The following is a 72,089-nucleotide window of genomic DNA, read 5'->3' on the forward strand; positions in this document are numbered from 1 at the left end:
GGGATGGCATTAGGAGAAGGGAGACCTGGTTGCAGGGCTCCCATAGGCATGAGAGACTGATTTACCTTCCTTAGATCTGTAAGGAACCTGAATTTCCCGGATTTTTTCTTTATAACAAACACAGGAGCATTCCAGGGTGACTTTGATGGTTCTATATTTCCTTTTTCTAATTGCTCCTTAACCAATAGTTGTAGTGCCTGGAGTTTTTCTGGGGTCAGGGACCATTGCTCCACCCAAATCGGGGTGTCTGACTTCCAATTCAAGGGTGGGGACTCCAGTGCAACTGCAATGGCCCTTACTAAAAATTTGATAGCTTCATCCCGAGGCGGCTCATAATGTCCCTGCCCCAGATGTTAAAACTAAGTCCTGGAATCACCAACGGCCATACGGTCCCTTGGCGATCCTCTGCCTCCCACTTTACTGGGTGCATTGTCTCTAAGGTATTTTGGCACCCTCCTATTCCCCACACTGGTCTCTGGCTTTCTTTAAGCTTCCAGTGCCGGGGTACTGAGCGACCGCTAAGGCAGGTCCTATCCGCTCCAGTATCAAGGAGGCCAGTCATGGGAATTCCATTAAGCCAGATCGTACACTCAGGTCTATTCTGTCCTATTTCCTTTAGTAACTGGATTTGAACTGAGTGCTTTAAAGGAAGGGCAATAGCTATGGGAAGCTGATTGTCTATATGAGCTGGCTCGGCTACCACATTGGAGCATGGAAGTGCTGTGGTGCCGGTGGGATAAACTCCTGTATATATAACTACGGGTGCATGAGAGGGGTTCTGTAATATTAGGGATTCCTCCTGTATGGGGTCTCTCAGGGGAATCATGGCAAACTGATGAGCTGCAAGCTGGCACTTCTCTAAGCTGTAAAGGTGTTGCTTTCCTTCCTCTGGCCCCATAATCTCCTGTATTCTCCCTCCAAGGGGCCATCCCGATTCTCTGCCAAAGGGTACACTTTCGGGGCCCTCGAGGGGCCCCTCACCCCGTTTCCCGACTTCCTACATTGTTTAGCTAAGTGACCTGGCTTTCCACATGAAAAACAAGGGTCCTGGCCCCTCCCTGTACTTATTTCTTTCCTACACTCTTTCTTAAGGTGTCCCGGTTTTCCGCAGTTAAAACATTTTTTCTCCAAAGAGATATTACTTAAGGCGGCAGCCAGGTACTTCCCTTGCACCTGTGCCAAGTAGACCTGACTTCCTACCCTTTCACATCTCTGTATCATCTCTTCAACAGATGCATTCTTTGGCAGTCCCAGCATTGCCTTTTTGCAGTCATGATTACAATTCTGCCGCAGCAATGTCCTCAACACTATCTCTGTCCCTTGGTTTTCCTCTCCCATATCTCGACCTACTGCCTCCTGCAGCCTGGCCACAAAATTAGTAAATGGCTCATTGTTTCCTTGCGTAATCCTAGTCATGGGAAACTCTCTCTCTTTCTTAGAGGCTATAACCTTCCAGGCGGCAATAGCCATTCCGGCAATCAAAACATAATCGGAGGCTGAGTACTGTAATTGATTTCCTGTAGCCTCAAACTGCCCTGTTCCTGTAAATTGCTGATAAGCCTGGGGGGCCTGAGCCCCTAGCCCACCGGTAGTGCTCTTTACCCTCTGAGAAAATTCTGATACCCAAATCACATTCTGCCCAGGGGTAAGGCAGGCTCTAGCTAAGCTCTTCCAGTCATTAGGAGTCAGAACGAACTGACCGCTGAGAGTTTCAAGCATGGCTATAACAAAGGGTGAATTAGGGCCATGCTTGGTACAAGCCTCTTTAAGAGTCGCCACTCTCTTCCACTCTATGGGTATGTGGCTCCTCCGAACCCCACCGGGGACACTGGGGTCCGCTATTTCTAACACAGGAAATGTCCCTACATCTTCTCCATTCTCTATAGCCTTTCTTATTCCTTTTTCCAAACTGGACTGTGGCCCTGAACTGTCTGACCAATGGAGCAGGTTATAAGGAGGCGCGGAGGGAAGGCACGGCGTATTCTCCCCTGCCTCGCCTTTCCCATCCTCTAGATGGAGCTCCGAATCTATTTTTTCTTTATGCTCCTTAACTTTCCGCTTAACTTTCTGCTTGCCTGGGTCCTCCCCTCCCCTCTCTCCGCTTCCACTCTTATTCCAATCCCGCCCTGGCCTCTCCGGCCCTTCCAGCAGGCTTTTAATTACACCGAATATCAGGAAATCTAAATCCTCCAGCTCCCCAGGGTATTGTTGCTCGTAAGCAGTCATTTGCTCTCCGACCGCTCCCCATTTTTCTCTTGATATTCCTGCCTGCTTGAGCCAAGGAGAAACTTTCCAAATCCTTTCACAAAATTCTCGGAGGTCATCTAACTCTATTGTGACCCCCGCCTTCCTGCATTCCCTGTGAAGTGTCTCAGCCCAGACCTCCTGTTCCTCTGGCTTTATTACTGGCAATAGATTCCCCATCTCCGCCCTTTTCCCAGGGGTTTGGGAAGCTTCTCTCCCCTTTCTCTCCTTCCGAATCTAGGATTCGGGACTCGCTTCTTTCACAGCCCCTTCCGGGTGTACCCCAAAAGCACCCAGGATTATCTACGCTCCCAGTCCCTGTTTGGGCGCCAACTGCCAAGCCTAGAGGCCTGTATTGGGCTACCCGAGTCTTTCTTACCTCACCTCCCGAGGTCTTCGGCTGGCCACGCCGGATGCACATATGAGAGAAAGGACGTTCCAGAGTCAAACAGGGGTTGAGCTTTATTACAGGGTTTCGGTTACAAGTGCAGGGGCTCTTCTTTCTTAGGACGAAGAGGGGGAGATTTCCTAAGAAGGCTAAGCTTAAGGGAATGGAAGTAGAAGTACAAGCGGGGGAGAGAGGGGGAGGGGAGAGAGGAAAGAAAAGAAGCGGAGCCCTACTTTTCTCTTTGGCTCCACACGTGCTAAGAGCTTTCTGGCTTCCTCAATCCTACTTAATCTTCAGCCACACAGTTTGCATCTCAATACCATGCTGTTAGGTAACTAGGTGTGCTCCAATCCGGGACGACCTCGAGGGCAGGGAGACTCCACCCATCAGGTATCTCCGGGGGAGAGGCGGAAATACCCGAGCTAGCCGAGCTAGCTCGGTCTGACCTTCTCGAACCCCCGCTGTTCATGGAGGGCCTCGTAAGACTCTAAGATTTAGAAGTCCCACTTTTACCTGCCCGAGACTGTCCACACGGAATTGAGCTTCCAGTCCCAACACCTTGATGCTCACAAAAGCATTGAACCGCAGTCTATATCATCTAAACATGACACTAGCAAACCAGTGCCTGTAGGAATAAATGCCATAAAAAGAAACCTATTATTTTGGTGAGTAAGGAAGTGAAAAAAATGAATGAATATATATGAAAAATGATATTAAGCATTTTTCATGGAAAGTCCCAAGAGTTTCACTGATTGAAATACAATAAGTTGAGGGGACAGAGCCAAGACAGTGGAGCAGAAAGACACACACACTCTAGCTCTTCCCTAGAGCCCATAAAATATCTGTAAAGCTTGACTCTCAACAAATTCTAGAGCAGCAAAAGCCACAAGAATGAGGGAGTGGAAGAGATTTCCAGCCCAGGGTGACCTACAAGGCTGACAGGAAAGGTCTGTCACACCAGGTGAGGAGCAGAGCACAGGCCAGCCTTGACTATGCAGCACCAGGAGGGGGAGGAGCAGGACTTGGGGCAAAATCCCCAGCATCAGCAGAAGTTCTCAGATCCCTCAACCATTTACTTGAGTGGCACCAAAGGCAGATTCAAAGATAAGTGAAAAGGTTTTTTCACCTCAGTGGCAAGGAAGCAGGATCCACTCCTAACCATGGCCCCAGGCAGTGGCAACAACAATAGTAGCAGTGAGCAGTGACTGCAGTGGCCAACACAGCTGCAACAAGCAGCAGCCAGCCTCCATTGCTGGAGCACTCAGCTTAAAGCTCCTGGGGGAATTGAGCAGCTGATCTGAACGTCAGCCCTGAGTGATGGTTCCACCTCCACCTAAAGCTTCTGGGGGAATTGAGAAGCTGATCTAAATCTCAGACTTGAGCCAGCCAGAATGTAAACTCCTCTCCCTTGACTGCTCCTTGGAGGAACTGTGAACTTATAGGTTCCCAGAGTATACCCTACTCTCGACAAAGGACCCAAAAGTCAAGTAACTGGTTGGGAAAATGCCCAAACAATGAAAAAAAAATAAGACTATAGAAGGGTACTTTCTTGCTGAACAAATATTTTCTCTGATCTTTTCAGATAAGGAAGAACAACGCCTACCATCAGGGGAAGACATAAAGGTCAAGGCTTCTGCTTCCTAACCATCCAAAATAAATATGCAATGAGATTAGGCCATGGAATAGCTCAAAAAGGATTTTGCAAATCAAGTAAGAAAGGTGTAGGGAAAATTGGGAAGAGAAGTGAGAGCAATGCAAGAAAATCCAGAAAAGCAAGTCGACAGCTTGCTAAAGGAGACCCAATAAGAGAGTGATGAAAATAACATCTTTAAAAATAGGCTAACTCAATAGGCAAAAGAGGTCCAAAAAGTCAATGAGGAAAAGAATGCTTTAAAAAGCAGAATTAGCCCAATGGAAAAGAAGGTTCAAAAGCTCAATGAAGAAAATAGTTCTTTAAAAATTAGAATGGAACAGATGGAAGGTAATGACTTTATGAGAAACCAAGAAATTGCAAAACACACCAAAAGAATGAAAAAATGGAAGACAATGTGAAATACCTCATTGGAGAAACAACTGATGTGGAAAATAGATCCAGGAGAGACAGTTTAAAGATTATGGGACCACCAGAAAGCCACGATCAAAAAGAGAGCCTAGACATCATCTTTCATGAAAATATCAAGGCTAACTGCCCTGATATTCTAGAACCAGAGGGCAAAACAAATATTGAAAGAATCCACCGATCACCTCCTGAAAGAGATCTAAAAAGAAAAACTTCTAGGAATATTGCAGCAAAATTCAACAGTTCCCAGGTCAAGGAGACAATATTGCAAATAGCTAGAAAGAAACAACTCAAGTATTGTGGAAATACACTCAGGATAACACAAGATGTAGAAGCTTCTACATTAAGGGATCACAGGGCTTGGAATATGATATTCCAGAAGTCAAAGAAACTGGGATTAAAACCAAGAATCACCCAACAAAGCTGAGTGTAATACTTCAGGGGGAAAAATGGTCATTCAATGAAATAGAGGACTTTCAACATTCTTGATGAAAAAAACAGAGCTGAAAAGAAAATTTGACTTTCAAACTCAAGAGTCATGAGAAGCATGACAAGGTAAACAGGAAAGAGAAATCACAAGGGACTTACTAAAGTTCAACTGTTTACATTCCAACATAGAAAGATAATATTTTTCACTCTTGAAACTTTTCTCTGTATCTAGGTAGTTGATGGTTTTACACACACACACACATGCATACATATATATATATATATATATACATATATATATATACATATATATATGTATATATATATATATATATATATATATATATATATATATATATATATATATATATATACAGAGAGAGAGACAGACAGACAGACAGACAGACAGACAGAGAGAAACAGAGAACACAGGGTGAGTTGAATATCATATCTAAAAAAATAAAATTAAGCAATGAGAGAAGAATATATTGGGAGGAGAAAGGGAGAGATGGAATGGGGTGAATTATCTCTCATAAAAGCTGCAAGAAAAAAGCTTTTTTAATGGAGAGAGAAAGGGGGAGGTGAGAGTGAAAATGTGAAGCTCACTCTCATCACATTTGGCTCAAGGAAGGAATAACATGCATACTCAATTTGATATGAGAGCCTGTCTTACACTACAGGAAAGTAGGGGAAAAGGGGATAAGCAGGGTGGGAGGGATGATGGAAGGGAGGGCTAATGGGAGAAGGGAACAATTAGAAGTAAACACTCATGAGGAGGGACAAGGTCAAAAGAGAGAATAGAAGAAATGGGGAGCAGGATAGGATGGAGGGAAATATAGTCAGTCTTACACAACATGGCTATTATGGAAGTTATTTGCAAAACTACACATATATAGTCTGTATTGAATTGCTTGCCTTCTCAATGGGGATAGGTTGGAACTTAAAGTTTTAGTAACAAATGTTGAAAATGGTTTTTGTGTCCAACTGGGAAATAAGAAATACAGGTAATAGGGTGTAGAAATTTATCTTGCCCTACAGGACGAGAGAGAAGATGGGGATAAGAGAAGGGAGGGATGTTAGAAAGGAGGGCAGATTGGTGGAAGGGGTAATCAGAATGCAAGGCTTTATGGGGAGGGGGAATGAAAGAGATGGGGAGAAAATTTCGACTCAAAATTTTGTGGAAATGAATGTTATAAACTTTAAATAAAAATAATAAAAACAAATACAATAAATTGGGAACAAAAGTTTCCCAGCATTCCTCCAAATTGCCATATTGTGATGTACAACCTTTTATTTCACAATAAAAGCTATTGCATTTTCTTTATGAAAGGTCACAATTTAAGTGCTTTTTTATTCGTTGTTTCCATTGCAATTATTTTTTTTTTATTTTTTAATGTTTAACAATCACTGCCATACAATTGCGATTTTATCCCCCCCCACCTACCCCCCACTACCCCCCTCCCTCCCCGCAACTGCATACAATTCTGTATAGATTCTACATATACTTTCCTATTGAGTATATTTTCACTATAGTCATGCTATGTAGTCAGACTAAGATAAATGAAAGAAATCGTATAACAAATCAGAACATGATACACAAACACATACACATACACAAACATGATCTGCTACATTATGTGAGTGACTTCCATATTTCTCTCTCTGAGTGTGGAAGGCATTTTGCCTTGAGATCCACCATTGGGATTTTTTTTTTTTTTTTGTAAGAAGTTCTTGTGTTATTACAAAAATCTAAGTCTACCAGAAAAAACTCTCACACACTGTGGTCGTTGCTGCGCATAAAGTTCTCCTGGTTCTGCTCCTTTCACTCAGCATCAGGTCATATAAGTCCTTCCAGGCCTCTCTGAAGTCTTCTTGTTCATCATTTCTTATGGCACAATAGTACTCCATTACATTCATATACCATAATTTATTCAGCCATTCCCCAATTGATGGACATCCCCTTGACTTCCAGTTTTTGGCAACTACATAGAGTGCTGCTATAAATATTTTTGTACATGTGGGACCCTTTCCCATTTTTATGATCTCTTGGGGATATAGTCCTAGTAGCGATATTGCTGGGTCAAAGGGTATGCACATTTTTGCAGCCCTTTGGGCATAGTTCCAAATTGCTCTCCAGAATGGTTGGATGCGCTCACAGCTCCACCAACAATGAATTAGTGTTCCAACTCTCCCACATCCTCTCCAGCATTTATTATTTTCTTGTTCTGTCATGTTTGCCAATCTTATAGGTGTGATGTGGTACCTCAGAGTTGTTTTGATTTGCATCTCTCTAACCAATAGTGATTTAGAGCATTTTTTCATATGATTATAGATAGCTTTAATTTCTTCCTCTGAAAATTGCCTGTTCATATCCTTTGACCATTTATCAATTGGGGAATGACTTGTATGATTATACATTTGAGTCAGTTCTCTATATATTCTAGAAATGAGGCCTTTATCCCCGAGCTTAGCTGTAAAAATTCTTTCCCAATTTACTACATCCCTCCGGATTTTGGTTGCATTGGGTTTGGTTGTGCAAAAACTTCTCAGTTTAATGTAATCAAAGTTATCCATTTTGCATTTCATAATGCTTTCTATCTCTCCTTTAGTAAAGAATTCTTCCCTTCTCCATAGATCTGATAAATACACTATTCCTTGCTTCTCCAGTTTATTCATGGTATCAATCTTTATACCTAAATCATGTACCCATTTGGACTTTATTCTTGTGTACGGTGTCAGGTATGGGTCTATGCCTAATTTCCGCCACACTGTTATCCAGTTTTCCCAGCAATTTTTGTCAAACAATGAGTTCTTATCCCAGAAGCTGGGGTCCTTGGGTTTATCAAACAGAAGGTTGCTATATTCCTTGCCTACTGCATCTTGAGTGCCAAGTCTATTCCACTTGTCTACCTCTCTGTTTCTTAGCCAATACCAAGTGGTTTTGATAATTGCTGCTTTATAGTACAGTTTGAGGTCTGGTAGCGCTAGGCCACCTTCCCAAGCATTTCTTTACATTAGTCCCTTTGATATTCTGGACCTTTTGTTTTTCTAAATGAATTTTGATATTATTTTATCCAGCTCTAGAAAGTAATTGTCTGATAGTTTAATTGGTATAGCACTAAATAAGTATATTAATTTGGGTAGAATTGCCAATTTTATTATATTAGCACGGCCTACCCATGAGCAACTAATGTTTTTCCACTTACTTAAATCTGACTTTATCTGTGCAAAAAGTGTCTTGTAATTGTGTTCATATAATCCCTGGGTTTGTTTTGGCAGGTAGACTCCTAAGTATTTTATACTGTCTACCCTAACTTTAAATGGGATTTCTCTTTCTATCTCTTGCTGTTGGACTTTGTTGCTAATATATAGGAATGCAGAAGATTTGTGTGGGTTTATTTTGTACCCTGCAACTTTGCCAAAGTTGTTTATTAATTCAAGTAATTTTTTCCTTGAATCTCTGGGATTCTCTAAGTAAATCATCATATCATCTGCAAAGAGTGATAACTTAGTTTCTTCTTTGGCTATTCTTATTCCTTCAATATCTTTATCTTTTCTAATTGCTACAGCTAACATTTCTAGTGCCATATTGAATAATAGTGGTGATAATGGACAACCTTGTTTCACCCCTGATCTTATTGGGAATGCATCTAGCTTATCCCCATTGCATATAATGCTTGCTGAAGGCTTTAAATAGATACTGCTTATTATTTTATGGAAAGTTCCCTTTATTCCTACATTCTCCAATGTTTTTAGTAGGAATGGATGTTGTATTTTGTCAAAAGCTTTGTCTGCATCTATTGAGATGATCATGTGGTTTTTGTTAGTTTTGTTGTTGATGTGATCGATAATGCTAATAGTTTTCCTAATACTGAACCAGCCCTGTAGTCCTGGTATGAATCCTACCTGATCATAATGTATTAATCTCATGATAAGATGCTGTATTCGTTTTGCTAAAATCTTATTTAAAATTTTTGCATCTATATTCATTAGGGAAATTGGTCTATAATTTTCTTTCTCTGTTTTGTCTCTTCCTGGTTTGGGTATCAAAACCATATTTGTATCATAGAAAGAATTTGGGAGGACTCCTTCTTCCCCAATTTTCAAAAATAGTGTATGTAGTGTTGGAATTAACTGTTCTTTAAATGTTTGATAGAATTCACTTGTGAATCCATCTGGCCCTGGAGATTTTTTCCTAGGGAGTTCATTGATGGCTTGTTGAATTTCTTTTTCTGAGATGGGGTTAAGTATTCAACTTCCTCTTCTGTTAATCTGGGCAATTTGTATTTTTTAAAATATTCATCCATCTCGTTTAGATTATCGAATTTGTGGGCATAAAGTTGGGCAAAGTAGTTTCTAATTATTCTTTTAATTTCCTCCTCATTGGAGGTGAGTTCACCCGTTTCCTTTTTAATATTAGTAATTTGGTTTTCTTCTTTTTTTTTTAATCAGATTGACCAAAGGTTTATCAATTTTATTAGTTTTTTCATAAAACCAACTATTGGTTTTATTTATTAATTCAATAGTTTTCTTAATTTCAATTTTATTATTCTCTCCTTTGGTTTTCAGTATTTCTAATTTGGTATTTACTTGGGGATTTTCAATTTGTTCTTTTTCTAGCTTTTTCAACTGCAAGCCTAAGTCATTGATCTCCTCTTTCTCTATTTTATTTATGTAAGCATTCAAAGATATAAAACTTCCCATTGCAATTATTTTTCCTGATAGTTTATACACACACACACACACACACACACACACACATATATATATAATATGTATGTATGTATATATACATATACATACATATCATTGAAAAGCATTTTCCAATAAAGCAAAAGACTAGCTTAGTTGCAATCATAATAGTATAGCTTTGACCTTTTGTAGTCGTAACAAATGAACTTGGAAATAAACTACAGTTTTTTCAAGAATTAAAAACTGTTTGACTTTTAGAGTACAAATTTTCCTCCAGACAGTTGAAAGTTCTAATCTCTTCAGTAGATGTATAGTATCCTAGAATTGCAAGAATCTTGCAGATTATCTTGCTGTATCTATCTACTCTGTATCATCCCACTTAAAAATTACTTAAGCACAACAGGGTGAATAGAACTTTTTTGGACTATTTGCCAAATAATTCTTCCTCAGTGTTATTGAACTAAAATCTGTAATGCAATGTCATAATATTTGAAGGCAGCTACCATGCACTTGCTCCATGTTCTCTTTTCTAAAAGCCATTTGCAATTCCTTTAATTCTTCTCCATTCGCCATGTTTCCAAATCTTTCACCATTTTATTCATCCTGGATATGTTGCACTTTATCAAAATACCTTATAATGATATAACACTGAGAAATCAGTAACAATGCTCCAGATATAGTTTGAAAGCAAAGTGAGATTATCTCTTGATCTACACTGTATATTTTTATTAATTTAACCTAATCTATCACCAAAATTTTTAACAATTACATCAAACAATTAACTCATAGAACTTTTAGCCTACTAATCCTTTTAGGTCCTGTTTCAAATAAGTGTTTTCCCTAGGGACTTCAGATGACTTTACCACTAAATATCTGGTTCATATTTCTAAAGCACAAACATATAGGATGTAATGTATCAAAATAAATTTTATTTTAAAAGAGCAGGGAAAAGGAAACCAACAAATGTCTCTTATTCTGCAACAAGTGAACTATAACATTCTTAATTTTCTTAATATCCACTGACTTCTGAAATGAAAAGTGCTATATTTATGATTTCACTGGCACAGAGAATTCCTGAATAAACAACCTGTTTTATATTTCAAATAGACACCTGATATAATTATAGAGCTACCACTGATATTATTATAGAGCTTACTAGAGTGCTGATCTTTTAAATGATTATTCTGAAGTCATATACAATATGTGCAGAACTTGAACTCATATCTTTCTGTCTTCAAGGTCTTCTCACTTTCCAACACACTATTCCACCCTCATGGACAACCTTCCCTAAAGTCATATACAATCCTCAGAAGAGTCTTCTTCTCACATAGTATCCACTGTTAGTGTGAAACACTCAATACCCCAATAAACTTCCTTTGGTTGATGTGATTATTCATGTCATGAATTCGCTGTATTTTTCCACATGGAGTCTTGGTATCATCTCAACTAAAGATATTATCCCAGATAATATTCTTTTAACGTTAGAATTTCTTCTTAGATCTTCTCGATATTAGCCACAAGATGTTTGCATTTCTCTTCCTAATCTATTCACCAATTATTGTTTTACCTTTACAACTTTCATCTAGATGCTCTTCTGCCCATTCACAAAACTGCCACCCTGGTTCAGGGATAACATCATTCACTCAGGCCTAGACTATTATAATAGCTTTCTTGAATAAACTCTCTGACTCAAGTCTTTCCCTTCTCCATTCAGTCTTACCCCTAGACACCAAAGTGCTCTTTCCAAAATGAAAGTCTTACCATATCAGTCCACCACTCAATATATTTATACAACTTCCTACTCTTTATACAGTCTCAAAGAAAAATTCTCTGGCTTTTAAAGCCTTTCATAATGTTGTTTCTACCTCTACAGTCTTCTACTTTGCCTCCCTCCATGTACTCTACTATCCAGTAACAATGGCTTTCTTTCTCCAAGAAATTCTCTCTCTCCACTTGTTCCCTTTTCACCTGCTACCCCCTTCTACTCCACACCCACATCCATTCCTGGAATATACTTTCTCTTTACTTCTACTTCCTTTAATATTTTTCAATTCTGACCATTTTCACTAGACTTTTCCAGTTCCTTGCTCCAGTTGCTACTGCCCCACTGCTGCCTTTACCTCTCATTTATGCTGAATACAGCATGTATATTCACAGTTATTTACATGTCGAAGACAGGAGCTGTATTTTTGTTTTTTCTTTCTTTGAATTCTCACCATTTAGCACAATTCCTGATATGTGCTTAGCCCTTAATTAATGCTTACTTATTAATTAATATCTAACTCTTAAAATAAGTTATTTGATCTAGGGTTTAGGCTCCCCTGATGACACTTTGGGCAGTTTGTGGTTCAGTCACATCACATAGAACTTTTCTTTTAAATGTAACTTCTACTCTACGATCCTGAAGCATTAGTTATTATAGTAAATAAATTTAAACTTGCCTAAAGTCAAATATTTTTAATAATTCCATCTGTTTTCCAACAACAGATTTGATAGTTCTTCTCCAAAGAATTATTCTGTATGACAGAGACAGCATGATCGTCGATATTACACAAGCATTGGAGTTAGATTAAGTGGTTTAAATTCATTTTCTTCTAATGCCTAGCAAAGTGAATTTCTGTTAATCATTTCCCTTTCCTGGGCATCAATTTCTTCGTATAATAAATGGAAGTGACTGGATTAAAAACTCTCCAAATAAAGAATATAGTGTATATTAGATGGATTGGAGTAGGAGGAGCACATTCTATTTGTATCACATGCCCAATAACAATGTTCCTATATCTAAGAATGATCCTTAAGCAGGAGATATGTAGGCAGGTGGTATGGAAATGTAATTGTCAGCTTTAAACTGTTGATCATATTCTTTGAAACAGAAAGAGCAATACAGTCATAGACTGATATGGAAAAGATGCAATTCTCCAATGATTTTATGTAGTCTTTAAAAATAAAACATGAAATAATCTGATATATACCTGCATATATATATATGTATGTGTATATATGTGCATATATTATGAAGTCTTTCAAAATAATAAAATGAATACATGGCAATTGTGTATAGAAATATACCCATTATTGTTTCTGTTTTTCAGTCATTCAGTCACGTCCAATTCTTCATGGAGTATTTTCATGGGAAAGTTATTAAAATGTTTTTCTATTTCCTTCTTTAGTGGATTAAAGCAAACATAAGTTAAGTGACTTGCCCAGGATCATGTAGTTCATGAGTGTCTGAGGCTATATGCATGCATATACATACTTATACATATGTACATACGTATCCACATCTATCTGTCTATCTGTCTATCTATCTATCTATCTATCTATCTATCTATCTATCTATCTATCTATCTATCTTAATATGCCCATACACATATACAATCTGATATATATATAATATGATTTACATATATATATATATATATTAATATTATAAGTATAAATATACATGTATATATGTGTGTATACACATGCACCTGCATATACATGTATATACACATATATAGCATGCTATATGTATGTAGGTATGCATGGAATTAGATATTATATATAGATAGGCATAGATATAGATATATAGATAGATAGAATGTATATAGATATATAGATCCATATGCATATAGATATATACCCATATTAATTAGATATAAGTTTAATTCACATATATGCATATTATACATATATGTATTCATATTGATATTTAAATATATAAATGTATCAGCCGTTATATATTGTGCTATTTTGAAAAAGGTATAAACAGTGGAGAATTGGGTGTGTGAATATGTATATATGTGTGTGTATATGTGTATATACTATAAAATAGTGTAGACTTAGATACATATCTATGTACATACATAAGTATGCATGTATATATGTGTGTACATGCATGTTTATATGTATACATATATATGCATGTACAGACACACACACATATATATGAATGTGTGTATATGTATATATACCAAGAGAGAGGGAGATACAGAGAGACAAAGAGAGACAGAGAGAGAGAGACAGAGCACAAGACAGAGAGAAACACAGAAAGAGAGAGAGAAGCAACATGGTATAATGGATAGAAAGCTTGCCTATTAGTGAGGGAAATTTGGTTTAATTCTTGCCCTTGATACATAGTACTTGTTGTATGTCAGCAAGTAATTTATTGTCTCAGTACCCACAGACACTATAATAATGCATTAGGGACTTGTGGTCTGCCTGTCTCCCACAAATCTGTCTGCACTGTAGTCCATCTACTCATTTGTCAATGCTATCTTTCTAAAAAACAAGTCTTACTAATTCCCTCCATTATGACCAACTCAACCATAAAATTCAATAAATTCTAGTCATGCCCTGTCACTCCTAGGAAGATTATTTATATATGTGTGTGTACATATGTACATGTATGTGTATGTATGTATATATGTATGTATAGATACATATATGCATATATGTTTAAGTGTATGTGTATATGTATGCATGTGTATACACACACTATATATATATACATGCACATATATGTATATATATATATGTATATAATAGAGTAGAATTTGCATTTAAATGAAAAGATCTATGTGATATGGCTGAACCACAGACTGCCAATTTGTGTCATCAGGGCAGCCTAAACCCTAGATCAAATATTATGTTATGTTATGTTATATTATATTATAACATTATATTCCATAACATTATATTGTTATGTTACATTATGCTATATTCTGTTACTATATTATATTTTAATAACATGATATGTACAATAAGAGAGGGAATGTATTCAAGAACTTTGAATGTGAAACTATGTATATATAGAGAAATCCTATTTTCCAGGTCCATTGTTTTTCTAAATACCAATAAGGCATTTTACTTTTTTCTTTTATTGATTTGATATTATTTAACTGATTCTTGGAGTCTCTTATAGTCATTACCTTGCCCAATTCCAATTTTTAAGGAATTATTTTCTTCAGTTAGCTTTTATACCTCTTTTTTTTTCATTTGCACAATTATGCTTTTAAAGAATTGTTTTCTTCAGTGTTTTTTTTTTCTCAATTTGGTCAATACTATTTTTTAAGCAGTTGTTTTTGTCATTCATTATTTGTGCTTTCTTTCCAAGCTGTTGAGTCCTTTCCTAATTCTCCTACCTAACTCTCACTTCTTTTTTCAATTTTTCTTCTACCTCTCTTACTTGGTTTTTAAAATTCTTTTTTTAGTTCTCCCAAGGGGAAAGTTTTTGGCGTGAGATCAATTCATATTCTGAGTTTGTGTTTTGATCTTCCCTGTCATCAGTGTAGTTTCCTATGATCAGGGCTCTTTTTTGTTTTTTACTCATTTCTAAAAGTAATGCTATTCTCCTGGGTTCTAGGGGCAGGAGGAGGCACTATCTAAAGCTTCTAGCACTAGGGATTAGGGGCCAGGTCACTATTTATATTCCCCAGGGCCTCTGGGGCTGGCAACTTGCCCACTGCACTAGTTTGTCCCAGCATATTCATACTTGTTATTCCTTGGGTTCCATGACTGGTATTTTGCCTACTTTTATGGGACTGAAAACCTCCCAGCTGACTTGCTGTGAAACTGGGATGCTGAGCCAGAATATAAGAACTTCAGTTGCTGACCTGTGGTTTGGCTTAAGAGCCTCCCACTGGTTTGCCCAGACACTCTCTGCACTGGGCTATGTTCCCCTTTTACCAAAGTGAGATAATTTCCCAAATTCCTTTCAAGTTATTTTGGGCTTGAATATTATTTCATTCCATCATTTTTTTGTGGATTCTGTTGCTCCAGAATTCTTTTAAAGACTTGATATAAACTGTGAAGAGATCAGACAATTTCCTGGCTTCTCTATGCCATCTTGGCTCTGACCACCAGTACTCCATTCTTTTTTTCTATTGTATTTCATCCTACTTAATCTGGGCCATTACAGCTTGTTAGTATCTTGTTTTTATGTCCTGATTCTGCCATTCAATATCTCCATTCTCTGTATAAGGACTTTTGTTTGTTTGCTTGGTTTGCTTTGCATGACTTGACAATCATGCCTTTGTCCACATCACTGTAGAAAAAATGTGTATACCATGTAGAACCAAATTCAGAAATTTAAGGAAATAACAGGAAAGCCCATCTTTGAAGTCCATACTGAACAATTAAAACAGGTTCATTATTCAGCCATTCAAACTGTTTCAAATCCCCCTAAAGTGGTATGACCCACTCTTCATGAAGCTTTTCCAGTTCTTTGTAAAGACTGTTTCCTTTGCTTGATATCAACTTATTAGTCTTTTAAAATTTCCAACTTATGAGACTAGGTAACTAGAGATATTAATATTCATAATAAAGTAGCTTTGAAGGTGAATTTAAAAATTCAGTTTGGGACATTTCCAGTTCAAAATGTCAATCTCACATCTAGATGAAGTAGACAGCTTGGAATATAAAACTGGAATTCTTTGGAAAAATTAGAACTATTTAAAAATAAATATATGGATTATATGTTAAAATTGGTCACTTCAGGCATGCTAATGTTTTAAACTTTCCAGGGCCAAAAACATAGCCTGATGAGAAAAGGACTGTGAACAAAGCCATGAGGAATATCGACAACTAGAAGGCATGTAAAAGTAGATGATTTAATGAGTAACATTAAGTAGTGGTCTTCCTGAGAAACTCTTTTGCTGCATTCTAGCCAGAAATTTCAGTAATCTTTTTAAAGTACTAACCTAGTTGTAAAAAACAAATCTATAATGTTTCCTATGAATAGAAAATTTCATATGAATAGGCAAAATAGTATGTGAGAACCCCAGATCTTAAACAATCTCAAATTCTACTAGTCTATTGTTATCCAAAGCTGTTCCTTAAAATGAGCACTCCATACAGTAAATATGGATCATAATTTATTACCTGAACATATCTTGTGTTTTGCCATTAATAGTATTTATATTCAATTCAGGAGTCAGTTCAACTTTGCTTGATATATATACATATATATATATTTATATATATATATATATATATATATATATATATATATAAATATATATATATGTGTGTGTGTGTGTGTGTGTGTGTGTGTGTGTGTGTGTGTGTGTGTATGAAACGAGAAACAAATAAATAAGGATAAGATTTCTTTGCCCATGCACCATTATAAAAAAGATTGGATTTTTTCCTACGCAATAAAATTCAGATACAAGCATTGTCCCAAGCATCTAAATCTTTTCTCACATAAACCCAAGGGGAATTTAACAGCTCAGTGATGAATTTGGAGGAATCATTGCTTTTAAGTATAGCACTTCAAAGAGAATTGAGGACATACAGCCTAAGAACCTCAGACTGACATAAAATATGGACATTTCATGGGATTCATCATTGTTACTAGACTAAAATTCTTTATGTGTCACAACCCTAGCCGTTGACCTGACATGGTTCCAACTAAGTGGAAGTTTCTTCTTTATAGATTTGTTGCGATTGAGATTCTGCCTGAGGGGATAGACACTATGATGAAAGACATTGCAGAGGAAAAAGAGTTGTAACAGTGTAAGAAATTGTAAGCAGAATGGGAAGTAGACATTTAAAACACATTCCTAGTCATACAACACTGGCCATAATCAAGAGCTGCATACAGGTTAATTGTGTACAAGGCCATAGTTTTGAAAAATTAAAGCCAGGACAGCTATTTCTGTATTTTTATATAGCCACAGATGAAAGTGCCAAGGGAGTTCATTAAAAATACTTAAAAGAAAGACAGCGTATAATTTTTCATTGTCCTCCCAAATTTTAATATTAATTATGGCAACCCTTAACTACAACTCTCTCTTGTACTTCATTTATATGCCTTATATTTTAAATCAATTAGGAAGGACCACAGTTGCAAAGATTTTCACCCATTCCGCACTGAATGTTAAGTTATAACAAATCGCAGAAAGCTTTCCAGATTCAGTGCAGGCAAAAGGAATACAAGATTGTGCCTTTTGAGTTATGAAAGCAAATATAATTTATAGGAAAGTCAAGAACTACTGAATCAGGAAATGGTAGTTCATATATCAGTGATATCCTTATCCTCTCCAGGAATCCCACTCAGTTATCATGCTCATAAGAGGAAAAATGACTAGAAAGAGAAAATGTTATTGAAATAAGGAATATAGGTTAGATTTTAAGCTCCTTGAAGTCTGGAACTGTCTTTTGCCTTTTTTTTATCCCTAACACTTGCCACAGTGCTTGGCACATAGTAGTTGATTAATTTACTGATTGGATAAATATTTAAAATAATTCCAGTTTGCTTACTGTCCCCAAAACCTGCTTCAAAAAATATTTATTATGAATTTATTTTTTCAAATCAATTACACAGAGGCTGCTAAGTGCTGCACTGGATAGGCAGCTGAACTTGGTGCCAAGAAAAACCTAAATTTGAATTTGTCCTCACAGACTTAGTAGGTGTGTGCCTCTGGATATTTAATCTAATTTCCTTCAACCTCAGTTTCCTCAAATATAAAATGGGAATGATAATACTACTTAACTTATAGGATTTAGGGGAGTATCAAATCAGATAACATCTTCAAGAACTTTGCAAATTTACCCTCTGACCCAGTAATATCGCTTCTACGACTGTATCCCCACAAGATCATAAAAATGAGAAACGGTTCCACATGTACAAAAATATTTCTAGCAGTTGTCCTGTGGTGGCCAAGAACTTGAAATCAAGGGGATGCCCATCAAGTGGGCAATGGTTGGACAAACTGTGGTATATGAATGTAATGGAATCCTATTATGCTATAAGAAATGATGAACAGGAAGACTTCAGAGAGGCCTGGAAGGACTTACATGAACTGATGCTGAGTGAAAGGAGCAGAAACAGGAGAACTTTATATGCAGTAACAACCACAGTGAGTGAGGAATTTTTCTGGTAGACTTACCCCTTCCCAGCAATGTGAGGACCTAAAAAATACTTATGATTTATATAGTATCCCCATGTGCAAGGCACTTTAAAATTGCTTTCTTTTGAACCTCGAAACATCCCTGGTTTGTATGTGGTATTATTATGCCCATTTTACAGATGAGAAAAATGAGGCACATGATAAGTAAGTTGCTAGAGACTGAGGTTAGATTTGTTTTTTAATTTAAAAAAAAATTAAATCTTTTTGTACTCTATTTTATTTTTTCCCACAATTATAAATCAAGAAAATTTTTATCATTCATTTTTACAATATTTTGAGTTCCAGATTTTTCTTTTCTCCCACATATTCCTCAAGCAGTTTGATATAGTTTATACATATGCTATCCTGTAAAATGTATTTCCGTATTCATCACAGCTGTGGAAGAAGAAACAAATCAAAAATAAGAAAACCCATGAAAAAGAAGAAAGTGAAAAAAAAATGCTTTCATCTACTTTCAGAGTTCACTATTTATTTATGTGGATATAGATAGCATTTTCCCTCCTGAGTCCTTTGTACTCATATTGGATCATTGTATTACTGAGAAAAGCTGAGTCCATGACATGATGTTGCTGATTTTCCTGGCATTTTTCTGTCTCTGCTCATTTCACTTTGCATTAATTCATACAAGTCTTTATAGGTTTTCCTTTATGCTGTGTGTGTCTCTCTGCTTCTAAGTAACCTACCATAGGACACTGGTTTTTGATCCACTGCTATATACTTCTGTTTTATAGGAGAATTCGTTCTATTCACATTTACCATTATGATTACCACCTGTGTATTTCCCTCCATCCTCTTCTTCCTTCAGTTTGTCCTCTCTCTCTTTTTACCCTTTCCCAAATCACTAGTGTTTCACCTCTGTTTACCACCTACCCTGATCTGCCCTCCCTGCTGTCATTCCCCACTCCCTCCTTTTATTTAATTCCCATCCCCTGCTTCCCTGTCTGGTAAGATAGACTTCTGTATTCATCTGATTGTGTATAGTATTCCTTTTTTAAGGGAATACTGATAAGAAAAAGGTTCAAGTAACATCCATAGCTTCCCCTCCCATCTTACCCTCCACTATAATAGGTCTTTGTTACCTCTTCATGTGAGATAAATTATCCCATTCTACCTCTCCCTTCCTTCTGTACCCATTTTACTCCTCTTTCTCATCTCTTACGTTTTTACATCATTACTTCAAATACACTTTATACCCATACTCCCTTTCTATGTTTATTCCTTCTATCTGTACAATTAATGATACAATTTTTAGGAGTTACAAGTATCATATTCCCATGTAGGTATGTAAACAGTTTAGCTCTATTGGATTATTTCTGTTTTTTTTTTCTCTTTTTATCTGTTTATGCTTCTCTTGGGTCTTGATAATAGAGATCAAATTTTTGGTTATGTTCTGATCTCCTTATGAAGCCTTGAAATTCTCCTATTTCATTCATTTATTATGGTTCATTTTGTCAGGAAATGATTCTTGGTTGTTTTTCTTGCCCTTTTACCCTCTGGAATATCATGTTCTATGACTTCCACTACTTTAATGATGCATCTGCCAAATACTATGCAATCCTGATTGTGACTCCCTGATATTTTAATTGTTTCTCTCTGCCCAATTACAGTATTGTTTTCCTTGATCTCATGGTTCTGAAATTTGGCTATAGTGTTCCTTGGGGTTTTTATTATGGCATCTCTTTCTTGAGGTGATTAGTGAATTCTTCTCACAATTATTTTGCCCTCTGGTTCCAGGATATCAGGGCAATTTTCCTTAATAATTTCTTGAAAGATGCTGTTCACATCCTCCTTTTGATTATCGCTTTCAGGTAGTACAATGATTTTAATATGATCTCTCCTAGATTTATTTTCCAGGTCAGTTGTTTTTTGTTTGTTTGTTTTTGTTTTGTTTGTTTTCTCATGAGATATTTTACATTTTCTTCCACTTTTTTTCATTCTTTTGAATTTGATTAACTTTTGATGTTTCATAGAATCATTAACTTCCATTTACCCAATTCTAATTTTTAAGATGTTTTCTTCAATTAGCTTTTGGACTTTCTTTTCCATTTGACCAATTGTGCTCTTTAAAGAGTTGTGTTCTAAATCAGATTTTTGTATCTCCTTTTTGCTTGGCCAATTCTAGTTTTTAAGCAGTTTACTAAGCTGCTAAACCATTTTTTCATATTTTTTTTGCATCACTCTCATTTATTTTCCCCATTATTCTTCTAACTCTCTTATATGATTTTTAACCTCTTTTTGTTGTTGTTTTTTTTTTTTTTTAGCTCTTTCATGAGTTCCTTCTGAGAATGAACCACCTTCCATTTTCTTTGGAGATTTTACTCCTAGGTGTTTTGTCCTCGTTGTCCTCTTTTCAGTTTGTGTCTTGGTCTTCCATGCAACCATAATGCCTTTATATATTCAGATTATTTTTTTATTGTTTTCTGCTCATATCCCCCCAACCTTTTTTAGACCTTTTGCTGTTTAAATTTGAGCTCTAGTCCCAGGATGGAAGGGGCACTGTCTCTAGTTTCTTGTACTGGTGGTTATGGGCCCTGGCTGTTTAACTGGTACTATACCAATGTTGTCCTGTTGTCCTGAGGACCCAGGAGACCCTCATGACTAGTGCAGGATTGTGGGAGTGATGTGGGGCACTGTAGGCTATAGGGGTCTGGCATCTTACCTGGTATTGAGCTGGGATCGTAATGGTGGTATCTGGTGTGTGCTGAGACCCAATGTGGTTTTTCTGTCTTTCCCCAGGACTACACAGAAGTACGTAGAAGTCTGTCCCCTGGAAGATGCCTGCATGCCCAGGGCTGTGCCTAAGTGTGGTTGATTCTTGAAGCTGGAGTCTTTTTGTTACCCTGGCTATGTTAAGGGACATAGGAGTCTTGGTATTGGTGTTTGCCTGCTCTATGGCACTGGGGCTCAGTTTCTCCTGCTGGTTTGCTGATATTAGACTTGCTGCTGGATTGCTGGCACACTTCCTGTCCTGGAATGCACTCCCCTTTTACCAAGTGATTCAGACCTTTCTTGCTGATTCTTCAAGTCTCCCAGTCTGAAAGACCATTCCTCCTTCATCTTTCTGCTGCCTCTACTGTTCCACCATTTGTCCTGGGGTGCTATTTTATACTTATTTGCTTGTTTGGAGGTGAATATGGGAAAGCTACAGAGACTTACCACTTACTCAACCATCTTGGCTCCCAGAAGTTCTGAGGCTAGATTTGAACCCAGGTCTTCCTGACTCTAGCCCTAGTACTCTATTTGCTGCACCACCTGTCTCAGAATACTAGTGGATAATTTTTCTCTATCATGCTTCTACATGTGTGTTGAGATTTATTTCTTAAATTTCTAATCTATTCCTTTCTTATGTGCAAGTGGTCTATTGTATATTCAGATAACATATTTACTTCTGTTTCTCCCATCATCTATCTTATCCCAAGTACTGTTTTCTGAATGGCCTGAAAAAAATGCCTTCTCATAGTTTCTTATAAATATACATGCTCATGCATTCATACTCATACATGTATTTGTATATACACTTATGCATATTTTCACACTTTGAAGTTTACAAATACCTACCCATGTCCAATAGGACTTCATCTAAAAACAGGAAAGAATATATTCCACAGAAGATATAGAAGCAATAGGAGGATGATATGCTTAGGGACTACAGACAAGGTAAAACATGCCCTATAGTTACTTTTCAACTTAGAGATCCTTATCAGTTCATCTTCCTCATTAAAAAATCCAAGGAAGGACAATGACCAAATCGAATCTATGAGTGTCTTTTACATACAAACTCAGTTCTTCCTTAACAATCTAAAAACCTTTTGTCATAACACAGTAAGTGGGTAGAAAACAGAGAATTATAGAAAAAACTACAAAGTAGTTTTATCCCCATTTGATACACACAGGAACACAATCTCAGTAAATATTCTTGTGCTCCTAGGAATGGGCCTTCAATTAGCAGTCTTCTCTCTACCACAAACATAGATTTAGCTTTAAGAATGTTGGCATTTTACACATTATTATATAAAGAACATCTTTCTTCAACAAAGCAGTCTTTTCTTTAAAAAAATTGAATAGAATGGCTACCAGTATTTTAAATGGTCTTATTTCTCCCACATTTTGTAAAGTCATAATTCACACAAAATAATTTAAAATGGACTATATGCTTTTGAGAAAAATAAGATTTGAAAGAACGATGTACAACCTGTCAACAGATGCAAGCTATCTATTCCAATACTTCTTGGTCATATGAGAGTGTCCAAATCCTTTATCCTATAAGTCTCAGATTCCCCATCTCTCATATGGTTTATCTCACAGGGAAAATACTACATAAATCCTAAAGTGTAATGTGAATGTTAGCTCATTCTATTCAAATTAATCTCATTTATATGTCCCATATACTCTACATTTCCTGTATTTGTGCCTTGTAAAGGCAGTCTGTCTCTCATGCCTACACTAAGACATTTTTCACTTAGTTCTGTCTCTTCAAATCCCAGTTTTCTTCAAGGATCAGATCCAGTGCCATTATCTTTATAAGAGTTTTCATGACTCTAGTAATGGTGAGTTCTTCCCCTTCTCACAAAATTACTTTACAGATAGTGTATATTTTCTATTTACTTATTTACATGCTTGTATTTTCTCTAGAAACATGTAGAATCCTTATTGTCAGAGGTTCTTATTGTTTTGTCTTTGTTTCCATAATACTTAGCATAGTACCTGCCACATACATGACATGTAATAAATGTTTGCTTATTTCATTTGAATTTAATTGATTATTAAAATGAAGAAAGAAAATGGAAACAAAGAAAAAAAATCAATTGATTAATAGAAAATTAGAGAAAAGTGCACACACACACAAACACCCATGTGTGTATATATATATATATGTATATATATATATATATATACATTCTATCACATAAAACATCCAAGATATATATATTTTTAAATCATACACTTATATTTAAGATAGAATTATTTTTTCCCTTTGATCAACCAGTTAATATTATTGAAGTACTGGTACATATTGGCCCTAGGTTCGTGAGCTCATGGAAATATACAAAAAGGTGTCATATTTTTCTATAAAAATACATTGATCGCACTGTATTATGGGAATATTTCCTGAGGGCAGTCATATTAAATGATTATTTAATTTAATAAAAATTTGTATCAGTAGGATTAATGGGATCCTGGAATCAAATACTTGTTTGAACTTCTGGTTTTAAAAATGGAAAGAAAAAACTACTTAAAACAATTATTGTGGCTGTCATCACAGTATCTACTCTGCTTTCAGGAACTATTTCAAGGAAGAAAACAGTACTTTTCAGGAAAGAATGAAATTCATTTAGTGACATTCCCTCTCCCAGCTACATCAAAATAATTGGGAACTATATCATTGTGATTGTCTTTGTGTGCATGTGTGTGTGTATGTGTATGTGACTATGGTGACTGTCACTAAATTATTTCACTATTTTAAAGATGAAATATATCTTCATATGAAATAACAAACAAGATTTATTTTTAGTTTTATAGTGCAATAAAAAAATGCATTGCATTTGCAATCATGGGATCTGAGTCATATTTGGAAAAGTAGGAATGATCAAGATCATAAAGAGTTTCAAATGCTAAATAGAATGTGATCATAGATATAATTCTTAGTCATTAGAGCATATTGAGTAGGGAGTTGGTGTGCAACATTGTCACACAACACTTTAACAAAATGACTTTGACAGGCTGCTATGTAGAAGATAGATTGGAGTAGGTATCCTTAAGGTAGAAAATCCAATTAGGAAGCTATTGTAATAGAACTAGGCTCATGGCTATGTCAGTATAGAAAAAGAACTAAAAAAGAAAAGTTAAAGTTAAAGAAATGACCAAGTTTAGGCAACTGAGTATATGTACACTTTCTTTGCAACTTAGAACTGTTTGAAATACTGTAAAGTTATGTGATTTGCCCAGGATCACCCAACCCATTTGTAGCAAGAGATAAGTCTTGGACTCAAATCTTCCAAATGACAAAGGCAATTCTCTACCCACTATGCCTCAAGAGCTTACTCATAAATCACAATTTATTCGTTTGTAAATAATGTGGTTGCATAATATTATTTCTATTATCTTGTTTTGCTCTTAATCCATTATGATTCATATTCACTCATGAGATAATCCCTGCACATTTTACTTGGAAGACAAAGGTTAAAACTTTACATCTGAGCAGGAAAACCACTCAAGCAAGCCTAGTGATTTCACAGATCTCAGAAGAATCTCATCTAGGTATGGAGAAGAGTCATGTACAAGAGAACAGATAAGAGAGGCCATAGTTTGTTTTGTTTTTGTTTTTATGTTTTAATGTTTTTCCAATGTGATTCCTCAGGTGCAAGAGCTATCATCAATAATGTCCTTCAGAACTTCAGTATTCCAATACACCTGTGTTCTGAAGTTTGTTTTCTCTCATCAATGCCCATTGCAACTCACCCAAGCCTGATCATTCAGAAGGATATAGTTCTTGTCCTGTGATAAACCTGACCTAGATAGGGTAAGGTTCTAGACACTGTCTGGACAAAGTGTATAGCCAGTATATCAGCCATTCCTTACTCTTGCTACATTAATGGCCTATTTTTTCCCTGTCATAAATTTATCTCCTTCAGATTTAGTTAATTTATTTATTTTGAAAGCAGGGGCCTGGGAGATATTTATTATTTCCTCTGTGTAGAAGAATGAGCAGGAGTGGGTAGAGAGGACCCACAATCCATTGACATCAAGTGAACTTCTTAGCACATAAAGTAGAATCTTTTGTTGTTCGTGCTGCTCTTCCACCCTGCAATGGACAAAGGATTTAATGATACATGACCCTTGATGGTCACTGAGACAGTCCTCACTATGCCTTTACTGGTTCCTTTTCTTCTTCTTTTTGGCTTTCCTGGCCCCTGTTTTCTTGTTTCTCTGCTTGACCTTCTACCTCATTTTCTATTTCCTCTTCTCATTTTCTCTTTTTTTCTTTGTCTTCTTCTTCTTCCAAATATTCTCAACAGTTTGTTTTATAATCTGCACATGCTTATTCTTATCTGCTGATAATTTTTCCTTCCTTCCTTCCTTCCTTCCTTCCTTCCTTCCTTCCTTCCTTCCTTCCTTCCTTCCTTCCTTCCTTACTTCCTGTAATGCTAATGAGATTAAATATCTTCCTCACCCATTAAGAAGGCTGTCCATTAAGGGGAGTTTGATTAGGGGAGATTTGTAGGAAGGTCTACACCTTTTGTTTATGAGGCACTGGTTCTCAAGGGTTGTGATGCCCTCTGACTCAGAAAAGTGTATAAATACCATGAGGTGAGGTTTTACTTTGGGGCTTACTCATTGATGGTATTTGTTTGGCCAGATGACACCCTGGACAACCACCCAGGAGCCCCTCTTCCCCCCTTCCCCAGGCTTTAAAACCCAGATGTTGGTGTTTCTCTCTCTGGTAACTATGTATGTATGGTCAGACAGTTGGAAGCCCTGTCTGTTGGTTGATCTTTGTTTCTCTGCACCTTTCTCTGAAGTTCAGGGTGCTGGCTTTTCCCCCTGAACTAAGTGAATGATATATATGCTTGATTAAAGTGATTGTTGACCCATCAAAAGATGCTCTTCCTTTTAGAAATGAAGATCAAGAACCTGTGATAGAAGGTCACCCTGGATGTGTCAGGGTGGTTGCTTTGACACTTCCTTCTTTCCTTCCTTCTTTCCTTCCTTCCTTCCTTCCTTCCTTCCTTCCTTCCTTCCTTCCTTCCTTCCTTCCTTCCTTCCTTCCTTCCTTCCTCCTTCTTTTGCTCTTCATCTTCTTCCTCATCAGTTGGGGAATGTAACAGCAAACTCCCTAGAATACCCAGAATGACCTGATAGCACAGGTTTTTGATCTGCTTGTCTAAAAGGAAAGCAACTTTAGAGGCATCAACAATCTTCTTTAATCACATATACCAAAAGAGAAAATACAAGCAGAGAAATAAAGACTGGCAGGACTTCTAATTATCTGACCATAAGCAATACATACATCAGAGATAAACAGACAGATGCAATTGTCTGACCATTACATACATACAGAGTTAACTGAGAGAAAAGCACAAATATCTGAGTTTTCAAAGCCTGGAGAGGGGGTTCCTTAATGGCTACCCAGAGTCTCATCTGGTATGTGAAAATTCTTACAAATAAGCCCCCAAAGTGAAACCTCACCTCAAAGTAAATATACATTTTTCAGAGCCAGAGAACATCACAACCTTTGTAATCCAGTTAAGTAACAAAAGATATGGGTCTTCCTATGAAACAAGTCTCCCCTAATCAAGCTTCCCTTAATGGGCTTCACTTGAGGCCTATTAAGAGGTGGGGGAAGATCTTTCACTCACATTACAGAAATTCAGGGATACATGTGTTCTGGCCTTTTTATTGGACCAGGAAGAACCACTCTTGCTCTTCTGGCCATGCTTGGCCTTCGTGGTAAGCCCATAGCAGGCACCTTTTTGTGTAGTACATCTCTTGCAGAATAAACGCCTCATCTATCAGAATCTTTGCTGGTGGAGGCTCCTCATCATTGCTGCTTCATTCTCTCTCCTTCTCTGCTTTCTCCTCTTCTGAAGTGAGTGGCACTCTTTATGAAGTGTCTGAATTTAGACCACATAGAGCATTTCTGTTTGTTAGTATCCTCGACCATCTTTACTCCATTCTTTCCAGCCTCCACCACCAAACGGCAACTGTTTTCTTGAAGAGTTTTCTCCACTAAAGGTTAATTAACTACTTAGAAGGTTCATGTCCCACCTCAGCATTGTTCTGCTTCAACTTCATCTTGATGGCCTGTGATATGCCGTCTTCCTTCTTGCCCAAGCCCTTGCCTTATATCCATTCATGCCTTTCTAGCTACTCCTTAGCAAGATTTATTCTTTGACCCTCAATCCCTGAGGTGACACTAATGTTAACAAAAGGATTAGTCGCTGTCTTTGATGTCTCACCAGTTCAGAGTTGGTTACTAACATTTATATTTATCTGGACCTCTTAGCACCTCTTCCCCCTTTTCAGTGTGCAGCCGGCTTCTCTGTCAAAAAGGGCACCCACTAATCACATTTCTATCTAGGTCTTCTTAGCAGAAAAACATGGACTCCACTGTCCATGGGGTTTTCTTGGCAAGGATACTGGAGGGGTTTGTAATTTCCTTCTTCAGAGGCAAATAAAGGTTAGGTAACTTGCCCAGGGTTATACAACTGGTAGCTGAGGTTGTATTTGAACTCAGGTCATCCTGCTTCCTGACCTACACACCATCCACCAAGCTATCTAGATCTATGATCCTGTGAGATAAATCCACATCCCAGCCTTGCCATTGGCTACCTGTGTGAATTTGAGTATGTCATATAATTTCCCTGGTCTCTAACTTCATCATCTCTAAAATGAGAGGATGTGCCTTATGCTCAGAATAATACAGTGTAAATAATGCTGGCTCTGGTGTCAGAGGATATAGGCTCAAATGCTAGTTGTAACCAGAATTATGTGGGTGACCTTGGACAAGTCACATTTAGGTTTCAATTTATTAATCTATAAAATGAGATATTGGACTAGATGGCCTCTGATATGCCTTTTGTTTCTCTATCAATTATCCTGTGAACTTAAGAGACCTCTAATGACTCTTCCAGTTTGAAGTCCACAATGCTACAAGCTGATTACTGAAAGGCAGAGTAGAAACAACTAAGTAAATATTTATGAATTGTCTAGAAACTGCATTTCTTAGGACTCTTTTCCCCCATTCTACCATTCTGTGAGCACTGAAGAAGCAAAATAGGAACACAGGAACTGAGGATCATTTCATATTTTTCTTTGTTTCATGGGTTGCCATGCCTAAGAACCCAGTATCATATGATCAGGACATGATCATAAGAGAGTCCTAGGAAACTAAACCTTATAGGTTGTTGTGACCTTATTTTGTACCCATGGTAAAAACTACAGGGGCTTCTGCTCCGCTAGAACAACATCTGAACCAGAGGTCCCTTCTATACTATGTTGAGAAGTAGGAGTAGGATTTCTCAATGTAAATAAATAAATGCCAAAAGCAGAGTAAATTAGAAGCAACTGGAAAATCTTGGGAAAATGTCTATTTATTTCAGGAGTACCTTTGAAAATTTTAGGGTCAGTTAGGTGATGCAGTGGATAGAGCACCAATGCAGGAGTCAGGAGGACCTGAGTTCAAATCTCACCTCAGACAGTTGACATTCATTAGCTGTGTGACCTTGGGCAAGTCACTTAACCCCAATTCCCTCATCCTGGGTCACATCCAATCATCCTGATGAATATCTGGTCACTGAATTCAGATGGCTCTGGAGGAGAAGTAAGTTTGGTGACCTGCACAGCCCTCCCTCACTCAAAGCAAAGTCAAGTGCAAGTCATGTCATTATTTCTCACATGACATGGTCTTCAGCAACAAATGATGAACACACCTTTGGAAATTTTAACATAGATATGAGTACAAACATTTGTTTTTCCTTCAATATTTGTTGAGAGGAAGATATAAACAAGAGGAAAAATTACCACAGCCTCCACTTACTGATGTTCTGTATATGTATGTAAAAAGTCTAAAGAGTCTAAATGTTCTATTTTATTTGGGGAATAAAAATAGATCACCAGAATAAGAGGTTTTAAGAAAACATAAGCCTTTTACAGAAATAATTTTAATGTCTGGGAATAAAAAATATCCCAATTTTGAATGTCAACAAAAAATATTTTTGTACTTCTGCCCTTTAAGATACTTCATAATTGATTTGAATGAAAATACTTCACTTGTAAAGATTCAAAAACTGTTATTTTTCCTTTGACACATAAAACAGAGGGATTTTTGAGGGTCTTGGCAGCTTGTATTGCCATTTTTTTTCTTTCACCTAGCCTAATATAAGGTGTCACATTGCCCAAAAGTTATGTCTATGAGAATATATATATATATGATTGTATATATATATATATATATATATATATATATATATATATATATATATAAGAATCTCTATATATGAGAATATATATACACACACATATATACACTCATAGACACCCCCACATATATACATATATATACATGTATGTGTGTATATATAGAAGTTATACATATATGTGTATAGATATATGCATAAATATATAGATATATATGTGTGTATACATATATGTATATATATATTTACATGTGTGTGTGTGTGTGTGATGAGACCTCGCAATGGAATGAGGGAGATAACATGCAAGCACCTATATATACACAAGCTAAATACATGATAAACTAAAGCTCAGGATATGAGTAAACAGAAGAAAATTCTGAATAATATGAATAAATTTCTTGCACTATGAAAAAATTCAAAGATAAACCCAGAATAAAAGTATAGAATTGTATAGTAAGTTCAAGTACACCCTCAGAGAAATTGATTTCCTTGCCACAAGGCCTTCTGGGTTACCTCAATAATATTAAACAAGAGATGCAAAATGAAATGTTAAGAGAAATTGCATCTGGGTCAGAAAGAATGAGATAATTAACAGTTTGGAGCAGAGAGTGATAATATACAGAGAAACACACACACACAATCATATATATATATATATTCCGAACATACACACACATATATACGTACCCATACCCATACATGTATATAACATATATGTACATGAGTATATGCATATGCGTATAAGTGTATATGTACATGTATGCATACATGCATGTGTATAGTATATATTCATGTAGATTCACACATGCATATGTGGGTATACATATATGCGTGTGTGTATGTTTGGAAATATACATACATATATATAAACAAATATATGTATATATGCACTCACAAAAGTATAAGATTGGTTAAAAAAAATGATTGCTCTCTATTTTCAAAAACAAGTGATGTGGAAAACAATTGAAGGACAGAATCACTGAAAATTATGTCCATGGGAAATGGTCTTTCTCCCAGGTATTTTTATACTTCATGAACTCCAACGCCAGATAAAGGCTGTCCACTTCTGATTCTTCCCCTAGATAACATTTTCCCAGGATCTAGTAAAGTAATTTAGATAAAGTGCTTAAGAAATTCTTATAGAATATCTTTTTTTTTTCAACCAAGCAATGCTTTGATATACCATTTTACATGAAATTAATCGTTGGTAATATTTGTACTCCAAAACATCTCTGTAGTCCCTTCGGAGTAAACACTGATTTTGATTTCTAAGGGATTATGTCATTTCATGTTTACCATCACATAGTATTTCTTGAAGAATACTAAAATATTAAAATAAATTTATGGGCTTTTTAATGGGGTTATTTCACTCAAGAACTGAACTCTACAATTCATCTATCCTCGATTATTTTGAAAAAATCTTGTCTATATCTGCCCATAGGGTTGCCACCCTTTATTTTGGAGACCTCTCTTGATTTCCCCTAGCATTGCTACTATAACAAAGAATATATAGAAAAATGGGCCTTTGTTTCAGAGGGAAGCTTTGGGTTCTTAAAAACTTTGCATAATTTCCCATTATCCATCCTCTTTCTCTATTTTCTGTATTATTCTGTATTTCTGTATTTTCTCTATTTTCTGTACCATTCTGGGCTGAGTTCGTTGTTCACCATGAGTGTGTATTCATGGCATAGGTGTTGATAAGCCAGCTCTAGAAACTATTCATTTAATTAGTATTATTTATCTACTTCACATTTCCTCTACAGAAATTTGGGACAAACTCTTTTGATAAATTATAGAACTCAACAGAATTCTCTGGACAAGATTAAGTGGTGAAATTCAGGCCCCAATTATTGAATGGAAAGTCCATTGATTTAGACTATCTATACACCAACCTTCAGCAGGCAAAACAAATGGATTATCCATAAATATATTCAAAACTAGAGGAAAGTTGTCATAATTCTGTGTATATCCTACATCATGAATTAATGGAGAAGTGTGGATAAGCAGGACACAGGATACAAAATATAGGACAGGATTTCACTGATTTTTTTAATATGCAACTTTCTAAAAAAATAATTTTAGATATCATCCATTCATATTCAACTCACTCTGTGCCATCTATCTATCTATCTATCTATCTATCTATCTATCTATCTATCTATCTATCTATCTATCTATCTATATCTATCTATCTATCTATCTATCTATCTATCTATCTATATCTATCTATCTATTAATCTCTATCTATCTATCTATCTATCTATCTATCTATCTATCTATCTATCTATCTATCTTTCCTCCAACTACCCCAATACTAATCAAGGTCTCATGCATTACAAATATCATATTTCCCTCTAGGAATATAAACAGTTCAACTTTAATAAGTCCCTTATGATTTCTCTTTCTAGTTTACCTTTCCATGATTCTTTTGATTCTTATATCTGAAAGTCAGATTTTATGTTCAGCTCTGGTATTTTCAGCAAGAGTGGTTGAAAATCCTCTATTTCATTGAAATTCCATTTTTTTCCCTTGAAGGATAATACTCACTTTTACTGGGTAGCTGATTCTTGGTTTTAATCCTAGATCCTTTGACCTCTGGAATATCATATTCCAAACCTTTGATCCCTTAATGTAGAAGCTGCTAGATCTTGTGTTATCCTGATTGCATTTCTCCAATATTGGATTTATTTCTTTCTGGCTCCTTGCAATATTTCCTCCTTGACCTTGGGAAATCTAGAATTTAACTACAATATTCCTAGTAATTTTCCTTTTGAGATCTCTTTCAGGAGGTGATTGGAGGATTCTTTCCATTTCTATTTTACCTTATGGTTCTAGAATATCAGGGCAGTTTTCCTTGATAATTTCTTGAAAGATGATGTCTAGGCTTTTTTTTTTTTATCATGATTTTCAGATAGTTCAATAATTTTTAAATTATCTCTCCTGGATCTATTTTTCCAATGAGGTGTTATACATTACCTTGTATTTTTCCCTCCTTTGGTTCTATTTAAAAATTTCTTGATTTTTCTTAACTTCATTAGTTTCCATTTGCTACCTTGTAATTTTGAAGGAATTAGTTTCTTCAGTGAGCTTTTGACTATTTCCATTTGATCTTTTCCATTTGACCATTCCTGCTTTTCAAAACATTTTTCTCCTCATTGGCTTTTTGAACCTCTTTTGCCATTTGCATTATTCTATTTTTTAAAGTGTTATTTTCTTCGGTATTTTTGGAGGGTCTCCTTTAGTAAGTCGTTGACTTGTTTTTCATGATTTTCTTGGATCACTCTCATTTCTCTTCCCAATTTTTCCTCTATTTCTCTTCTTTGATTTCAAAATATTCTTTGAGCTCTTCCATTGACTGAGACTAATTCATATTTTTCTTGGAGTCTTTTGATGTAGGAGCTGTGACTTTGTTTTCATCTGCTTGTATGTTTTGATCTTCTTTTTCACCAAAATAAGATTCTGTAGTCTGATGTTTTTCCCTCTGTTTGCTCGTGTTCCCAGTCAAATACTTGACTTTCTAACACATTGTCAAAGTTGGACTCTGGTTCCAGTGTTGATGGGAGTGTGGGTGATTGTATTGTCCCAGTCTTCAGTGGTTTTGCATCGGCTGCTAGATCCCCCTTATGTGGGCCCCACAACTCCAGAAGTTGCTGCTGCTGCTGCTGCCACTAAAGAAACTGCTGTAGGTGCTGTTTCTGCTCAGGCACTAGGGTCAGAATCCAGCCAGAGCACACACATGTCCCACTGAGACTGACAGTTTTCCCACTGACCTTCTACATTGTCTTTGGTGTTTGTAGGTTGAGAAGTCTGAAAACTTCAACAGCTGCCAGTGATTCAGTCCCCTGAGACCTCCTTCAGTCCTGTCTGTGCTGGTACAGCTCACACTGGACTGTGCTCCAATCTGCTACAGCCCAGCATCATAGACACCTCTAGCCAACTTTCCAGGCTACGTTGGGCTGGGCATTTGCTTCACTCCATCATTCTGTGGGTTCTGCAGCTCTGAAATTTGTTTAGAGTCATTTTTACAGGTATTTGCAAGGGTTTGGTGGGGAGAGCTCAAGCATACCCTTACTCTTCCTCCACTATCTTGCCTTTCTTTGATTTTGTCCAATAGAAGGAATGTCAACATCAGTGACATTATAGATTCAAATATCAAATTATTGTTAAGTAGCCTTGGGGATAACACTATTAATTATCAGATGATACGTTACAAAAATAAGTATCTAAAATGTTATGCTACACTATCTCTTCCTACCTAATTTTTTGAGATAATGAAATGAAGCATGATATTTTGCTTGCCAATAATTGATAGTTGACTTTACAATTTTTCGATAATGCATTATAGTACCTGACACAGGCATGTAGTAAGAGAGGTAAAACCAGTTAAAGGTAAGAGTTGCTAACACATACAATGGTAACAGCACTATATACTACAGACTTAATAGATCGTGAGAGATTAATCTGAGAGCATTTCTCTCCACTAATAGTAGATATCAGTATTTACATGGCTTCCAGCTAGAAAGAGCAATGCAGAGATTTAAGATGATCAGTGATGATCACTGTTATCTCCTATTGCTTCCTACAGTTTAGAGTACCAACTGCTGCAAAAGCTTAGATTCATTTTGGTTTTCAAACTAAATAATGAGAAGTGTCTTCTTGATATTACTTTAATCATAAATCTGATGAGACAGAGAAAAAGAGAGAGAGAGAGAGAGAGAGAGAGAGAGAGAGAGAGAGAGAGAGAGAGAGAGAAATAGAGTGACAGAGAGACAGCGAGACTGAGACAGAGGCAGAGACAGGCAGAGAGAGAGAAAAAGACAGAGGATGAAAAAAAGGTGACAAGGAAAGGGGAAATTAAAGGATGAGGGGAAGATGGATGAAGGAAGTAAAAAAGAAAAACAGAGATTTGGATTTATGAGTTTTAGATTTATGAGTTTTAGATAAAGATTAAAGAGTAACATTAAAGAATATTCTTTAGTAAAAGTTCTATTTAAGAGTAATACATTATTAATATCACTTTTTTTCACCTTTTCATTACATTACATTCATTATTTTTTATTTCAGGTATATCAACAGAAGCATTTGTGAGTTATGTCATAATACTGAGATTTCTTTTAAGAAATTCAGTAATTTAATTTTGTGCATTTAGTAACAAATGAAATTTGTATTTCAGAAAGCACAATTCCATAGTTGCTAGGGGATATTACTGAACTTCTAGTCTCTTGCTCTATTTACACATGTTATTTCATTCTTTTTTCTTACCAGAAAATATCTGAGGTAACAGCTAGAGAAAAAGCATTGCAGTACATATAAATTTTCCTGTCATATAATGTATTGTTTTATAACTAGGAAAACACAGTTTTGCCAGGTAATACATTTGAGCAGTAAGAGATAAGTGAATTCAAAGGAAGCTAGCAAATGAATCTTCAACTATTTATTTTTGCAGAAGGATTTAATTTAAATTGCTTTTGAATGTGTTAATTAAATGATAGTTATTTGTAAAGCTACTATGGTTTCTGAGGATATAGAGATTAAAATGCATATAGTTATTTGCCAGCCAGATAGATAGGCAGAGATAAATATACATATATACACATAAAATGGCTTATACATAACAAATTATATGCATAGATATATGTTTGTGTATATGCACACACATAGATAAATACATGCACACACCCAGATATTTAGGTGGACACAATAATTCTGTTTCTCCCAAAGCTCTAAGAGCAATTTTAAATATTAACTTTAGTAATGTTAGTAGATTAGCACTGCCCACAGAATTTTGAAATATCTGGGACCAATACAGTAACCATTGTACTAATGCCTATATATTTACAAATAAGTATACATGCATGCATGCATATATATCTCATATATACATATATGGCATAAACCATTTTACATACTTATGTATACATCTCTATGTGCCTCGCTAGGCACACACATGTGTGTAACTACATATGCACATACATGTATATGACTACATATGTATAAGATATAGGTGCCTATGTGCATGTATAAACACATATGTCCATGTGTGTATCCACACATATATTTGCATATATGTGTAATTTTATATATAATATGTATATTATGCTGCTATATCTATATCTATCTATACACACACGCACAAATTCTTTGAGAAGTTTGAGATAGAAAGAAATCATTTTCATCTGGAGGGATCAAGAAAGAATAAATAGAAAAGGATTTCGCAAGTCTTAGAGGATTCCAAGAGGCACAGCTGTGGGGTCAATGACTTCCAGTTGTGGTAGATTGTCTCATTAAGCACAGTGGAAGAGGTGGACTCAATACAAGGCAATAGACAGCTATATAATTTGGTTAGAGTGGTATTATTAAAATAGCATTGAGTAAATCATTTAATAAGTCTGGGCATCAGTTCATCATTTGTAAAATGTGTCTTAGACTAGAATTAGTCCACAAGCATTTACTGAGCACCTATGTGCAGGGAACATTCTAAGCATTGGGAATACAAAGAAAGGTAAAAATAGCCCTTGCTTTCAAGGAACTCATATACTAATTAGGGAGAGAATATATGCAGAGCTATGTATGAAGAAGATATAAACAGTACAAATGGAGATAATCACAAATGAGAGGCATTAATATTAAGTGGCATTCCTGTAGAAGATTAAACTTAAACTGGACTTGGTGGAAAGCAGAGGAGCCAGGAGTTGGACAAAAGGAAGCAGAATATCCAAGGTATGATGGACATGCCCAGAACTAGTATAGGAAATTATACTTATAGGAAAATATACTTATTCTATGACATCAAAGAAATCGATGTCATTAAGTTCCAGTGTTCTTTCTAGCTACAAATCTTTCCATCTATCCATCCATCCATCCATCCATCCATCCATCTATCCATCTATCTATCCATCTATCTCTGTTGTCCAACAATCAAATTTTATTTGTCTTTAAGTATTATTAAAACTAAAATATTTAACTAACAGAACTAATAGAAACTAATTGAAAAAATTTAACTAATATTAAAATGACTGATAAAAAACATTTTTTCTATTTCTTAGTCATTTCCCTAGATAAAACTAATGTGTGAGAAACTGACCACAAAGCTTTTCCTCAATAACCTATATGTAAAGTGTAAGGTGTGTTCAGGCAGGACCAGTACCTTTGGTGTGATAGCTACTGAGCACTTTTCAGGGCTCTTTTCACCTTTGGTGTCCACCTGTTCCTCCTAACTCTCTCCTGTGGCTCCAAGAAGCTGCAGCATGTGCAGTGGCCACACTCCTGTAAACTGTTTTGGCAGATGGGCCAAACCAGGTTGAGGGTAACTAAAGGTTCTCAAACCCATTGATGAGTTAGGGAAGTGTCTACCCCAAGGATGTAAAGACTTCATTTGGTGGAATGGGTGAAAGAGAACAATTTATTTCAATAGCCATGAAGGCAGATGAAGCAGGTGATGAGGAGTGCTTGGGGATTAGTTAGACACTGAATACACCAAGGTCATCCACTGCAACCTGAGCCATCACCAGCTGTCTTGACACTGTCCTGCCACTAGACTATGATGACTCAGGAAGAGAGAGTGAGGCTGATGACTTCGTGCAACTCTACTTCACTTAAATCCAATATATGCACGAATCAAGACATCACTCATACCATTTCACTATTATGCCTCAGAGTCCTGTTGCGACAGGCAAGTGATGAAGCAACAGGTGCAAATACACTGGGAGCTGTAGTCGTGACCTTGCACACAGGCAGCCCAGGCCATAGGGTCCTTTCTCACTGGAAGCAGCAGTGGGACTTGGCAGCCCCCTGGGTGTCTGAGTAGCCTTTTAAGGATCACACTGCTCACCTCCTGGTATGAGGAAGGGGACTAGAAAAGGTGCCCTAAACATTGTCTGCTTACCCAACCCTGGCTTTGTTACCATTGCAGGTGGGCAATCCCACTATTTGGTAGAAACACAAAAAAATGTGTATGAAAACATCTGCAAAGATGATTCCACTCACCATTAGCACATGGAATGTGCTCACACTAATCAACAACACAAAATCCAGTACAGTGAAAGGAGAGCTGCTTTTATTTCAAGAGAACTCAAGAGGTATCGCATCCAAATAGCAGCCCTGAGTGAAACAAGGTTGGCAAATGAAGGTCAGCTTAGTGAAGCTGAAGGTAGATACACCTTTTTCTGGAGTGGGCGCAGTGAAGAGGAGTACTGTGAAGCTGGCATGGGTTCTGCAATCAGAACTAATCTGATCAGCAAGCTGGTATGCCTGTCAAAAGGAGTGAATGACAGGCTCCTGACAATGTGATTGCCACTCACAGGAAAACACCATGCCACCATCATCAGCGCCTATCCTCCCACCATGACAAATCCTGATGAAGTCAAAGAAAAATTTTATGAAGACCTAGAGACCCTCATTGTCAATGTGCCAAAAGAGAACAAGTCTATAATTCTGGGTGACTTTGATGCTAGAGTAGGCTCAGACTACCAGACTTGGCAGGGAGTCCTAGTGAGGAATGGAGTTGGAAACAGCAGTGTTCATTTACTGATGAAGACTTGTGCATCACATGACCTTCTCATCACCAACACTGTCTTCCATTTGCCTAAATGCAGTAAAACTTTAAGGATGCACCAGCAAACACTGGCATCTAATAGGTTAAGTGATTGTAAGGAGAAGAGATAGATAAGATGTGAGAGCAACAAAGGCATTGTGTGGTGCAGAGTGCTAGACTGATCATAGACTTATCCTCTCCAAGCTAAATATTCACATTCATCAAAATTGCCACCCCCAAGGCAAAATGACTACCAGAAGAATTAATGTCAACAAATTAGAGCTCTTATCTGAGAGTGAACAGTTTGATGCTCACCTGCAGGGAAAGTTAAACCAACATACAGTTGGCAACAGTGGAGCAGAAAAGGAGTGGGCAGCTCTCAGAAATTTTGTGTACAGCACTATATTTGCTCATCTGGGTCAGAACACTCACAAACACCAAGACTGGTTTGATGAAAATGAGGGAGAAATTCAGAAGCTGTTAAATGAAAAACGCGAACTCCACAGGATTTACCAGTAGGATAGTTCATCCACCTCTAAGAAGGCAGCATTTAATCTATCAAAGCAAAGTAAAAGCAAAGCTTAGAGAGATGCAGGACTCCTGGTTCAGTACGAAGGCAGATGAAACTCAGTTTTATGTTGATAGTAATAATCCAAAGCACTTTTATGATTCCATGAAAGCTATTTATGGACCAAAAACCTATGGTGCTTCACAACTACTCAGTGCTAAAGGAGCCACATTGATTAGTGATAAGATCATGATCCCAGAGAGATGGGCTGAACACTTCCATAGTTTTCTCAACAGACCATCATCAATCAATGTTGAGCCCATTGACCATTTACCTCAGGTTGAAGTCAATCCCTCCTTAGCTGAACTTCCACCTGAAGAAAAAGTTTTGAGGGCCATTAGGCTCCTTTCATGTGGCAAAGGCCCTGGTGATGCTTCTACTCCAGCAGAGATTTACAAGGTAGGGGGACCATTGTTCATACAAAAGCTGACTGAAATTTTCCAGGTTGTATGGCAAGAAGAGGTTATTCCTCAGGAGTTCAAGGATGCCTCCATTGTCCATCCCTATACCGGTAAAGGGAATAAATTGTCCTGCAAAAATCACAGGAGGATCTCTCTCTTAGTCATTGCTGGCAAAATTCTTGCTAGAGTCCTCCTTAATAGGCTGATCATTCACCTGGAAGATGGGCATATACCTGAGAGCCAGTGTGGCTTCAGAAAGGCTGAGGAACAGTCAATATGGTGTTCGCTGCTGAACAACTCCAGGAGAAATGCCAGGAGCAGAAGAAAGGTCTGGACACAACATTTATGGATAAGGCCTTTTACAATGTTAGTTGTGAGGGCTTATGGAAAATTATGTCAAAATTTGATTGCCTGGAGAAGTTCATAAATATTATGCGTCAATTTCATGATGGCATATTTGCCCAGGTTCTGGATAATGAACAAAGCTCCCATGCCTTCCCAGTCACCAATGGAGTGAAACAGGGCTGTGTGCTTGCTCCCATGCATTTTAGCATGATGTTTTCAATTATGTTGACAAATGCTTTCAGTGAGGATGAACACAGCATCAAGGTTAACTACTGTCCCACTGGTAAGTTCTTCAGTTTGAAAAGGTTACGAGCTAAGACCAAAGTGGAAGGAGTGTTGATTTTCTGTGTGCGGATGATTGTGCACTCAATGCAGACTATGAAGCTGAGATGCAACAATGTATGGATCAATTCTCTGCTGCCTGTGCTAATTTTGGCCTAATAATTAACACCAAAAAACAAAAAAAAAAACAAAAAAAAAAACACAGGTGCTCCATCAGCCACCACCACACCATCCATGAATAGATCCATTTATTATTTATTTTTTAACTTAAAAGTAAGGTGAGTCCCAAATTTCTCCTTCCCTTTAGCTCCTTACCCATCAGCTGAGAAGCCAAGCAATATAATATGAATTATAGATGAAATCATGCTAAATATTTTCATATTAACTCTCAAGGTAAAAAATTAATAAAGAGAAAAAATCTTTAATTTACACGTGAAGTTCATCACTTCTTTTGCTCTGGAGGATAGCATTTTTTGTCATGAGTCTTGATCAAAGCAAATAAGTCTTTCACAGTTCATCATCACTACAATATTGTTGTTACTGAGTATAATAATCTGCTGGTTGTGCTCACTTCATTCTGCCTCAATTCATATGAGTCTTTGCAAGTTTTTTTTTCTGAAATGATCTTGTTCATCATTTTTTGTAGCAAAATAATATTCCATCACAATCATATATCATACTTGTTCAACTGCTTCCCAATTGATCTACATGTCCTTAATTTCCAATTCTTTGCCATGCCCCAAAAAAAGAATGCAATGAACACTTTTTCATTTGCAAGTCTTTTTCTTTTCCTTTGACCTCTTTTGGATAAAAACCTAGTAGTGTATTGCTGCACCAAAGGATATGCACAGTTTAATAACTCAGAAAATGGATATATTTTTAAGTTGGGCATTGGCCAACATCTCCAAATGTATAATGAGCTTATTGTTTTATCTTCTAAAATTATGGCAATAAAATGTTACTAAAAACATGAAAGCATTTATTTAAAAAATATGTTTAACAATAATCACTTCAATCATGATTAAATAAAAATAAATACTTCACTAAAACACGTTGTATTCTCTTATATATAGCAAGCATACTGCTTCCTGAATATAATATTTATAAACTGTTCTTTTAAATCATTCAGCTATAGGCTTTTTCTCCCTATAAATGATTTCAGAATAAGTATTTTTATTTTCATAACCAGTACTCCATTTTGTAAATTTGGATGTCTGTAAGTGACACCTATACATGAATTTTAAAATAATGCTATGTGAAATTAGACAGACTAGCCAAATAAATAGAAGGCTGTCTGTAAAACCTGAAAAATCTAAATAAAGTTGCTGCCTCTGAAACATTTTTGCTGTACGGTCATGGTTATTTAAATTCTCAATGTTTTGGCCTTTTCTTTGAGTTTTCTGATAATGAAACAACCTACCATCTTACAAAATATTCTTTACTAAATTCTTTCATTGATGAAATCACAAGTCTTGTCCCTGTCTATAGTCTGTTAAGTATAGCTTTATCAGAAATTTGAGAATAGGATTAAGTGATCTCTGAGGACTTTTTCAGTTCTATCATTCTTTTTTTATAACATGATCTAGGTATAAAAGCTGAAACTACAAACAAATTAGGCAAACAAGGGATAGTATATTTCTCAGATTTATGGAGAATGGAGAAATTTATGAGCAAACAAGAGATAGAGAACATTATGAAGTTCAAAATGGATAATTTTGATTATATTAAATTGAAAAGTTTATGCACAAACTCAGTGCAACCAAGATTAAGAGGGAAGCAGAAAACTGGGAAAGAAATTTCACAAGCTATTGTCTGTGATAAATGCCTCATTCCTAAAACATATAGAGAACTGAGTTACATTAGTCATTCTCCAATTGAAATATGGTCAAAGGATGTGAACAGGCAGTTTTGAAAGGAAGAAATTAAAGCTATCTATGGTCATATAAAAATGCTCTAAATCACTATTGATTAGAGAGACTTGAACAACTCTGAGGTACTACATAACACCTATCAGATTGTCTCAGATGATGTAACAGGAAGATGATAGATGATGGAGAAGATGTGGGAGAGTGGGAGTGCTAATTCATTGTTGGTGGAGCTGTGAGCTGATCCAACCATTCTATAGAGCAATTTGGAACTATCCCCAAAGAGTCTACAAAAATGTGCATATTGTTTGACCTAACAATATTGCTTTTAGGGCTGTATCTCAAAGAGAACATAAAAATGGGAATAGTCCCATGTATATAAAACTATTTATAACAGCTCTTTTTGTGGTGGTCAACAACTGGAAATCAAGGGAATGCCCATCAGATGGGGAATAGCTAAACAGGTTGTGGTATATGAATATAAAGGAATACTCTTATGCTATGAGAAATGTTGAACAAGCTTCAGAAAAACCTGGAGAGACTTATATGAACTGATGCTGAGTGAAATGAGCAGAACCAGGAGAATATTACACACAGTAACAGCCAAAGGACTGTTTCTGATAAACTAAGCCCTTCACAGTAATACAAGGACCTAAAACATCCCCTAAGGACTCTTGAGGCAAGATGTCATCTACATCCAGAGAAAGAACTATGGAATCAAAATGCAGAATAGAGCAGACTACTTGCTCTATTGTTTTTTTTTTTTTTTCTCATGGCTTCTCCCATTTGTTTTAATTTTTCTATACAACATGACTAATGTGAAAATATGTTTAATAAGAATGCATGTGTAGAATCCATTATAAGATTGCATGTCACCTTTGTAAAGGAGGGGAAAGTGAGGTGGAGAACATTTAAGACTTATGGGAGAGACTGTTGAAAACTGAAAACAAATAAATTAATTAATTTTTAAACATTAAAAAAGAAAAAAAGAATGTATATGTAGAGCTCATATAAGATTCCATGCTGTCTCAGGGAGGGAGGGGAGAAGAAAGGAATGGAGAGAAAGGGGGAGAAAATTTAAGATCTATGGAAATAATTGTTGAAAACTGAAAACAAATAAATTAATTAATTTTTAAACATTAAAAAAGAAAAAAAGAATGTATATGTAGAGCTCATATAAGATTCCATGCTGTCTCAGGGAGGGAGGGGAGAAGAAAGGAGAGGAGAGAAAGGGGGAGAAAATTTAAGATCTATGGAAATAATTGTTGAAAACTGAAAACAAATAAATTAATTAAATTTACAAAAAAAGAATTAGAATTGATTGTATGACATAGAGACACTGGCGCAAGACCACCCAGCATGGTGTGCCCTCATTATAGAAGCACAAAATTGAAGTAGCTCAAAAGAAACAGGAGATGCACAAATTTTGAGAATTCACCCCAAATGGACTATTTGTGCCCCACCTGAAGTAAAACATTCTGAGCTTGTATTGGCCTAATCAGCCATAGTCAAATGCATTGTCACTTGACTCTAACAAAGTGATATCATTTTTGGTCCTTTGAGAATGAAGGACAACTAACCGACTATATGTACCAATCAACATACTCCCCTCCCCCACCTTATATGTATGTTATTTACTTCTGTCTATAAAAAGTAGTCATAGTTTCAACCCAGGAAAGCCACACCCAACAGCTTGATGCCTTTGTGAGTTAAGTAAAATACTTTTACATTTCTTTACCTGAATTTGCCTCACTTAGCAGGACAAAGTCTGAACACCCAGAGATTTCTTTTAACACTACCAGTATGACCTGCAGCAGTGAGGTTGGGGAAAGTGGTGCTTTCTGGAGCCACAAGTACCTGGAATAATCTTCAGTTATTATTAGTATTATTATTGCTGTTTTTATTTAATGTTTGAGTTATCTTATGGGTACTTTCCAATAGAAAAGGCCATTCTACTGGAAAGGACACTCTACAAGTACTTTCCTGTAATTGCCATTTGTTGCATTTTTGCGTTTTTCCAATTTATTTTGGGGAAGAGATGGGATAACTACAATCTTAATAACTTCTAATTCCATCTTCTTCCCATGATTCCCATCCTAGGTGAGAACCAAAATTTGCCACAATGGAAATATGATGTTATAAAAATATTTAATCTACATATTCTAACAGCACGTTCAGGAGTTGGAGGTGGGGATGACAGGATAGACAAGTTAGGAGATAATTACATTTGTCTATGTGTAGGGGATGGGAGTCTGCCTGTCAAAATCAAAGTATTGTTTATGGAAATAAAATGGTAGATACACATCTAAATGATATAATGAAGGAAAAATTGATCAGTCATATTGATGGGCTACAAGTGGAGGCCAGAGAAAGTAAAAATCTTGGAGAATAACTATGGGAATCAAATTCAAAATGAACACTTCTTATTGGAATAAATGGACTGGAGTTTACATATGTTAAAATGAATATAGATAAAATATTGATAAAAAATAAGTCAAGTAGTGTACAGAATGCTGGACATGGCATCAGGAAGACATGAATTCAAGTTTAAGCTTAGATACTATATGGCCCTGGCCACATAACTCCATTCTACCTCAATTTACTTACCAATTAAATGGGAATAATAATATTTTCTCTAAAAGTTGTTAGGAGGATAAAATGAAATAATATTTGTAAAACACTTTGTATTTTGTACAATAATTAAAATTCTATACCTTCCATATATAAATGATATCATTATTTTATTATATAAATATTCTCATAAAAAACTTTTCTTTATTTGAAAAACTCAAAGGTTTATGTCTGATGATGCAGTAGTACAAATACTAATTTTGAGCCATATGTGTGTGGGAGGTATGTGTTTGTGTATATAGAGGAAAATTTATGGTGATGGAAGGAGTGGAATAATTATTCAATAAGCCATAGTTGGTGCATCCATTTGGCAAGAATTAAAATTATGAAATTGAATGAGAAGAAATGTATCTGAAAAATAATTATCAGCATCAGTTGTAATATGTCATAAACTGTCACATTTTAACTTTCATAATGTCATTGCATTTATGCAACCATCACCATTGACACTAGAGCATCTAATTACATAAAAGAAGGGTTTTACTGCTATAATACAGGGAAGGGAACATTGCTATACTATGGCATGAGACGTCAAATGTATCAACTTAAATAGTAAGTAGGGATCTTTAATTTGCTTTTTAAATTAATTCAATTGGAAAGGGTTTTAAACATACTCCTTCATCTTTCAAAGCAAATCATATAGCAATTAAAATTCAACTGTAAGGCTAGCAGTGTCACTGAGGCCAAATGGTATCCTCCCCTTTATGCACAAGCTGTATCATGGCATGCTTTGTTCTTCGCCCTGAACGGTGCCTTGCTTTTATTTCCACAGAGATGGCTGTACTCCAATTACTAGAGAGGTAAATGGATTCCACATTATATAAAATTCTGAAATTGTGACACCAGGAATTCTTCAAATAAGGAAGAAAAAATAGACTGACATTTTGGGGGAAATTGGACTTCATAGGGTTAGAAAAAGCACAGTATTGCAAAAACAAGTATTGATTACTCATTATGCCCAATTTCTATGTAGCATCCTTTGAAACATTATGGTTTGCTTTCATGTTCACATTAAGAAAGACTTTTTTTGCTGCATAATAAGAGTAGAGTAGAAAAATTTTCCTGCAATAATAATATCTAGCATTATGGCATACTTAAACTTTATAGAATAGTTTCTTCAAATTAACCCTGGTAAGTAGAATGATTATTATTAGCACTTCTCTTGGATAGATAAGAAGAATGAGGACCAGAATGTTAAGGTGATTTCCACATTGACATTTGGCAAATGCATTCTTTACTCTTTACATCATTAATGTTTTCTGACTCTCTAGACTTTTCCACCATCCCTTGCTTTTTCACAGACTATAAATTTGCCCCCAGAATGTTTCTCATGCTGGAAGATATCTCTAACCCTATGGTCCTCTTCTTCCATTGTGAGTTCCTCTGGAAATCTCAGTTTTGAGGAATGGTCTAGGCTAGCCAGCCTTCATTCTTTTTCCGGTTCTGATTCAGATTCTCTAGACTTTATCACCTACCCTTACTTAATACCTTTCTCCTTTCTTCTTAGCCACATTTTCATGTGTTATGCACCCCTACCTAGCAAAATGAGAACTCCTTGAGGGCAGGGACTATAACTCTTTTTGCTTGTTTTTGTATAACCAGGGCTTAGCTTAGTGTCTGGCACATAGTGAGCACTTAATTCAATTTTGTTAACTTGACAGTAAACATCAGAGCCAGGTTTCAAACTCAGGACATGTAACTTCAAGTTAACATTGGTTGGTTGTTGTCTTTTGTTTTCGAAGAGGATCAAAATGACATCATTATGATAAAGTGAAGTTTCAGTGTGTCTGACTGTGTCTGATCAGACCAATAAAAGCTTGGAATGCTCTACCAGAAGTTGGGCACAGATAGTCCATGTGAATACTTGGGATCAATACTCCAAATTTGCACATCCTGCGTTTACTTTGTGCTGTCTCAATTCTGCTTTGCTCCTAGAGCACAGCACCCTTTCTGATGTGGGCATGCCATGCTGAGTAATCCTGCGTCAGTGTCTCCCTTGTCCCACAATCAAATCCAAAGTTCTTGAGAGAGACCTTCAGAATGTCCTTGTGTCACTTCTTCTGATCACCATGTGATCACGTGCCTTTTGTGAGATCTCCATAAAATAGTCTTTTTGCCAAGGGTGCCTTTTGCATTCGAACAATGTGACCAGCCTATTGGAGTTGCACTCTCTGAAACACAGCTTGCTTGGCATCTCAGCTCAAGCAAGGACTTCAGTGTCTGGTACTTTATCCTGCCAGGTGATCCTCAGAATCTTCCTAAGACAGTTCAAATGGAAATGATACAGTTTTCTGGCATGGCACTGATATACTGTCCATGTTTCTCAGGCATACAACTATGAGGTCAGCATAACGACCCTGTAGACCTTGAGTTTGGTAGTTTGGTAGTCTAATACTTCTCTCCCAAACTTTTCTTCGGAGCCTCCCAAACACTGAACTAGCTCTGGCAGCGTGTGCATCAACCTCCTTGTCAATGTGTACATCCTTGGACAGTACACTACCAAGACAAGTGAACTTCTCCACAGCATTCAAAATTTCTTCATTTGTTGTAACCAATGGTTCCATGTATGACTGGTGTGGTAGAGGTATGTTTTCTTGGTTAATTATTAGGCCAAAATTAGCACAAGCAGCAGAGAATTGATCCATACTTTGTTGCATCTCAGCTTCAGAGGTTGTATTGAGTGCAAAATCACCTGCAATCAGAAAATCATGCACCAACACTCCCGCTATTTTAGTCTAACTTCACTAGTAGTAGTTCCATGTTAGCATGTAACCATATAACTAGAATGGGAAAAAGCAAAAATATAAAATGAATAATAAAAACTTACAAAATACAGAACTTAATAACAAAATTATGAGAATTCTAAATTTTTAAATATTCTTCCTAAAATTTGAAACTTATGTTTGTATTAGTGTGCCTAATATAATCCTCTAAGAGTTCTAGCATATTAAAAGGAAGGTTTTTTGTGAAGCAGGCTTAAATCTCATCCTGTTATTCTTGACAATTTTCCTTTAACTGCTTGAATCTTAATTATGCATAGATAGTCTTGAATTTAAAATGAAATGTTCATATTCAATGATGAAGCTACTTTTGACTTAGCCCGATAGCTCATATCATGAGTATGATGACTAAGGCAAGAAATATTTTCAATTCAGTATCATAAATGCCAGCCAGAAGTATATCAAAACACTTTAATTCTTTGTCTTTTACATTTGTTACACGGCTCCATTGTGAAATAGGAGGTTGTATCTATCTTACAATTTTTAGTTTTATTACAAATTTTATTTATTAAAATGCTATCCTAAAGTATTTAAGATATAAAGTCTGTTTCAATATTTATTTTTCTTAACTTTCCAATTTGAAAATGAGATGTTAATACATATGTGTGTATTTGGGGTGTGGGAATGCTATAGGAAAGGAAAGAGAACTTATTTAGACATTCAGGGAAAAAAAATTAAAAACCTTCAGTTTTCACTTGGCCAGATGTTTCCATTACATATGCATCTTCATATATTTATTAAGAAAACTATAACATTTTGATGATATAACACTGATATAGTGGGTTAATAGAAATTAATTTGTTTTTTATTTAATATTTTATTTTTTCCAACTACATGTAAAAACAAATTTAACATTCTTCTTTTTCCCAAAAAAGTTTCAAATTCTCTCCTTTCCTCCCCTCTCCTACCTCTTTGAGAAGGGAAGCAATTTTACATGTTAGTACTACAAGTGTAGTCATGCAAAACACATTTCCATGTAACTCACTCTGTGGAAGAAAGCAGACAAAAATGGAAAATAAAGAAAGCACAGAAAAAATATTTTTGATTGACATTCAGGCTCTATCAGTTCCTTCTCAGGATATTGCCAGCAACTTTCATCAAAGGAAAATTTACAAGGAAGCAAAGAAAAGATGGACATCTCTGAAACAATGTGTATTATTTATTACATAGGCTTTTTTGAAATGGAAATTTATTGTCTTCTATTTTGAATCTTCTTTTACATTCTGCTGTGCATATGACAGGCAATGCTTTTTTTTTCTTTTCTTACTTTGTATTTAATTTTTAATATTCAAGTTTGTTATGTTTCTTTTACTTCTCTTGTTGTATATAAAAGTTTTAATATTTAAGTTTGAAAATATTTTTAAAATTGAAATGAGGAAGTTTTGGGTTAATAGAGGGATGTAAAAAACCGCAACATTTAGAAAGCAAGAACATTCATAATTTTTCAACATTTCCTCCACAATAAAATATAATATAATCAGAAACAACATAAAGAAGCAAAAATATGTCTTTTCCCCTGTTCTTCATTTTATATCACTCAAATGGCCAACCCCACTACACCCTTCTCTTTGTCAAGGAAACCCTCTATTCATGTACAAGTATCCTATTCCCTTAAATGTTCTATACCAGATCACTCCTATCATCACATATCTCTCACTAACTTTAAGTTCCAACTAACTACAAAAATATCACATACCAACCCCCTCTTAGTCCAGGTTCTATGCTGGGCTGAAATGAGGCATTTTCAAGCCACAGACCTTTTGAGAAACAAAGACGTTTATTTTGCCTGACCATGGTATCCAAAAAGGATACTTTGAGACTTGCTTCTCTGGTTGTCCCCTCATGGTAAATCTGATTTGAAATGTGTAGGTTAGTAAGTCATCAGAGTATGGTGATTCATGTAGACTCAGGAACTCATCGAGTCTGAGAGGTCTTGATTACATGGCTGGGAACTTTTTATATCGCCAGACCAGGAAGATGTATTGGGGAAGCTGAGTATAGGTTGTGTTCAGGGAGTACTAATACCTTTGGTGTGATGACTGCCAAGCCCTTTTTGGGGATCCTTCCACCTTTGATGTTCACCTGTTCCAACTAACACTCACCTGTGGTTCCAAGAAGTTGCAGCATGTTCAGCGGCCATACCCCAGTAAACCAGGACCAAACCAGGTTGAGGGTAACCAAGCGTTCTCAAACCCATTGATGAGTAAGGTGGGCATCTACCCCAAGCATGTGAAAACTTCCTCTGGTGGAATGGGCAGATGAGAACAATTTGTTCCAATGACCATGAAGGCAGATGAAGCAGTTGGTGTGGAACGCCTCAAAGTTGGTTGGACACTGAAGATGCCAAGGTTATCCACTGCATCCTGAGCCATCACCAGCCATCTTGACTCTGTCCTGCCACTGGACTATGATGACTCTGAAGGAGACAGTGAGGCTGACAACTTCCTTCAACTCTGCTTCACTTAATCCAATTTACGCAAGAATCAAAAGATGTCAAAAGACAAAAGAAAAAGACATCATTAGGGAAGCAGGGACCAATAAGGCTGCATGTGGGAAGAAAGCTGAACCAAGAAGTTAGGGACATCAGAAAAGTTGGGGGGCATTAGTGAGGCTGGGATTGTCAGGGAAAGTTAAGCTGTCAGAAAAATAATGTCAAGAAAATATTAGTGCCATTACAATCTCCATCCAGGTCATGCCTGATAATTATGGATGTCCTCGAATATTCTCCAGAATCTACTTCTCTTCTCTATCTACATTACTTTATTTGGTAAACTCATTAGGTTCCAAGGTTTCAATTATACTATCAACGCAGGTACCTCTCAGACTTACTTTGTCCCATTATCACCTCTCTCCTATTGTTGCCTATTAACATATCAAAATTCATATCCTGTATTTGTATAAAAGTGTCACAGTAAGCACTTCAACAAACACAGGGGGAACTGTACCCCAGATTCTTAGATCTGCATTCATAAAAGAAAAGGCAATTTCCCAGGTGTTAACAATCACTTGAATCAAACACATGTATCAATCCTTTAACAAAGCACATATTTCAGAGGAGACAGTATCCTTAACTTCAAAGAAAATACAGAGAAAGCAAAAGATCAACAGATATGCTTCCAAAATGTCTGACCATAATTCAACAAACAACTGTCTGACCATGATTACCAGAGAGGGAATCATGGCATCTGAATTCTCAAAGTCAGGAGATTCTTTAGTGGCTTCCCAGGGTCCTCACATGGCATTATAAACACTTCTAGTTTGTAAGCTTCAAAGTTAAACCTCACCCTCACAGTGCTTATACACTCTTTAGAGCCAGAGGGCATAACCCTCTGACCCAGTTCCTCAAGAGGAAAAACAAAAGGTACTTAGAACCCTACTGCAAAACAGCTCCCTAATCAAGCTTCCTATAGTAGGCAGGCCCATCAATGGGTGGGAAAGATACTTCCCAATCACATTATTCAATCAGAGACACTTTTAGTAAAACAAAACCAACAAAAGATCCTAATTTGCTTGCCATTACAGAAAATGAGCCCAGTATCTTTTCCCCAAAATATCTTCCTTCTTCCTAACTTCCTTGTATAATCTATCCATATATATATATATATATATATATATATATATATATATATATATAGTATCCATACTACCACCATCTTCCTAGTTATCTAGACTTGCAACCTAGGTGTCACTTGAATCTTCATTTTCTTATTCCCTCCAAGGTCCATAATGTTTCTTCTATACACCCTCTTCTGTCCTCTATCACTATCAGCACCCTAAAGAAGGCCTTCATCATCTCACATCTGGAATATTGGAATACCCTTTTATTTCTGGACTCTCTGCCTATCCATTCTCCACAAAGCTAACAAATTAATCTTCCTAAAGTGCATCTTTCTAAAGTGTGTGTGTTCATCCTTAGGTGCTAAGGAAGACCATGCATCAGAGAAATAATGGCATGACTTGCACTTGACTTTGTTTTGAGTGAGAGAGGACTGTGCAGGTCACCAACCTCACCTCCTCCAGAGCCATCTGAATCCAGTGACCAGATATTTATCAGGATGACTGTAGATGACCCAGGATGAGGCAATTGGGGTTAAGTGACTTGCCCAAGGTCACACAGCCAGTGAGTGTCAAGTGTCTGAGGTGAGATTTGAACTCAGGTGCTCCTGACTCCTGCACTGGTGCTCTATCCACCTAGCTGCCCCTAAAGTGCATGTATGATCATATCAAAGATCCCATCCCCATTATAAAACTCTAGTGGGACTCCTTTTACCTCCAGGATTATATATAAAAATACTTTTGGCTTTTAAAGTCCTTATCCCCCTGCTCTCTTCCTGGCCTGTCTATACTATATTTACCCCTAACTCCTTTCAATATAGTCTAATCCAGTGACACTAGATTTCTTGCTGTTCTTTACATAAGAACTCTGGGTTCTGATGATGAGAATTTTCACTGATTATCTCTCATAGACAGAATTTTCTCCTTCCTCATGTTTGCTGACTTCCCTGGCTTCCTTCAAGCCAATTGACATAGGATTAAAAGAATAATAATAATTTTATTAAACCTTACTATAATTTCTCCTATCTCTCAAATACATGTTAAGTACAAATAATTTTGGGAAGATACTATTATTTTATTTTGAAATACCAGCTTTATCCAAGTATTACTATTTGCTTCATCTTATGGGAAAAAAGTCATATAAATTGATACATGGTCCTTTGAGGTATTCTTAAATTTGTTCATTCTAGTATAAATGACCTCACCAGGTCCCATGGGTTTAATTATCTGCTCTCAGTAGATAATTCACAGATCCATTAATTCAGACACAGTCTCTCCTCTGAGCTTCAGTATCACATAAACAACTACTTATTGGATGGATACATTAAACTATATGACAAAGAGACATCTCAAACTAAATGTGTCCAAAACAGAACTCATTTTTTTTCCCAAAAAAAGCCACCTCTCTGCTAATTTCTTTATTTCTTCCATAGTCACCAATATCATTCCAAGATCTCGTGTCTGTAATCTCATTTTTATGATTGATATTTTATTTTGCCCCATACTACACATTTAAATTATTGACAAATCTTACAGTTTCTATCTTCGCAATATTTTTTCCATCTGATCCTTTTCTCTGATCCCACAGCCAATAATTTAGCTCAGGCCTTCATTAGTTCTCACCTAGATTGTTGTACCAGGCTCATTATTAACCTCTCTAATTTAGCCAGTTTATCCTTTGAGTTACCAAAATGATTTTCCTTAAATACTCATGTGATCATTTCATTCCCTTGCTCAATAAACTTAAGTGATTCCCTATTGCTTCCAAAATAAAACATGCTTTTTTAAGCTTTTAATACATTCATGACCTGACACAAATCCATTTTTCTAGCCTCATTTTATATTACTTCCCTTTCTATATTCAAGTCAGACTATTCTCTCTTATCTTCACCCATTTCACCCCATTTCCTCTCTCAATTTCATTGAGTCTCTCTTATCTAGGCAATGTATTCTGTCCTCATTTCTGTGTTACTGAATTGTTCTCTTTCTTCAAGATACTGCTGAAGCACTAACTTTTACATGGAGTCTTCCATTGTTGCTCAAACTGGTGGGGCCCCTCTTACTAATTATACTTAATGTTGTTATATCTGTCCTGTATATACTTACATATGTATATATATATATATACATATATACATATATATGTGTTTGTGTATACACACACACACACACATATATGTATATATATGTATATATATATGTCTCTCCAATTGTATGCTCCCTCAGAGTAGAAATTTGTTTGTTTTCTATATCTGTTTCCCTGGAAGCTAGCCAAGTACCTGGAATATAGTAGGCACAAAATAAATTCTAGGTGGTTGATTATTTATTCACTCTTGAGTATCCTTCATTGTTCCCACTTTCCAATTCTGTTGGGTTTATTCAATTGAGGACTGTGGCCTGCTCTTAAAACCTTCAAATAAAACATCCTGTTGCTTTCACTATTACTGGGACATTAAATTCTTCTGCAAAACTCTTTCATTCCCAACAATAGACCTTGGCATTGCTCACCAAATTCTGAAAAAGAGAAAATCATTTTGATTCTATGTGAGATTTTGGATAGAAATTGTGCATATTTAAACCATTCTAGAAAAATCTCATTTTAAAGGAATGACAATTGAAATAGCAAGGAAATACAATGTTAGCACACTCACAAGTCAAGAGATAAAATCTGCTTTTTTAAAATAGCATTATACATTCTGCAATGTATAATTGCCTAATATTTAAAATCATTGAGGAAAGCATTAAATTTCAACTTGTGCACATTCTGTACAGTTTGTATTTAAATCATAGGGAGTAGTTTTCAATATCTCATTTGTTTTTTCCATTCTCTCTTCTAGTTTTGTCAGTGGCATGCACTACAGATGGCTTGTATATCAAAAAAGATGCAACAAAATAAATATTTTTGTATCTAAGTTAACTAAATAAATAAAATTTAACATAAGAATTATTCTTATCTGCTGGAAGCTGTCAACAAATGCACATACTAACATTTTTTCTTCAAGTCTAAGAACAAACTCATTCAATTTTTGACTTTATGCAGTAAAACAATAGTAACAAAAAGGAGATTGGTTTCCAAAATTTAATTTTTCCTCTGACACAATTATTAAAAAAAGAAATAAAATCTATGTTTGCTGACAAGGAATACAAATCCTAAATTGAGGGGGCAGAGAAACAAAAGTAGGTCTTCAAACAGTTGGAAAACAACTTTTTTTTATGTATACCATATGAATTTCTACTTTATTTTTTCTAAAAAAAAGAAAAATATGTTTTGTTTATTCTGAATTAATTTGTTGTCAGTTTTCTTCAATCACTTCCATAAGTTTCAGATTTTCTCCTCTTCCCTCCTGAGAGGGCATGAAATCTTATGTGGGGTATACATATACATTCTTATTAAATACATTTTCACCTTAGTTATGTTGCATAGAAGAACTAAAATGAAAGGGAGAAACTGTGATAAAAACACACAAACAAACAAATCATCACACAAGAGAAAATATTCTACTTCATTCTGTGATCCAATTCCATAGTTCTGTCTCAGGATGTGGAAGGCATTTTGCCTCAAGGGTTCATTGGGAATGCTTTAGGTCATTGCATTTCTATGAAGGGCTAAGTCTACCAGAAAAATGTGTTTATGGTATCAATCTTTATGCTTAGATGATGCAACCATTTGGACTTCATTCTTATGTATGGTGTCAGGCATTGGTCTATGCCCAGTTACCACCATACTGTTATCCAATTTTCCCAGCAGTTTTGTAAAACAGTGAGTTTTTATCCAAGAAGCTGGAGTACTTGGGTTTATCAAATGGTAAATTGCTATATTCATTGACTATTGTGTCTTGTGTGCCTAACCTATTGCACTGGTCTACTCCTCTATTCCTTAACCAGAACCAAGTGGTTTTGATGATTACTGCTTTAAAATACAGTTTGAGATCTGGTAGGGCTAGGCCAACTTCCCAGAATCTAAATTAATTCTAACTAAATTAATTTAAGTAGAATTATCATTTTTATTATATTATCTAAGCCTACCCATGAGCAACTGATGTTTTCCCATTTATTTAAATCTGCCTTTTTTTGCATGTGAAAAGTGTTTTGTAATTGTGTTCATACAGTCCCCAGATATTTTATAGTGTCTACTGTATCTTTAAATGGGATTTCTCTTTCTATCTCTTGCCATTGGGCTGTTTGTAATATATAGAAATGCAGATGATTTATGTGAGTTTACTTTGTAACCTGCAAGTTTGCCAAAGTTCCCTATTATTTCAAGTAATTTTTTGCTTGATTCTCTAGGTATATCTTCACATCATCTGCAAAAAGTGAAGCTTAGTTTCTTCTTTGCCTTTTCAAATTCCTTCAATTACTGTTTCTTCACTTACTGCTAAAGTTGACATTTCTAGTACAATATTGAATAACAGTGGTGACAATGGACATCCTGATTTCACCCCAATTTTATTGGAAAGGCATCTAGCTTATCTTCATTGCATATGATGCTTGCTGATTGTTTGAGGTAGATACTGCTTATTATTTTATGAAAGGCTCCATTCCTATGCTCTCCAGTGTTTTCAATAGGAATGGGTGTTGTATTCTGCCAAAAGCTTTTTCTGCATCTATTGAGACTTTTTCCTAGGGAGTTAATTGATGTCTTCTTCAATTTCTTCTTTTGGAGATGGGATTATTGAAGTATTCAACTTCCTTTTCTGTTAATCTGGGCAATTTATATTTTGTTTTAAATATTCATTCATCTAACTTAGATTGTCAAAGTTATGGGAATAAGCTGGACAAATTAATTTCTAATTACTGTTTTAATTCATTTCTTATTGGAGGTGAGTTTACCCTTTTCATTTTTGATATTGGTAATTTGGTTTTCTTCATTGTATTTTTAAATAAAATTGGCCAAAGGTTTATCAATTTTATTGTTTTTTTTCATAAAACCAACTCTTAGTTTATTTATTAGTTCCAAAATTTTCTTAATTTCAGTTTTATTAATCTCTCCTTTTTCTTTCAGTATTTCCAATGTGGTATTTACTTGGGGATTTTCAATTTGTTCTTTTTCTAGCTTTTTCGGCTACATGCCCAATTCATTGATTTCCTCTTTCTCTGTTTTATTCATGTAGGAGTTCAATAATATAAAACTTCTCCTAAGAATTGCTTTTGCAGTTTTGATAGATTGTCTCATTATTGTCATCCTCTTGAATGAAGTTGCTGACTGTTTCTATGATTTATTGTTTAACTCCCTCATTATTTAGAATTAGTTTATTTAGTTTCCAATTAATTTTTGGTCTATCTTCCCATGGCCTTTTATTACATATGATTTTTATTATATTTTGATCTGAGAAAGATGCTGTCTTTCCCTTTTTTCCCTGATGTGTGAGGTTTTTATGCCTTAGTACATGGTCTTTTTTGTATATGTGCCATATACTGCTGAATAAAAGGTATATTCCTTTCTATTCCCATTAAATTTTCTCCAGAGGTCTATCATATCTACCTCATCCAGAGTTCTATTTATCTCCTTAACTTCTTTCTTGTTAATTTTGAGGTTTGATTTATCAGGTTCAGAGAAGGGGAGGTTGAGGTCCCCAATAGTATAGTTTTGCTATCTGTTTCTTCCTCTAACTCCCTTAACTTATCCTCTAAGAATTTGGATGCTATGTCACTCATTGCATATATGTTTACTAATGATATTGCTTTCTTGTCTATGATGTCTTTTAGCAGGATATTGTTTCCTTCCTTATCTCCTTAGATTAGGTCTGTTTCTCTTTTTGCTTTGCCTGAGATTAGGATTGCTACCCCTGCTTTTCTTACATCAGCTGAAGCATAATATATTCTGCCCCAACATTTTAACTACTCTGTGTGTATCCCCCTGTTTCAAATGTGTATCTTGTAAATTACACATTTTTGGATTATGGTTTTTAATTCATTCTGCAATCCACCTCCGTTTTATGGGAGAGTTCATCCCATTCATATTCACAATTATGATTACTATGTGCATCTTTTCCTCCATCCTATTTCCCCCCATTTGTAATAAAGTTTTAATTTTTACCACCCCCTCCCTCATCAACCCCCATCACTTTCATTTCCCTTTTCCCTTACTACTTCTTCCCTACCTTTAACTTCTCCTACCTTTCCTTTCCCCTTTCCTCTCCTACTGCTTATAGAGTTAGCTATATTTCTATACTTAGCTGAGTTTGCTGTTCCCTCTTTCAACCAAATCAAATGAGAGCAAATCTCAAATATTGCTCATCTCCCTCACCTCTTTCCTTCTATTGCAATATGTTTATATGCCTCTTCTTGTGATGTAATTTACCTTTTTCTTCCTCCTCCTTTTCACATCTTCTGTTACAAATCTTTTGCACCCTTTAATTATATTTTATCATCACATCATTTAATTTATACCCACTCCTTCTTTCTATGTATATCCCTTTTAAATATCATAATAAATATACAATTCTCAAGATTAAGAAGTATCATCTTCCCTTACAGGGATGTAAGCAGTTTGCTCACATTAGAATATCAAGTTTGTTTTGTCCCTTGTTTATTTTTATGCCTTTCTTGAGATTTGCATTTGAAGATAAAATTTTCTATTGTACTCTGGCCTTTTAATCAGGCAGGTCTGGAAATCCCTTATTTCATTGAATGTGCATTTCCCTGCCTGAAATATTATACTCACTTTTGCTGAGTAATTGATCCTTGACTGTAGTTCAAGCTCCTTTGCCTTATGGAACATCATATTCTAATTCCTCTGACCTTTTAATCTACAAACTGCAAGGTCCTGCGTGATCCAGACTGTATTGATATTTGAATTGTTTCTTTCTGACTGCTTGCAGTGCTTTATCCTTCAATTGATAGTTCTGGAATTTGGCAACAACATTCCTTGGTGTTTCCAGTTTGGGATCTCTTTCAGGAGGTGATCGGAAAGATTATTTTGATGATCATCTTGCCCTCTTGATCTAGGTTCTCTGGGCAATTTTCTTTGATGATTTCTTGGAAGATATTGTTCAGGCTATTTTTTTCATCATAGATTTATGGTAGACCAATTATTCTTAGATTTTTTTCCCCTGGATCTATTTTTTAGATCAGTTGTTTTTCCAATAAGGTATTTTACATTTTCTTCTAATTTTTTCATTCTTTAGTTTCATTTGACTGATTCTTGATATCTCAGAGTCTTTAGTTGGTACTTGCCCAATTCTATTTTTAATAGATTATTTTCTTCAGTTAACTTTTGCATCTCCTTTTCCATTTGCCCAATTGTTCCTTTTAAAGGGTTATTTACTCCTCTTAGGTTTTGTACTTCCTTTACCATTTGTCTAATTTTCCTTTTTAAGGAGCTATTCTCTTCAGGGAATTTTTTCATGTTCATATTGATATTCAGTTTTTCTACTACCTCTCCAATTTACCTTTTAAAATCCTTCTTTACCTCTTCCAAGAAGGCTTTTTGTTCTGACCAGTTCATATTCCCTTCTGAAATTTCAGTTGGGAGTACAGTCTCAGTGTTGACCTCTTCAGTATTTGTGTCTTGGTACTTGTCCCCATAGTAAGAGTCTATGTTCTTTCTTTTCTGATTTGCTTCTTACTCATGAAGATTGCATTTTCCTCACGTTTAAAGTGGATCCCTGCATCTGGAGCACAGGGGACTCTGTCCCATAGTTCTTATGCTTAGAACTTGATGCTTTGGACATTGTGCCCTCTGGTTCTTTCATCTAGAAACTAGAGTGCTGCAGCTTACCTGATGCTGAGCCACCTGGTGTGCCAAAGCAGAGGCCAGGCAAAGTCTTCCTGAGTTTCCCCAGAGTTATCCTGGAACTTGCTGTGTGAGGGGTGGAGAAGGGGTGGTCTGGCCACAGGAGGTCTCCTTTCCTGAGGCAGAGCACAGGCAGGCTCAGTGGTTGGCTAAATCCTTCTTTGATAGTGTCTTCACCATTCCCCAAGCTGTGCTGAGGCAAACCTGGGGTACTGTTTTTGGGCACTTAAGTGTTCCATCCCCTTGGGCCTTAGGATCTCCTCCTGGTTCAATTAGGTAGGGTTGTCTGGACCACCTCCAGTCCTACACTGGTCCCTTTCAACCACAAGAGGAACTCCCCTTTGCTATTTTCCTAGCCTCACAGGTTAAGAGACTGTTTACTCCTTGGCTGATTCCACTATTCCAGGTTTTTTTCCTGGGGAAATATTCCCTGGGTTTTTCAAGGTCAAAAAAGGGAGAGGATAGCATTTACAGATCACTGCACCATCTTGGCTCCTGAAAGTTCAAGTAGGTGGCTTAAAGTTATTTAATCTGTGGGATGATAGTCTCAGGAGTAGCTGCTGCTATTACCTGGGGTTCTGTGCTTCTCTCTTACTCAGTTCCACTGAATTCCTGTTTTGGACTGATATGTTTGAGAATCTACACTGCTTCAAAATACCAGGTGGTTCCTGCTTGGCTTTGCTATGGTGGGATCCATTCTGGTACAACCTGTGAGCTGTGTGCTCTGTGCTCCTGTAGCCCCTTGCAACAGATCCTTCCTGTTGAACTTCCACTTGACCTGGAAAACAGATCCAAGAGAAATAATTTCAAAATTATTGGACTACCTGAAATCATGATCAGAAAAAGAGCCTAGACAGCATCTTGTAAGAAATTATCAAGGAAAATCACCCTGATATTCTAGAACCAGAGGGTACAAGAAATTGAAAGAATCCAGCAATCACCTCTGGAAAGAGATTCTAAAAGGAAAATTCCTAGGATTATTGTAGCCAAACTCCAGTGTTCTCAGGTCAAGGAGAAAATATTGCAAGCAGCTGCAAAGAAACAATTTGAGTATTGTGGAAATACAATCAAAATTACAAAATATCAAACAGCTTCTATATTAAGGCTTGGAATATGATATTCTGAAGGTCAGAGCAAATAGTATTAAAAGCAAAAATCAGCTATCCAGTAAAACTTAGTATAATACTTCAGGGTACAAAAAAGATATTCAATGAAATAGAGGTCTTTCAAGCACTCTTGATGAAAACACCAGAGATGAATAGAAAATTTGACTTTCAATATAAGAATCAAGACAATCACGGAAAGGTAAACAGGAAAGAGAAATCATGAACTATTTACATTCCTACATGGAAAGATGATATTTGTAACTATTGAAAAGTTTTCAGTATTATGGTAGTTGGAAGAGATAGATAGAGGACATGGCGTGAGTTGATAATGAAAGGAGACTGTCTAAAAATAAAATTAAGGGGTGAGAGATGAATATATTGGGAGAAGGAGAAAAGGAGAGATAGAACAGAGTAAATTGTTTTACATAAAAGAAGCAAGAAAAGATGTCACCATGGAGAGGGAGAGGAGGGAGGTAATACCGAATGAGTGAACCTCATTTTCACTGGACTTGACTTAAGGAAGGAATAGCATCCATACTCAATTGGGCATCTTACCCTATAGAAAAGTAGGGTGAAGGAGATAAGAGTGGGGTTAATAATAAAAGGAAGGGTGTTGGGACTGGAAGCTCAATTCCATGTGGACAGTCTCGGGCAGGTAAAAGTGGGACTTCTAAATCTTAGAGTCTTACGAGGCCCTCCATGAACAGTGGGGGTTCGAGAAGGTCAGACTGAGCTAGCTCGGCTAGCTCGGGTATTTCCGCTTCTCCCCGGGAGATACCTGATGGGTGGAGTCTCCCTGCCCTCGAGGTCGTCCCGGATTGGAGCACACCTAGTTACCTAACAGCATGGTATTGAGATGCAAACTGTGTGGCTGAAGATTAAGTAGGATTGAGGAAGCCAGAAAGCTCTCTTAGCACGTGTGGAGCCAAAGAGAAAAGTAGGGCTCCGCTTCTTTTCTTTCCTCTCTCCCCTCCCCCTCTCTCCCCACTTGTACTTCTACTTCCAATCCCTTAAGCTTAGCCTCCTTAGGAAATCTCCCCCTCTTCCTCCTAAGGAAGACCTCCCTGCATTTGTAACCTGGACCCTGAAATAAAGCTCAACCCCTGTTTGACTCTGGAACGTCCTTTCTCTCATATGTGCATCCGGCGTGGCCAGCCGAAGACCTGGGACAGGTAGGAAAGACTCGGGTAGCCCTATACAGGCCTCTAGGCTTGGCAGAAGGGAGATTGGGAGATGAGGTAGTCAGAAGCAAACTTTAGAAAAGGGACATGGTCAAAGGAAAAAAATAGAATAATTGGGAAGCAGGATGGGATGTAGGGAAATATGGTTACATGGCTATTATGGAGGTGTTTTGCATAATGACACATGCATTACCTATACTGAATTGCTTACCTTCTCAAAAGTTTTAAAAACAAATGTTGAAAAATTATTTTTACATATAACTGGGAAATAAGATATACAGACAATGGAAATCTCTTGGAATTCTATAGAAATCTATCTTGCCCTTCAAGAAAGTAAAGGGATAAAAAGGAGGACAAATTGTGGGAAGAGATAATCAGAATGCATGTCATCTTGGGATTGGGGGAGGGGAAATATGGGGAGAAAATGTGCATCTTAAAATCTTCTGGAAAAGAATGTTGAAAATTAAGAAAATAATTAATCAATTTAAATTCCCCCCCAAAAGAAAGTAGAAAGGGCAATAGCTAACAGTTGCAACTGAATATAAAATGTGAATTTTAAAAAATAGTGAATATAAATTAAAGCAACTTTGAGTTTTCAGTTTACTCCCTCAAAATTAGCAATGATGAAAAATATGAGAATAATCACTTCTCAATGAGTTGTGGAAAGACAAGATAGGCATAATAAAACATGCTTTGTGGCTCTTCAAGCCAGTGCAACAATTTTGAAACAGTATCTGGCATTCTATAAATTAAGTAACTAAAATGTCTTTTTCATTCAAAGATTCTGAACATCTGGTGTAATCCAAATGAATGTCATACTTACACTCTATAGGAACCTCACTGTTCTGTTTTAGGCATGTGAACACCTAACTGCTCTCATACTAGAATGCCTAGATTTTCAGAGATTCATTATATATTTTCACTTAGATCCTCTCAAGGTCCTAAAGGTAATTCTTTTGAGGTAAAATGTAATTCTCATCACTTTAGCTCTTGAGCTATCTTCAATTCATTTCTTTTTACACAAGTAACAAATCACAAAAATTAAGATTTTAGACTTCAAGTATAAACATTACTTAGCAATAACAGGGGGAAGTTGAAGCAGAAGCATCCACAACAATAGCACATGTATATATTTGTTGAGTAGTTGTGAGAATAGTAAAATGCATGACAATTCACCTATAACCTAGATCATACTCTCCAACCAAAGTATTAAGCATTTGTAAAGAAGAATGGGCACATATTTAATTAAATTTGGCAGGGAAGTGTATGAGCAAGAAGAATTCATGTGGTTTGAGTAACTTTCAATTCTTTATTTTAGGCTTGATTATTACTAGTCCAGCCAAAAACTTCTACACCACATGAAAATATTTCTGTTCTAACTGCTTGTCTGTCGGTCCAAATTTTACTCTCTTCCCCTAAAAAACAAGTCCATAAAAAGGTGACAGTAAAGGTTTACCTCTTAATTTAGATATCAGCTCTCTTTCAATTGTAGTATAGAAAACCTCAGCCTCAAATAGAAAACCTGTGTAGATCAGACTGGTCAAGTTTTCATTCATCAAAATTGTCCAATCAGAGAAAAGTTAAAAAAAAAAAAAGTCAACTTGACCCACTGAGTAAAGCAAATCATCCTAAGCAAATTTAGCAAAGCAGCTGTGGTATCTCTTTTTATCCCTGCTGTCTGAAAATCAAACTAGAGGATATAGAAGGTCAATAGCTTTGAGAGTCTTTTCCTTTTCTAAGGTCTAGGTGTCATTGAAGGACAATAGCTGAAACTACAAGTCTTTATTTATTTAACCAATCAAAAACACACTAAATTAAACTAAGTAAAATGTTCTTGTCAGCAGACTGTTTCTACTGTTGGTCTCTTTAAACAACTCTGATAAAACACTTTTGGCATCCGGCCAATATTGCCCTTTAGTTCTTCAATCTTTTTTCTTAAAAAGAATAGTAGTTCTTTTTTTTAATATATAGCACTTTAATATATACATAGATAACCTATTATGTTACAATCTATTATATAGTCTGTATATATATATATATATAATATAGACAAACATTTATTTTATTTATTTTTTGTTTATTTATTTTTAGTTTTCAACATTCATTTCCACAATATTTTGAGTTCCAAATTTTCTCCCCATCTCTCATTCCCCCACCTCATAACGCCTTGCATTCCCTCAATATGCCCTCCCTTTTATCATACCTCTCCCTTCCCTTGTCCCCATCTTCTCTCTTTTCTTCTAAGTTCTTCAGTCTTTAGGTTTGATTTTTATCTTCAATAATTGCTACATATTTAAATAGCTTAAACCAGTGCCTTCTTTCTCATGGTACTTCATTTACATAAGTTTTCCCTATGAAATCAATAGTAATTTTATCAGTATACCTCAAAATAAAAATGTTACATTCTTATCCATACATATGAATACACTAACATGTCTATATTTTTAGATTACAAATCTGTAAACATGTGATCCTTTTTTTTACATTTACTCCCTTAAGTCTTAAATCATTTAGATGTAAACAAATTGAGTAAACAAAACAGTTTTCTGTTCTAAAATCCTCAACAGAGTCCCACAATCCAATTTTTAATTGAAAATATATCTATCCGTTCTCACATTTTCCTTCTTTTTAAACAAATAAAAATGCTTCCTCTTACCTTTTATCCCCCAAATTGTTCACAAATGAGTTATTTTTGAATTTTCAACTTTTAGAAGCTCAATTACATCTTTATTTTTATATCACAATTCATTTTCTGCCCAGAACGACTTAACTGCTTAACTATCATCTGAAACTTGGGGTGATTAGGTGGCACAATATGTAGAGCATGGCATTTATACTCAGGAAGATCTGAGTATAAATCTCCCTTCAAACCTGTGGATTGTAGCCCAGGACAATTTATTTAATCTCTCTGTCTCAATTTACTCAACTTAAAATGAGGATAATAACAATAGAAATCCCCTGTTCCCAGAGTTTTTGTGAGAATAAAACTAGACTAAGTTTGTAAAGCACTTTGCAAACACTATGCTCTCTAAAAGTTTTTCTAGGTATTTGTTCTTAAATATATTTAAAGTTTTCATTAAACCAAAATTATTTTCTTACTCCTTTAAGGCATCAAACTATTGTGATTAAATGTGGCAGTAGCTTAACATTCTTCAACAGTTTCTTATTATACTTTTTCATCACAAAATTATTTTTTCTGTATTTTCTAATGCTAAACTTCTCCATTTGAACAGGATCTTATTATTTTTTATCTGTGTATATACACCAAATAAGTTAGTGAAAAAGGAAAGAACCCATGTCCGTCACAATGTTAACAGTAGCTAAATTTGTGGTGGTAAAGAAGTGGAAGAAAACATATGACCATTGATTGATTGCCAAATGCTTAATATAATTACCTACATGAAAAAAATGATATATTATGTGTTATAAGAAGTAATTGACATGATTAATTTAGAAAAACATGGAAAGATTTATAGAAAATGATTTAAATTTAAGTGTAAGCAGAACTTCTATAAGAATATAAGAATGTTAATGTAAAGAAATAGAAAAAATAATCAACTATCTGTAAATATTTTAAAATTATATTTACCAAATTTAGGTGAGTGAGAAGTGAGAAAGCATCTCCACTTGTTTCTTTCCAGAGATATGTGACTATGGATATACTGTATTGAATTTGTTGCTATTTTTTTCAATAACTTAGTCACTTTTGCTTAAATGCTTTCCCAGTTTTTAATCTTCATTATCTTGGAAAATTCTATTGAATGGTTAAGGATGATAAATACACTGGAAAATGTTAATAATGTCATATCAGCTAAAATTTATTAAATGCTAAGTACACTAAGTATGGACTAAACACTGTAAAGCACTGGAGTCACAAAAGAACAATTTTTATCCTTAAGGATCTCACATTCCAATGGGGAAGGTGACATAGAAATGACTAGACATATACAATAAATGTATGGTATAGATGAAATGTAGACTAAGAGAGGGAGCCACTAATATATGAGGAGACTATGAAAGGTCTCCTGCAGAGTTTGGAATTTTTACATGAGTCTTGAGAAGGGAGAATATTCCAGTGATGTGACAGGGCAGGTAGAAGATAGAGGATCACGTGTGAGGAACAGCAGGTAGAAAGTTGTGTTGCTGTAGAGAGCATAAAGTATAAGTAAAGTGTAAAAAATGCTGGAAAAATCAGAAGGTGGCAGATCATTAAAAGCTTTAAATTCCAAACAGGAATTCATATTTGATCATAAAGGTAAAAGGAGCCTCTAATATTTACTATGGAGTAAAATGGTCATGGCTGCACATTGAAAAAATACTTTGGCACCTGAATAGAGCATGACTTCCAGTCGAGCAGACTGGAATGAAGAGCCTTGAGACAAGGAGAAAAGTCAGTAGAGCATGGTGATAATCTATGTGTTCTGCACTTGGGTGGCAGCAGTGTCAAAGGAGAAGAGGAAAATATAAGAGATGGTACAAAAATAAAATTTAAAATATTAGGGGAAATTGAACATGTTAGGGACAATGGTAATGAAAGAGAAGACTGAGAAAATGCCATTAGATTTTTGCAGTTTAAAGATCGTTGATAACTTTGAAGAAAGCCGTTTCAGATGAGATCAGAAATCAATAGAAAGAGAAAGGGAGAGGAGGGAAAGGAGAAAAAAAAGGAGGCACTGATTGGCATATGACTTTTTCAAGGAGTTTAGACCCCAAAAGTAGGTAAGTTATAGGACGATAGCTATTCAGGATGGATGGATTCAGGTAAAAAATAAATTACCATTTTCTCTGATGCCAATAAATTGTTCTTACCAGCTAATAAGGTCTTCCTTTTTAATATTTTTAACGTTTGAGTTCCAGCATATTTAACCTTTTCATCTAGCAGAAATTCAAATGATTTAGAATTTTCTTTTTACAGTTTTAAAGTGTGTAGATATGAAAATTGTTATAGTTAAATATTGTTTCCAGACATGGAATTGGAAAATGAGGAGGAAGGTTGTCTGGAAAGCAGAAAAAAATGTACTTAGCTTGATAGGAAAGGAGATTTCTTACCAACAGTTACTCAGGTATCACAGTGGTAGGACTTTAAGATGTGGATACAGTTGGATAGTGGGCACAGGGTACAGAGATATCTAAGAACTGTTTTACAATGCAATCCTTCCATTTCTGTCAGTATGTGTGGTTCTGACAAGATCTGTAAAAGAAACATTTCATTTATTTATTTTCTTTTTTCTTTTATTTATTTTCAGTGTTCTACAATCACTACCATATACCTTAGATTTTTTTCCCTCCCTCCCCCTCCTTCCCCAAGATGTCATACAATTTTACATAGATTCTACACATACATTCCTATTAAATGCATTTTTGTCATAGTCACATTGCATAGAAAAATTAAAATGAATGGTAGAAATCATATAACAAACCAAAACACAGTGCAAAAGACAACGATCTGCTACATTCTGTGATTGAATTCCACAGTTTTTTCTCTAGGTGTGGAAGGCCTTTTGCCTTAAAAGACCATTGGAAATTTTTTAAGTCCTTGCATTGCACTGAAGTTCTAAGTCTACCAGAAAAAAATCCTCCCACACTATGGTTGTTGCTATGTACAAAGTTCTCCTGGTTTTTCTCCTTTCACTCAGCATCACATCATGTAAGTCTTTCCAGGACTCTGAAGTCTTCCTGTTCAGTATTTTTATAGCACAATCGTATTCCATTACATTCATATACCATAGTTTATTTAGCCATTCCCCAATTGATGGGTATCCCCTTGATTTCCAGGTTTTTGCCACCACAAAGAGTATCTTTATAAATATTTTTGTACATATGAGACCCTTTCCCATTTTTATGATCTCTTGGGAATACAGTCCTAGAAGCAGTATTGCTGGGTCAAAGGCTATGGATATTTTTGTAGCACTTTGGGAATACTTTCAAATTGCTCTCCAGAATGGTTGGATCAGCTCACAGCTCCACCAACAATGAACGAGTGTTCCACCTCTCCCACATCTTCTCCAAGATTTATCATCTTCCTGTTTTGTCATACTAGTCAATCTGATAGGTGTGATGTTGTATCTCAGAGTTGTTTTGATTTGTATCTCTCTAATCAATAGTGATTTAGAACATTTTTTTATATGACTGTAGATATCTTTAATTTCTTCCTCTGCAAACTTCCTATTCATATCCTTTGGCCATTTATCATTTGGGGAATGACTTGTATTCTTGTACATTTGACTCAGTTCTCTATGTATTTTAGAAATGAGGCCTTTATCCAGACACTAGTTACAAAAATTCTTTCCCAGTTTTCTGCTTCCCTCCTAATCTTGATTGCATTGGGTTTGGTTGTGCAAAGTCTTTTCAGTTTAATGTAATCAGAATTATCCATTTCACACTTCATTATGCTTTTGATCTATTGTTTAGTCAAAAATTCTTCCCTTCTTCATAGATCTGATAGATATACTGTTCCTTGCTCCACTAATTTGTTTATAATATCAATTTTTATACATAGATCATGCACCCATTTGGACTTTATTCTTGTGTATGGTGTCAGGCATTGATCTATGCCTAGTTTCTACCACACTGTTATCCAGTTTTTCCCAGTAATTGTTGTCAAACAGTGAGTTCTTATCCCAGAAGCTGGGATCCTTCGGTTTATCACACAGTAGATTGCTATATTCATTGATTGCTGTGTCTTGAGTACCTAGCATATTCCATTGGTCTACCCTTCTGGTTTTTAGCCAGTACCAAGTGGTTTTGATAATTGCTTCTTTATAATGCAATTTGAGATCTGATAGAGGTAGGCTACCTTCCATAGCATTTCTTTTCATTAGTTCCCTAAATATTCTGGACCTTTTGTTCTTCCAGATAATTTTTGATATTATTTTTTCCAACTGTAGAAAATAATTATCTGATAGCTTGATTGGTATGGCACTAAATAAGTGTATTAATTTAGGTGGAATAGTCATTTTTGTTATATTGTCTCAGCCTACTGATGAGCAACTGATGTTTTTCTACTTACTTAGATCTGACTTTATTTATGGGAAAAGTGTCTTGTAATTATGTTCATATAATCCCTGGATTTGTTTGGGAAGGTAGACTTCTAAATATATTATAGTGTCAACTTTAGCTTTAAATGGGATTTCTCTTTCTATCTCTTGCTGTTTGGCTTTGTTAGTAAAATATGTAAATAACATTTTAAAAACACTTCTCAGGGGATAATTGATTCGAAGTCTATTATATATAGCTGAGTCAGATCCAATATAAAATTTTTTGCAAATAATTGTACAAGAAATATTTGTTTAAAAATTAGGATTATATCACACCAATCAGATTGGATAATCTGACAAAACAGGAAAGTGATAAATGTTAGAGAAGGTATAAGAAAATTGGAATACTCATTCCTTGTTGGTGGAGTTATGAACTTATCCATTCATTGTGGAGAACAATTTGAAACTATGCACAAAAGGCTATAAAATTTTATATATAAATATATATGTACACATATGTAATTTATATGTAAATGTATATATATATACATATATATATAATTTTATACATATTTTATATATAAGAGCAATACCATTTCTAGGTCTGTATCCCAAGGAGACCTTGAAAATGGGGAAAGGAACCATATGTACAAAAATATTTATAGCAGCTCTTTTTGTGGTGACCAACATGACTATAGAAATATGTTTAATATGATTGTACATGTGTAACCTATATCAGATCACATGACATCATTGGGAGGAGAGAGGGGAGAGAACCTGGGAAATTTAAAACTCAAAAGCTTATAAAACTGAATGTTAAAAACTAAAATTTTTTAAATTATTTTTTGTAAGTTAGGATGATTGTGATTTTGAATTAAAAGTATTGTCCAATAAAATTTGAAATAAAGCTACAGGGAACTATTTATATAATACAGGATTTTGTAAGTATAAGAATTTATGGACCCTTTTAAATTCCAGCCATTTCTTTATATAAAAATCACAGTCCTATATACTAAATTCTATCAACAATCATAGTAATTCGTGATGGAGTTTTCTAGAGCATTTTCCAGACAGAAGAATCTTACATCTTAGATTTTAATTGCAATATGTGAACTTATTTAAAGGATATAACTTCCTTGTTACAAAGCCAATCTTGAAATTTAAATTTATTTGTTCTTATCTAGAGATTTTTGGGAGATGAATATGTAACTGTAGTTATTAATTAATTTTTATACATCCATAGATAACCAGCCAAATCATTGTTCTGCCACACACCATTTTAAATGGGAAGATATAGATATTGTGGTTTGGGAATCATCAAATTTTAGCTTAAATAGGTAACTTATTTTATCCCTTCAATTTTCAGATGAAGAAATGGAGACATAATGATTCATGTAAGGTCAAACTCTCCCAAAATGGCAATAACAGCAGTAAAAGCATAGATGTTAATGTGTTCTTGCTGTGTAATTGCTTTTATGTGACACTCAAAACCAAGAACCAGAGCAACATAAGGGAACAAAAATATAGAAGAGATGGCTTTTTCCTCTGCTGATTTGTTTATAGATGAATGATGGAGTGGCTAGAATACTAACATCTGAATCAATAATGAGAGGTTCAAATTCTACCTGTCATTAATTAGAAACAAAACAATAGACAAATTGCTGTATTTCTCTGAGTCTCATTTTACTCTTCTGTATGTTAGGACTATATATTTGTTACTAGAAGGGAAGAGAAAGAGAGAGAGAAAAAGTGAGGAGAAAGATGGAGATAAAGGGGGAAAATGGTGATAAAGACAGATATAGAAAGGACGATTTATCATGTGCTTGCTATGTTCTAGGTACTATGGTAATTGCTCAGGATACAAATACAAATAACTTTTATATTCTCAAGGAGTTTACAATCTAATGAGAGAAGAGGATAATAAAGGGGTTTTGTAAAGGGAAGGTGAAAAAACTGAAGTTGGGTAAAGGTCAGAAGACTTCACTAAGAGTCCTAGAACTCTGGTTCCCCATAACATAGGGAGCAAGAATAACTGATTAGAGGCATTAACGGGGTGAACCCAAGGGTGGAAAAAAGACAACTGCTGAAGACAACTTAGTGTAGTGAAGAGAAATCACCATAAAGTCAAGAAAACTTAGATTTAAATATTGCCTCTGACACATAATAGCTAAGTGATCCTAAACAAATTACATAATATCTATTACCCTATTAACTCCTTAAAAGGAAATAGCAAAGAAAGCATTGACCTGATTTGGTAGAACTCTATCACCCAGAATTCCCTATACAAAGGATATCATAGTCCCAATCAAAAAAAATGCAAAGGATCCTGGTAAATTAACCTTTTTCACAACACAAGGCCAGATAAAACTCTCTTCTAACCTTGGATTAGAGTTACTATTTCTAGTCATAACAATTTATTGAGACACCTCCTTTCAAATGTCTTTTATCTCATCATTGACTTCCTTGCTTAGTGCATTTTAATTAACGTTTCAGATAAATGAAGCAAACCAAGATTATTGGCTATCCCACAAATTCAGCTTCCTTTGGAATAAAATCCTATTTATTTAGGGCTTAATAAAGTAAAATTCAAAAAAATATTCACATGAAATCTTGTTTTAATACCAATTATACCAATTATATGAAAATGAAGAATTTTTCCTGCCTTTGTATTATTTTATTTATCTATCTTATTAGTTTCTCAAGTATATGTAAACAGAATTTTAACATTCATTTTTTTAAATTTTGAGTTCCAAATTCTCTCCCTTCCTTCAACTCCTACCTTCTTGAGAAGGCAAACAATTTGATACAGATTTGACTTGTTCAGTCATGCAGAACATATTTTCATATTCACATATTACAAAAGAAAACAAAAAAAACCAATAAAATGAAGAAAAATGTAAAGTATACACAAATCTGTATTCTGAGTTCAGTTGTCTCTCTGGAAGTGGATAAGCTTTTTTTAACCTTTGGAATTGTCTTGGATCATGGTCTTGACCAGAGTAACTAAGTCTTGCAATTCATTATCCTTGTAATATTGCCGTTGCTATAGACAATGGTTTCCTGGTTCTGCTCAGTTCATATGTATGGGTCCCTTTCCCTTTAAAAAATCTCTTTGGAATACAGACTCTAAAAGTGTTATTGCTGGGTCAAAAGGTATACAGAATTTTATAACCCTTTGGGTCAAGTTCCAAATTGTTCTCCGAAGAACTGAGCAATTCATAACTCCACCCATGGAAAAATCTAACAACTCTTTTCTATATCTTCTCCATCATTTATCAGTTTCCTTTTCTATGATGTGAGTTGATCTGATAGGTAGAATTGAATTGATGTAGTATACATTTCTCTAATCAATAGTGATTTAGAACTTTTTTCACATGACTATTGATAGCCTTGTTTTTTTTGTTGTTGTTGTTGTTGTTGTTTGTTTGTATTGTTTTTTTTCTGAAGACTGCTTGTTCATATAGTTTGGTCATTTATTAACTTGGGAATGCTTCTAATTTTTTTATTATTATTAATTTGGCTTAGTTACCTCTATATTTGCAAAATGTGGCCATTATAAGAGAAATGCTTTTTTTTTTTTTTTTTTTTTTTACCAATTTTCTGTTTCCCTTCTAATTTTGGCTGAATTATTTACCCAGGAAGGAGTCCCTGGTCCTTTATAGTCACAAGCACAACTGCTCCTCCTCTTTCTTTTGGAATTTTGTGCAGAGCCCCTGCTCACTTGTAATATCCCCACAGGTCATCTCTCTCCTAGAACTACAACACAGAACTTTTTATGGGCGAGAAAGTAGCCAATCCATGCCAGCAGTATACAGTGCCTGCAAAGGGTCCCCTGTAATCTCTTCTTGAACAGCTGGCCAACCCATTTAATGTCTCTCAGAGCTTCTGAAGCTACTTATTCTATGGCTACTATTGCTGCTGTCACCTATGTAAGCTCTTGACCGGCTTCCATCTTAATTTCTTTTAGTTCATTGCCTGGAGCCCTGGACCTTTGCCTGGCCTGTATCAATTCTTATTTGTATTATGTTCCTTTAAATAGATCTTAACCTCCATTATAACAGTGCAAGTTTCTTGAGGCAGGTACAAGGCTAACTTTTCGTATCTGAATATGTAGTTCCCCAAACAATTTTTTTTCTACACGTAGAAGGCAACTAACAAATATTTGTTAAAATTAGGAGACAATGATAAATTTGTGTCATGGAAAAAGGTGATTTTAATTTCATGTGAAAATTCAGAACCACTTTAATTTGCTACTCTTTCTCCATGCTCATATATTTTTATCTCAGATCATTACCCTCCACAATCAAAACACATTTTTGACTTATTCAACCATCCCTAATAAAAACCTTAATAAAAACCTGCTATACTTTATGTGGAGGGATCTCCTTTAAATTATCCATTGTTTTGTAATGAATTACTTTCATTGAAACAGGCTTGTAGTGTGTTTTTATAGCTTTCTGTTAATTTATGCTTTCAGGTTTTACTTAATACTATTGAAGATTCAAATG

At 35.7% G+C, this 72,089-nt stretch overlaps 1 pseudogene; it reads right to left on the reverse strand.

Annotated features, from left to right (window-relative positions):
* Positions 1-27,064: 27,064 nt before the first annotated feature.
* On the reverse strand, positions 27,065-49,167 carry LOC140523176 (G patch domain-containing protein 4-like; annotated as a pseudogene).
* Positions 49,168-72,089: the final 22,922 nt, after the last annotated feature.

The sequence above is a fragment of the Notamacropus eugenii genome, chromosome 2, assembly GCF_028372415.1.
Source record: "Notamacropus eugenii isolate mMacEug1 chromosome 2, mMacEug1.pri_v2, whole genome shotgun sequence".
Classification (NCBI taxonomy): domain Eukaryota; kingdom Metazoa; phylum Chordata; class Mammalia; order Diprotodontia; family Macropodidae; genus Notamacropus; species Notamacropus eugenii.